This window comes from Salmo trutta, chromosome 15 (assembly GCF_901001165.1).
Source record: "Salmo trutta chromosome 15, fSalTru1.1, whole genome shotgun sequence".
NCBI classification, from domain to species: domain Eukaryota; kingdom Metazoa; phylum Chordata; class Actinopteri; order Salmoniformes; family Salmonidae; genus Salmo; species Salmo trutta.
Genome location: NC_042971.1, coordinates 54353655 through 54425743, shown reverse-complemented (window position 1 = coordinate 54425743; position 72089 = coordinate 54353655). Strand labels below are relative to the sequence as shown.

Here is a 72089-nt window from a genome sequence, read left to right as displayed (position 1 = left end):
ACTCATCAATACACATGTAGCAAAACTTGGTGCACTAACTGTAAGTCGCTCTGGATAAGAACGTCTGCTAAATGACAAAAATGTAAAGTGTAAATGTTCAGTATTTTAGTGATGAGGTGTTCTTATCATCGCACTTCTATTCTGAGACCTATCAGAATGAAACCACTCATTTGATAAAAAGGTTTCAGACTTTTCTTGGAAAAGGTATCCGTTTCAAACTGTTTGTTCCTTTTCCTGAGTTGAGCAGTGGTTGTCTAAGAGTGAATTGAGCTTTGTATTTACAGAATATCAATGCATTTATGTGCATTGAGCGTGGAAAATGCACTCTACAGAAATAATAATTATTATAATTATTGTTCAGGATGTCCTTTTTTTGCATTTGTGAGAATAAGAGACAAGAGAATTGTTTGCTTTTCGTTATTTGTTTGACGTTTAAAATAAGTGAATAGAAATAGAATTACTAGAACAGACATTCCATTAAGTGTACTGTCAAATTGCAGTGGTGTGAGGGACTTTGTCCATTCTAGTTGTACTATTTTTATGGCTCCTACATTGTTTAGGAGGAATGTAACACAAGGTTTGTGTCTACACAGGCAGCCCATTTCTGATCTTTTTTCCACTAATTGATCTTTGGCCCAATCAAATCCGATTTATTTTCAAAATGTATTTTTCAGAGCTGATTTGATTGGTTAAAAGACCAATTAGTGAAAAAAATATCAGAATTGGTCTGCCTGTGTAAATGCAGTCATAGAGGCTAGAAGGGTACTTAAAGGTGCAATCAGCAGTTGAAACAATTACAATGCGTACACCCCACCCCTGTTTCTGTAAAAATATAAACGGGTGAGGCTAGACCACTCTCAAATTCATAGACAGAGCTATAGATGCAAGGAATGAACATTATTGATTTCAACATTTTACTTTAACTAGGTTTTGAGGCTATTTGGTATTTGTTTACAAACATTGGAGTAAAAATGAGCTTATTTGGGGTTCTGATGGGGGTACAACAGTTGAACTTAGCACGAGGCATACGTTGTATTCTTCAAGAATCAATGGGTACATATCATTAATTTATAAGTTCAAAAATGGATGTAGCAAATGCTAATTGCTCCTTTAAGTTCAAATGTACATTTCCATTTCCAAGCAGGGGATCAGATAATAGTTGACTTCCTCCTGTCCTAACTAAACTCCAGTCCACCCAATATGACAGTCATCACATACCAGGAGATAACTTTGAGAAAATGAAGCTGTCAGCGAGAGTGTTCAGATTTTTCTGACATATAAAGTGACAACAGCTTGGGTTCAAACACTTCAATATTTATGCAGTTACACAGTGATTTCTCTAGCATCATGAGATTAGTAAAGTTTATCATATGGGGTTAGTGTGGTGCTTATCATTGCTCTATAGCACCACTATGTGGCTTTAGTGGAGAACGTCTATGCCAACCAGCCAGTTGATCTTCAGACTGTTAATTTTTTGAAAATGACAGATATTACAGTAAGCATGAGATGAATGTGTAAGTGGTGGATGGCTGTAAAAACATCTTTTTTTTACTTGGAATGCCTTGATTAGAGTAATCTAGACACTGGCTCCCAGTTCCTTTTCTACACACCAATAATAAAGAATATACAGTACCAGTCAAAAGTTTGGGCACACCTACTCGTTCAAGGGTTTTTCTTTTTCTTTATTTTAAATTTGTTCTATATTGTAGAATAATAGTGAAGACATCAAAACTATGAAATAACACAGATGGAATCATGTAGTAACCAAAAAAGTGTTAAACAAATATATTTTATATTTGAGATTCTTCAAAGTAGCCACCCTTTGCCTTGATGACAGCTTTGCACACTCTTGGCATTATCTATAACTTAAGTATGCTGTTTATGAATACGACCCAGGAGAGTTATCAGACATTTTGGACTCAGACCTGAGACACAGATGTGTGTGTTATGGCATCCTCACTGAAGACATTCTCAAATACTTTACGGAAAGAGACCCTGACCCTATCCTTGAAGTCCTGGCCCATAAACACATACAGGACAGGGTTGAGGCAGCTGTTGACGTAAGCCAGAGAGATGGCCAGGGGGTACCAATTCCAGGCTTCACCTGCCGAGGCAAACCTGCCATACCCAATCACCATACCTATGATGTGATAAGGCAGCCAGCACACAAAGAATGCTGCCACCACAGCCAGAATGAGCCAGAAGGTCCTCTGAGACTTGAAGCGAGCGCTGCTCACCCTCCTGCCGATGAGCAGGTAGCAGACAGCGATGACCGTCAGGGGAACGAGGAAGCCGAGGACCAGCCTGGGAACATGGGTGGCTTTGATGGCCAAAAAGAAGCCCCTAATGTTTTTTTCACCAAGGGGGTGTACAGAGGTGCACATAATAATTTCGTCATTGTCGACACTATCGATGGTCCCATTATGAATCATGGTGGGGAGGCTGAGGAGCAAGGCCAGGACCCAGGCCAGACCACACAGCAACCAGGCCAGGCCGATGCTCCTGTGGTTCTGGGCCAAGACAGGCAGGATGATCAGGACAAAGCGGTCCAGGCTGATGAGAACCAGGGTGAAGACGCTGGCAAACATGTTGAGATACATGACAGAGGGGATAACCTTACACATAGTCTCTCCGAATGGCCAGTGTTGGTTCAGTATGATTTCAACCAATGAGAAGGGTATGGAGATACAGCAGAGGAGGTCTGCTACAGCCAGGTTTACAAACCAGACAGTGTTGACTGTCCTCTTCATCTTCACTCCAGCTATCCAGATGACAAAGGCGTTTCCTGGGATACCGAGGACACAGGTTATGCTGTAGATGACCATGGACACCACTCGTATGGACTGATTTACCTGCTCTGATTGATCAGTTTGAATGAACATGTCATAATAATCCTCGAAGTACTCCTCTGAGAAATTCATGTTGTCACTAGGGGAGGAATTGTTTGATACACAATGTCACTCATTGTACAGCACACCATTTTCTAAATGTATGTTTTAACTTAACTTAGCATTGCAGTAAGGGTTCTCAGTGAGGTCATTCTTATAACCAGTCATAATTAACGGCAATGGTCTTGCTGTTTATATACCATATGGCTGCATTAACTGAATGGAAATTCAAACATTAGCACCTTCAATGTGGAAAATGTTGGTCCTAAGTTTCTACTGTCATTAAACAGAGGGGTGTCAAATCCTCTTCACAAAGTTAAACAAATATTAGAAAATAATACCATCAATTATTTTTCCCAAGTTAATTATTTAAAAGGAGCTACGTAAGAGCACACCTAAAATTCAACTGAACATTTATATCACACTCACCTCTTCTTTCAGGTCTTCTGATTTTGTCATTTATCTTAAGGTTTTTTGTTTTTCAGGGATAGAACATGATAGGGAGGGGCAAAATCGATGGTGCGTAGGTGACAAAATGCGTGATAAAGTTAAAGAAAGAAGAAGTATTGAAAGTATCCGCTGGGCACACCACATTATTTCAACGTAGATAATTGGGTAATATTTGGAGACATTGAGACAACTCAAAAAGACAGGCAAAAGTTAGCTGAATTTCCAATGAGTTATTACTATGCATTCAAACATCTAAATGCACAACCAAATTCCAATAGAAAAACAATGTCTGCTTGTCGATTAAGTTGTCAGCCAAATGTTTATCACTGCACTTTCAACCATTTAAAAATACAGCAAAGTTCAAATGGGAATACAATGTCAGATATTTTGTTTATTTATACAATATATTATGTTATCCCTGTGCTTCATCTAATAACAGAACCAAACTACCTGGATTGCAGTTGAGATTACATTAAAAGTACATGGTGAAAGTAATCAAAGCCATTGGAGATTCTGCACAGATTATTACAGCACTTGTGAAGATCTCCACAGACCTGCCTCAATCTATGCATGCTATCTTATACTCAAAATGTGGCCATGGATGTGTTACTCATTTTAAGGCTGAATGTTACATTTGTTTGTAAAATAGCCTTAACTTTAGGATATTTACTGTATTACAAAAGTAATATTGAATTGTGTTTGGTTGACAACGCAAACAAATATCAACATTTTAAAGGAGACGTAGCCTACTGCTTGGATAGTTTCATCTGAGCCACTGGCTTGATCCCATTCATTAACTTTGATTTTTGGTTGAGTTGGAGATGTGGCTACAACATATCATTTGTTAACATGTCGACAAGTTATTAGGCTATTTATTGTATGCCAAAAGGGATATGGAATTGTGTCTACACAACCAAATATCAATATTTGAAGGAGATGTATCTCATTTGATATGCAGTGGTGTAAAGTACTTAAAGAGAAACTTTAAAGTACTACTTAAGTAGTTTTTCAGGGAATCTGTACTTTACTTGACTATTTATATTTTTGCTAACTTTTACTTTTACTTCACTACATTCCTAAAGAAAATGATGTACTTTTTACTCCATACATTTTCCCTGACACCCAAAAGTACTCGTTACATTTTTTTATGCTTAGCAGGACAGGAAAATTGTCCAATTTACTCACTATCAAGAGAAGATCGTTATTTAATCCCTACTGTCTCTGATCTGGCGGACTCACGGACTCAGGAAACACAAATGCTTTGTTTGTAAATCATGTCAGAGTGTTTGAGTGTGCCCTGGTTATCCGTAAATTAAAAAGATAAGCTTAATATAAGGAATGTGAAACGATTTATATTTTTACTTTTGATACTTTGTATATTTTAGCAATTACATTTACTTTTGATACTTAAGTATATTTAAAACCAAATACTTTTAGACTTTTACTCAAGTAGTATTTTACTGGGTGACTTTTACTTGAGTTTTTTTTATTAAGATATCTTTACTTTTTCTCAAGTATGACAAATGGGTACTTTTTATGTGACAAACAAGCAAGTACAGCGTAGAAAATCATTGCAAACCATCTAAAACCATTGTGATATATCTTTTCAATAACCCCAAATATTGTATTTTCAGCTGTTTGAAGCTGGTGTATAAAACCGAAAGTTAAAAGAAGCAAAAACTAAATTTAAGAATGGGAAGCATAGAAATTTCTAGGTGAATTTGGTCTCCCAAAAATATACATTTTGCAGCTTTAAAATAAGTTTGAATTAATTTAGTCCTATTCTTTAACCTAGATTTTTGGTGGAGATGGAGGCCTATGATTTCCTAATCCGGCCCTGGATACATCTCCTTCAAAAGTTGCTATTTGGCTGCATTGACAACCAAACACAATCCAATATCACTAAATGTCATTACATTTGAAATCAACCAGAGCGTGAAACCTGAGGCCTATTGTCTGTTTAGTTCAATTCTGGTTTGAATTGACACAAGAGCTGTTGATGACTTTGAAAAACCATTAGCATAATTGATGATAAATGAGTGATAAAGTATGGTCACATTTCATTTGCACTTTTAAACCTACCCTTAAGAATGACTTCGATAGCAACAGTGAATCTATTTAGGTGCTACGCAAGAGTTCATGGGAAGTAGGTGATAAAATGAGTAAAGTTCAAGAAAGAAGAAGTATTGAAAGTACCCATTCGGCAAACCACATAATTTCAACATGGATAATTAGCACATTTTAGGAAAGACCCAGATGCAGATGAAGTAAGTAGTGTCGAAGTAATACAAGTGTATTACTAGAACAGGAGGCAGGCAAAACGACAAGTCAAGCAGAGGTCAGTAATCCAGATCAGAGTCCAAAAGGTACACAACAGCAGGCAGTCTCAGGGAAGGCAGTGGTCAATAATTCAGTGTGGTGGGACAAGGTACAGGACAGCAGACAGAATGATCAAAACCGGAAAAACTAGAAAACAGGAACTTTAGAAAAGCCAGGAGCAAGGGGAAAACCACTGGTAGGCTTTACAAACAAAATAAACTGGCAACAGAGAACACAGGTATAAATACACAGGGGATAATGATGGGAGATGGGAGACACCTGGTGGGGGGAGGAGACAAGCAAAAAGGCAGGTGAAATAGATCAGGGTATGACAGGTAATACTTGGTTGAGACATTGATTAATGACATTACAACCTATATACACCAACTCAAAAAGTTTACTGAATTTCCAATGTGTTATGACTATGATTTCAACCATCTAAATACACAACCAAATTCCAATGAAAAAACAATGTCTGTTTTGTGATTTAGTTGTCAGCCAAATGTCTATCACTGCGCTTTCAACCATTTAAAAGTTATCTCCACAGACCTGCCTTGACCTATGAATGCTATCTTTTACATGCCCACTTGATAGGATTACATAAGAAATGTATAGTTGTTTTGTTAACATTTCGACAAGTTATTAGGCTATTTATTGTAATCCAAAGGTGTTACTGAATTATGTCTACACAACCAAATATCAATATTTGAAGGAGATGTATCTTCTGCTTGGATAGTTCCATCTGTGCCACTGACTAAGTCTGGATTTAATTCTAGTTTGTCTACTAATTAATCCTTTGATATGCGGTGGTGTAAAGTACTTAAGTAAAAAATACTTTAAAGTACTATTTAAGTAGTATTTTGGGGTATTTGTACTTTACTTTCCTATTTACATTCTTGCCAACTTTTACTTCACAACATTCCAAAAGAAAATGATGTACTTTTTTACTTTTCTCATGCCTAGCAGGACAGGAAAATGGTCCAATTTACACACTAATTAAGAGAAGATCCCTGGTAATCCCTGCTGCCTCTGATCTGGTGGACTCACGGACTCACAAAACACAAATGCTTTGTTTGTAAATTATGTCTGAGTGTGCCCCCGGCTATCCGTAAATTAAGAAGATTTGCTTAATATAAGGAATTTGAAGCAATTTATACTTTTTCTTTTGATACTTTGTATATTTAACAATTATGTTTACTTCTGAAACTTAAGTATATTTAAAACCAAATATATTTATACTTTTACTCAAGTAGTATTTTAGGGTGACTCACTTTTACTTGAGTCATTTTCTACTAAGGTATCTTTACTTTTACTCAAGTATGACAATTGGGTACTTTTTCCACCACTGTTAATATGAGGTGTTCACGTCTCCAACTCAACCTAAATTCTAAAAAAGAACAGGACTAACAGGATTAAAAAAGAACAGGACAAATCTACTGCTTTTTAGACACACTTTCAATAAGAATGACAGAAGTCACATTTCTAGGTGAATTTGGTCGGGTCCCCCAAAAATGTACATATAGTATTTATAGCTTTAAATTAAGATTTGGTGGAGATGGAGGCCTATGATTTCCTAATCCAGCCCTGATACATCTCCTTCAAAAGTTGATATTTGGTTGCATTGACAACCAAACTGTAACAGGCGTCGTTGGGAAGAGACCAAGGTGCAGCGTGGAATTTGTTCATCTTTGTAATTTAATGGAAAAATGAACACTTTACAAATAAACAAAACAACTGCCAACAGTTCTGTCAGGATAACTAGAACAAAACAGAAATTAGCCACCCACAAAACCCAAAGGAAAACAGGCTACCTAAGTATGGCTCCCTATCAGCTACAACGATGTACAGCTGTCCCTGACTGAGAGCCATACCAGATCAAAACAAAGAAATACAAAACATAGAAAAAAGGATATAGAATGCCCACCCTAGTCACACCCTGGCCTAACCAAAATAGAGAATAAAACCCTCTCTATGGCCAGGGCGTGACACAAACACAATCCAATATCACTAAATATCATTACATTTGAAATCAACCAGAGCTCAAAACCCTAGGCCTATTGTCTATGTTTAGTTCTATTCTGGGTTGAATTGAAACAATAGCTTGTTGATGACATTGCATATGCCATATAGGCCTTAGTATAATTGATGAGATGTAAGTGATAAAGTATGGTCACATTTCATTTGCACTTTTGAACCTACCCTTTAGAATGACTTCGATAGCAACAGTGAATCTATTTAGTTTTGAAGTGGAGTTTCCGCAACAATCATTCTCACGATAGTACATTGGTAATAGTCAGTGACAAATATCATAGCTAAACAGGGTTTGGTTAAAACCCTGGATGGGAGACCAAAGGGTAGCTGTAGATGGATCACTTCTCCAGTAGGAGGTGCTGCCCAGCGTAGAGTTTATTTTCTGATAGTGGATATAGATCTGATGTTGTTTTAAAGGTAAAAATTCAACATATTTAATACAAGGTTTGTCTGTTGAAATTTGGTTACCATGATGACATAATCCTGTGGTTGAAATGTCACCTTCAAAACAACAGTTGATTACTTTTTTCAAATCCAATGTATTTCCATGTAGATTCCACGTCGCAATATGTTGACAATATACATTGAAACAATGTTGATTCAACCAGTTTGTGCCCATTAGGTAGAGTGTCACACCCTGGCCGAGAGGGATTGTGAATATACTCATCCTAATACCATGGTTTTGACTATCAATCAATCAAATTGATTATATAAACCCCTTTTTACATCAGCAAAAATAACTTTACAGATACCCAGCTTAAAATCCCAAAGAGAAAGCAATGCAAAAGCACAGTGGCCAGGAAAAACTCTAGAACAAAGGAACCTAGGAAGAAACCTTGAGAGGAACCAGACTCATAAGTGTGGCCAGTCCTCTACTGGCTGTACCAGGTAGAGATTGTGGCCATTAACTGGTTGCCTGACAATTCAAACTGAATTCTTCCGCTGCTCTGTTTGCTACATACTTCAGTCTGAGACTGCCATCGTTGAAGTCAGTTGTGGTGACGTCAAAATGAGGGGTGTTGTGCAAATGAAATTCATCAGCGATTGGATCATCTCTAACCAATCCAAGTATCAAAGCCAATGACACATTTTCAAAATGCTGCTTTACCCACGTGTTTTCTGGCTCAACCCATCGGTTTCTGGGACCAATCAGAACGGTTAGAATATGTTCACGTTTAGTGAAGGGCCAGGAGGTACTGGCTCATACTGACTCATTGTGGAGAAGACTGTGTGGTCCCATCTTGCTCAGTTGGTAGAGCATGGTGCTAGCATCACCAGGGTTGTGGGTTTGATTCCCACAGGGAAGCAGTATGAAAATGTGTTCTCTGGCTACTGTAAGTCACTCTGGATGAAAGTGTTTACTAAAATGTAAGAAACTAATGTGTGTGGTTTGGCTGGAGCAAGAAGTCAGGGTAGCCAGGCAAATGAAATGGTGGAAAATATATGAATACTATAGATAGATGAATACACATTGATACACAAACTTAGGGAAATGTTTAGTCTTAGTGAGGATCTGTTCCCATCATCACACTTCCACTTTGAGGCATGTGAGAATAAAACCACTAATATTGATAAACAACAATGCATGTAAAAAGTTTCCGATGTGTCTGGGAAAATGTTTGTTCCTTTTTCAGAAAATTGACATTTTTTTCTGAAAAAGGAACTAACATTTTAGAGGTCTATCACTTCTCCACTCAGAAAAAGGAACTAACATTTTCCAGGACACCTCAAACTTTTTACGTGCATTTTGATCTATTCAAATGAGTGGTTTTATTCTCACAAGCCCCAGAGTGGAACACATCCTCACTAAGACCGAACATCTATCAAATCAAATCAAATTGAATTTGTCACATGCACCGAATACAACAGGTAGACCTTACAGTGAAATTCATAATTACAAGCCCTTAACCAGCAATGCAGTTAAGAAAATACCTATAAAAAAAAGTAGGAGATAAGAGTAAGAAATAATTAAAGAGCAGCAGTAAATAACAATAGCGGGGCTATATACAGGGGGTACCGGTACAGAGTCAATGTCAATGTGCGGGGGCACCGGTGTCGAGGTCATTGAGGTAATATGTACATGTAGGTAGAGTTATTAAAGTGACTATGCATGGATAATAACAGAGAGTAGCAGCAGCGTTCCAGAGAGGGGGGGGGCAATGCAAATAGTCTGGGTAGCCATTTGATCAGCTGTTCAGGAGTCTTATGGCTTGGGGTAGAAACTATTTAGGAGCCTCTTTGACCTAGACTTGGCGCTCCAGGACCGCTTGCCATGTGGTAGCAGAGAGAACAGTTTTTTAGACAATTTCTAGGGCCTTCCTCTGACACCGCCTGGTATAGAGGTCCTGGATGGCCGGAAGCTTGGCCCCAGTGATGTACCGGCCTTACGCACTACCCTCTGTAGTGCCTTGCGGTCGGAGGCTGAGCAGTTACCATACCAAGCAGTGATGCAAACCGTCAGGATGCTCTTGATTGTGCAGCTGTAAAATCTTTTGAGGATCTGAGGACCCATGCCACATCTTTTCAGTCTCCTGAGGGGGAATAGGTTTTGTCGTGCCCTCTTCACAACTGTCTTGGTGTGCTTGGACCATGTTAGATTGTTGGTGATGTGGACGCCAAGGAACTTGAAGCTCTCAACCTGCTTCACTTCAGCCCCATCGATGAGAATGGGGGCATGCTCGGTCCTCCTTTTCCTGTAGGCCACAATCATCTCCTTTGTCTTGATCACGTTGAGGGAGAGGTTGTTGTCCTTGCACCACACGGTCAGGTCTCTGACCTCCTCCCTATAGGCTGTCTCATCATTGTCGGTGATCAGGCCTACCACTGTTGTGTCAGCAGCAAACTTAAAACCTCTTGGGGCTATTTGGGACGCTAGCGTGCCACCCGTGGCGCACCCTATCAACAGCAGGTGCATTTCAAGAGCGGCAAACTTGAAACCAAATAAATGTCAAAATTCAAATTTTTCAAACATACAACTATCTTACACCCTTTGAAAGATAAACATCTCCTTAATCTAACCACGTTGTCCGATTTCAAAAAGGTTTTACGGCGAAAGCATAAAGTTAGGTTATGTTAGGAGAGTACATTGACAATAGCTGTGTGTAATGTATTGTCAATTCAAAGACGGGCGTCACCAAAACCATAAAATCAGCTAAAATTATGCACTAACCTTTTACAATCTCCATCAGATGACACTCCTAGGACATTATGTTAGACAATGCATGCATTTTTAGTTCTATCAAGTTCATATTTATATCCAAAAACAGCGTTTTACTATGGCGTTGATGTTCAGGAAATCGTTTCCCTCCAATAACCGGCAGTCAAGTCAGCACAACAAAATAAATAATTAATATTAGAAAACATTGGTAAAATATTATATTGTCATTCAAAGAATTATAGATTTACATCTCTTGAACGCAATCGACTTGCCAGATTTAAAAATAACCTTACTGGGAAATCACACTTTGCAATAATCTGAGCACTGCGCCCAGAAAAATACGCTTTGCGATACAGACTAACCGCCATGTTGGAGAGATCTAAAATCGAAAATACTATGTAAATAATCCATTACCTTTGATTCTCTTCATCAGATGTCACTTCCAGGAATCCCAGGTCCACAACGAATGTAGTTTTGTTCAAAAAAGCTCATCATTTATGTCCAAAAAGCTCCGTGTTGTTAGCACATGATCTAAGCCAGCCGGACTTCACTTCATGAACGAGGGGAAAAAATATATTTACGTTCGTTCAAACATGTCAAACGTTGTATAGCATAAATCATTAGTGCCTTTTTTAACCAGAACATGAATAAAATTCAAGGCGGACGATTGGGTTCTCTTTTAAAACGTATTGGAACGAGAGTACCCAACATGAACTCGCACGCCAGGTGTCTAATGGGCCATCACCGTTCCAAGGCTCTTGTTCGGTCAGATCTCACAGTATAAGACTCAAAACACTTTGTAAAGGCTGGTGACATCTAGTGGAAGCAATAGGAAGTGCCAAAACATTCATCAGCCCCTGTGTTTTTCAATGGCATAGGCTTAAAGGCAATTCAACACATCAGGTTTCCACTTCCTGTCAGAATCTGTCTCAGGGTTTTGCCTGCCAAATGAGTTCTGTTATACTCACAGACACCATTCAAACAGTTTTAGAAACTTTAGGGTGTTTTCTATCCATATATAATAAGTATATGCATATTCTAGTAACTGGGTAGGATTAGTAACCAGATTAAATCGGGTACATTTTTTTATCCAGCCGTGAAAATACTGCCCCCTAGCCCCAACAGGTTTTAATGATGGTGTTGGAGTCGTGCCTGGCCGTGCAGTCATGAGTGAACAGGGAGTACAGGAGGGGACTGAACACGCACCCCTGAGGGGCCCCCGTTTTGAAGATCAGCGTGGCGGATGTGTTGTTACCTACCCTCACCACCTGGGGGCGGCCTGTCAGGAAGTCCAGGATCCAGTTGCAGAGGAAGGTGTTTAGTCCCAGGGTCCTTTGCTTAGTGATGAGCTTTGAGGGCACTATGGTGTTGAAGGCTGAGCTGTAGTCAATGAATAGCATTCCCACATAGGTGTTCCTTTTGTCCAGGTGTGAAAGGGCAGTGTGGAGTGCAATAGAGATTGCATCATCTGTGGATCTGTTGGTGCGGTATGCAAATTTGAGTGGGTCTAGGGTTTCTGGTATAATGGTGTTGATGTGAGCCATGACCAGCCTTTCAAAGTATTTCATGGCTACAGACGTGAGTGCTACAGGTCGGTAGTCAATTAGGCAGGTTACCTTAGTGTTCTTGGGCACAGGGACTATGGTGGTCTGCTTGAAACATGTTGGTATTACAGACCCAGACAGGGAGAGATTGAAAATGTCAGTGAATACACTTTCCAGTTGGTCAGAGCATGCTCGGAGTACATGTCCTGGTAATCCGTCTGGCCCTGTGGCCTTGTGAATGTTGACCTGTTTAAAGGTGTTACTCACCTCGGCTGCGGAGAGTGTTATCACACAGTCATCTGGAACAGCTGATGCTCTCATGCATGTTTTAGTGTTACTTGCCTAGAAGCGAGCATAGAAGTTATTTAGCTCATCTTGTAGGCTCGTGTCACTGGGCAGCTCTCGGCTGTGCTTCCCTTTGTAGTCTGTAATAGTTTGCAAGCCCTGCCACATCCGACGAGCGTCGGAGCCGATGTAGTACAATTCGATCTTAGTCCTGCATTGATGCTTTACCTGTTTGATGGTTCGTCGGAGGGCATAGTGGGATTTCTTATAAACTTCCGGGTTAGAGTCCTTCTCCTTGAAAGCGGCAGCTCTACCCTTTAGCTCACTGAGAATGTTGCCTGTAATCCATGGCTTCTGTTTGGGGACGACGTCCTCGATGCACTTATTGATAAAGCCAGTGACTGATGTGGTGTACTCAATGCCAGCGGAAGACTCCCTGAACATGTTCCAGTCTGATAGCAAAGCAGTCCTATAGTTTAGCATCTGCTTCATCTGACCACTTTTTTATGCTTCCTGCTTTAATTTTTGCTTGTAAGCAGGAATCAAGAGGATAGAATCATGGTCAGATTTACCAAATGGAGGGCGAGGTAGAGCTTTGTACGCGTCTCTGTGTGTGGAGTAAAGGTGGTCATCAGTCATCAGTTTAATTAAACATTTTAAGAGTTAAGTGTGTTTTGAATTTACAGAATGTCAATGCATTTAGGGAGTCTGTTTTTGCAGTTTGTTTTAGAAGCTAGGCAAGAGAACAGTTTTTTCTTCCTTTCAGTTAGATGTGATGAAAAAATTACTGAATTAGAATAAACGATCTCTGGTATACAGCATCCTCATGTGACTCTTTGTAAAATCATACATTATCAATGACCAAGGACAGAAAGTAACAAAATGTGGAAAAGTCAAAGGGTCTGAATACTTTCCGAATGCGCTGTATTAGTGTTTTATTTTTAACTTTTACAAATGTTTGAATTTTTCTCCCACTTTGACAGTCAAGTATTTTGTGTAGATTGTTGACAAAAAAATGACAATTAAATGCATTTTAATCCCACTTTGTAACACAACAAAATGTGTAAAAAGTCAACAGGTGTGAATACTTTCTGAAGGCACTGTATACTTTGTGTAGGCTTTATAGATGTTCCCCACCCCTTGGTTGCAATCCTTCTAATTTAGTGTACCCTGCACGCACAACTCATGTGGAACTGCCGATCTGTGGTCAAGAACGCCAAGTTCATCTTAGCCTATTCTGCACTTCAGTCCCTTGACCTTTTGGCCCTGACTTTGACATGGATCACCCCAGAGAACACTGCAACTCCTGCTGCTCTCTCTTAATCCGACTGAGTTTTTTCTCATAGTGTAATAGCATGTGGTGGCACAGGGCTACTCATTACTCCTAACTGGAGATGTTCTATTTTCTCCCTCTCTCACTTGTCGATGTTGTCACTGTCACATGTTTACTCAAGCTTAACATTGTTGTCATCTATAGCCCATCAGTTGCCCTTGGAGACTGATGTCAATGTGCTTGACACCTCGATAAGTTAATTTCCTGACGATAGCTCGCCACTCTTCGTACTTGGTGACGTCAACCTCCTGTCACGAACCATCCCGTAGCCCGTAACAAAAAGGGAGACAACGCGGAGATCAAGGAATAACAAAAATATATTTATTAACTAAATTAAACTATAAACAAGTAACAATGGTGTGTGTAGTCAGTCGTCTGCCTTCAATTAATTTCTTTCCCCTCCTTTGCCTCATTTGACCTCACTTTTCGCAATCCCATCCAACTCACAAGGCAAGTAATACGCTTGGCCTCATCTTTACTAGAGGATGTTCGCCTACTAATCTCACTGCAACCCCCCTCCAGTTCTCTGATCACTATTTTGTTTCCTTTTCTGTCTCCCTTTCCATCCCTAACCACTCAGGTGGTTATGCGCCGTCGCAATCTTCGCTCGCTCTCTCCCACTATTCTCTCCTCTTCTATCCTATAATCTCTCCCTTTTTCTAAATCCTTCTCCCTCCTCTCTCCTGATTCTGCCTATTCGACCCTACTGTCCTCCCTGTCTGCATCCTATGACTTGCACTCTCCCCTTTCCTCCCTGCGTGCTCAGACCGCCCCTCCTGCTCCGTGGTTGAGTGACTCATTACGAGCTTCCAGAACAGGGCTGTGGCCAGCTGAGCGAAAATTCAGGAAAACTGAACTTATGGAGGACCTATTATCCTTTCACTCCCTCCTCTTTACCTTCTCTTCCTCTGTATCTGCTACTAAAGCCACTTTCTATCACTCTACATGTCAAGCTTCCTCCTCAAACCCTAGGGAAATATTTTCCTTCTTCTCCACCCTCCTTAATCCTCCAGCCCCTCTCCCTTCCTCCTCCCTCTCTGCGGACGACTTTATCAACCTCTTTGAAAAGAAGGTTGACGACATCCACTCCTCATTCACTCAGCCTATTTAGTACACTGATCCCACTCACACATAACTACCCTACGCCTTGACCTCTTTCTTCCCTCTCTAGCAAGATAATATTTCTCCCATCTCCAGAGAACTTCTCCCATTCCTCACTTGTCTCATCAACTCATCCCTGACCACTAGCTGCGTCCGCTTTGACTTCAAAATGGCCCAAGTCACTCCCCTCAAGGAACCAACACTCGACTCATCTGACATCAAAAACTACAGACCTGCATCCCTTCTTTTGTTTCTTTCCAAAACACTTGAGTGTGCTGTCTGTGATCAACTCTCTCATTATCGCTCTCAGAACAAACCAGTCAGGCTTCAAGACGGGTCACTCAACCGAGACTGGTCTTCTCTGTGTCACGGAGGCCCTCCGCACTGCCAAAGCTGTCTCTCTCTCCTCTGTTCTCATCCTCCTAGATCTATCGCTGCTTTTGACACCGTGAACCACCAGATCCTCTTCTCCACCCCCTCAGGGCTGGGCATTTCAGGCTCGGCACACTCTTGGATTATATCCTACCTGACAGGCTGGTCGTACCAGGTGAAGTGGAGACGATCTCTGTCTGCACCACGTACTCTCACTACTGGTGTCCCCAGGGGCTCGGTTCTAGGCCCTATCCTCTTCTTTCTATACACTAAGTGATTTGGCTCTGTCATATCCTCACATTGTCTCTCCTATCATTGCTATTCGGATGACATTCAACTACTGTTATCCTTCCCCCCCTTCTGACACACAGGTTAGGACACACATCTCTGCGTGCCTGGCAGATATTTCAGCTTGGATGTAGGCCCACCACCTCAAGCTCAACCTCGACAAGATGAAGCTGCTCTTCTTCCCGGGGAAGGCAATTGAATACAGGCTTCACAAAAAGCATTTACAGCCTATCTATCTATGGGTAACAGGGTTGACGCGTTATGCTCGACCTGCTCAGTTTTCCACCACAAAACACCAGAAAATTGCAAAAAGAGTAGTACCAGCTCACCTTATTTTACACTATGGGCTCTAGTGGAACAAATGCAATGGTAAATCTTAGCGTCGGTGTATTTTAGCTATTTTCACAGCAGGAATTATGAGCACAATAGATGGAGTTGGTGGGAAAGGGCTGGGTTTTGTTTCCCGCCTGTGGGCTGCCATTGTAGTCAATTCTAGACCATGCAGTCACGCAAGAGTAAGCTACAATGTAAACTCCCACTTCTACAGGCTGAAAATGGGAGACCCTGGATAAAAATGTGTTTTAAGCTCTTATTTGACAGCGAAGGACACAATCAACACGTCGAATTGTAAGTATTCTTTCAAGGGATATTGGATATGCCTCTGTTGACTGGAAACTTTATTTGGTGAAATAGTTTAGATTTGTCTGATGTGATTAATAAGGAGCATCCAGACGCTGCACTTGATGAATTTATGAAATTGCTTCTTCCAATTATTGATAAACATGCACCTGTTAAGAAACTGACTATTAGAACTGTTAAGGCTTCATGGATTGATAAAGAATTGAACAAATGTATGGTTGAAAGAGATGTTGCAAAAGGAGTGGCTAATGGATCTGGCTGCACATCTGACTGGCTGACTTACTGCAAATTGAGAAATGACGTGATTAAACTCAACAAAAAGAAGAAACTGTGTTATGAAACCAAGATCAATGATGAAAAGAATGATGGAAAAATGAAATTATTGGCAGAAAGACAAATTGAACTCCATCTTTCATCGAATCAGATGTATTATTCATCACAAAACCATTTAATGTTGCCAATTATTTTACCAATTACTTCATTGGCAAAGTGGGCAAACTAATGCAGGAAATGTCAATAACGAACAGTGAGCCATCGTACTCATGCATAAAGAAAACAAATAATGAAAGAAAAGCATTGTAAGTTTGAGTTTTGTAAAGTTAGTGTGGGAGAGGTGGAAAAAGTATTGTTATCAATCAATAATGACAAACCTCCTGGCATTGACAACTTAGATGGAAAGTTACTGAGGATGGTAGCTGACTCTATAGCTACTCCTACAGTATCTGTCATGTCTTTAATCGGAGTTAAGAGGAAAGTCTTTGTCCTCAGGCCTGGAGGAAAGCCAAAGCCATTCCATTACCCAAGAGTGGTAAAGCGGTCTTTAATGGTTCTAACAGCAGACCTATCAGCTCTTTTATAAGACACAACGAGAGGGAAAATTCCGTTAACAAGGGCAACTAAAAGGAGCTTGCAGAGGTAATTGCATGTTATGATGCTTTACTTGCTGAACATATCGAACTTTCGACTGTCTTTTCGGGATGACGAAAAACATTTCAGAATGATTTGATAGCTTCCATCGGATCATCCATTAAAAGTTAGATTAAAGAGAGAGGTTGACACAGCTCCTACGGTATTTATTTAGCAAAGATGATAACACAATCACTCCAGACAGACACAAGCAAAAACTCATGACATGTTGCAGCAGCCTAGGCTACACCTAAACATTAGAAATCTGACATCCTGTATCGGATGAAAACGAGAAGATTTTTCAGTCTGATCAACTGTTAAAAATTGCCCCACCGCTCTGGGACATGGTGCCACCAGTCTGTTTGCAGTCGTCAGTTATCGTCAGGTATGTGAATGATCAGGCCTTTATTCAGGAACATTTGTTGGGATGCTTTAATGTGTCATGTGTGCGAGATGTACAGTCTGTGTTTGACTTTATGAATTTTGAGATGTCTGAGTTCAAGTTCATAGAGAAACTCTTTGTCCAAACCTACGATGGCGCAGCTGTAATGGAATGTATCTGCTATTTGTATTTACAGCAAAGTCCCCTACTGTTACCTGATTTAAGAGGTGATGACTACTCCACTCCACTACCATTGTCAACTTTCTCCTGACATGAACCATAGCCATGTCTCAGGTGCCCGCTCATCCACTGGCACATTGAATGTTTCCCCTCCAAGCACTATGAGTACCCCTATCCATTTTCTCTCATTACTGTATTTAGAGTCAATCACATACACCATCACATTATAACACATCAATGATTTTACTCCTTGCTTGGACTAAGTCATTCTTAGCTCTTTTGTCTAACTGTGTAATGTGCTGTCTTATAGTTTTTTGTCTTCCCAGTTAAATCCTGTCCTGCACTGGTCAAGCCTATGAACACCTCAACTCGTGTCCCACACCCTCATTCAATCACTGCTGTGATCCATTTCCAACACGGTGTAAGTAGCCATCTCATTCCCATTCCTCTCTGATTAATGCCCTCCTTGCCTGGTCTGTGCGTTTTGGTGGGTGGCCCTCTCTTGGCAGATTTGTTGTGGTGCCATATTATTTCCATTTTTTAAGAATGGATTTAATGGTGCTCTGTGGGATGTTCAAAGTTTTGGATATTTTTTTATAACCCAACCCTGATCTGTACTTCTCCACAACTTTGTCCCTGACCTGTTTGGAGAGCTCCTTGGTCTTCATAGTGACATATGCTTGGTGGTACCCCTTGCTTAGCAGTGTTGCAGACTCTGGGGCCTTTCAGAACAGTTGTATATATACTGAGATCATGTGACACTTAGATTGCACACAGGTGGACTTTATTTAACTAATTAGGTGACTTCTTAAGGTAATTGGTTGCGCCAGATCCTATTTAGGGGCTTCATAGCAAAGAGGGTGAATACATATGCACCCACCACTTTTCGGTTTTTAATTTTCTTAGATGTTTTACTATTGTGTATGTGTATGTGTATTACATGAAATCCAAATAAAAATCAATTTAAATTACAGGTTGTAATGCATCAAAATAGGAAAAACGCAAGGGGGGTGAATACTTTTGCAAGGCACTGTATTTGCCTGTTTGTCGCCCGCCTATTAACTTTCACGATTCTTGCCATTCTCCTTCGACCTTTTCTCAACAAGCTCTTATCAAAATGGGTGGTGCAACTCAATATTAGGTAGGCATTCCTAATGTTTGGTATACTCATTGTATATCAGGCAATATACCACAAGTATGACACAAAAATACTTTGTTTTATTTATGTTGGTAATCAGTTTATATTAGCAATAAGACATCTCGGGGGTTTGTGGTATATGGCCAATACACCACGACTAAAGGCTGTTATTAAGCACGACACAAAGCGGAGTGCCTGGATACAGCCCTTGGCCATGGTATATTGGCCATATACCACAAACCCCAGAGGTCCCGTGTGGCTCAGTTGGTAGAGCATGGTGTTTGCAACGCCAAGGTTGTGGGTTTGATTCCCACGGGGGACCAGTACGGGAAAAAAAATGTATGAAATGTATGCATTCACTACTGTAAGTCGCTCTGGATAAGAGCGTCTGCTAAAATGACTAAAATGTTTAAAAAAGTGCCTTATTGCTATTATAAACTGGTTACAACCGTAATTAGAACAGTAAAAATACATCTCTGTGAAGTCACCTTTGGCATATGATATGGAGTAGTGGCTAAATAGACTGGTACTGCTATACACACTGAATGTGGATGTGTGTAACTTCATCTACCCTGTATATATTCTGTCTGTATATGTTCTGCCAAATTACTGGTACATGTAAATGTAACTGGCGAATAAAGGTAATCCTGAAGTCCAGACAACTGGTTGCCCTTGAGGCAAGGTGTGAATGTTCTGGAAGCCTAAAACTAACTCAACCAGTTTTAATCGATATTGGTGCCCACCACTAATAAATACACATTTAGGAAAACTTGGTGGAAATGTTCAATCTGTATTTTCATCATCACACTTAGTTACACTCTGTGCGAATGAAACCACTCATTTGAATAGATAAAAATGCATGTAAAATGTCAGAGGTGTCTTGGATAATATATCCACTTCAAACTGTTAATTCCCTTTTCTGAGTTGAGCAGAATTTATACTGGCTGAGTCTGAAATCGTTTTTGCCTACTACAAGTTTTCTTAGAGTATTGTAGCGACCTTAACCCAACACCTAGCAACCTTGTTAAGCAGTTCAGATCTCTTGGCGTAACAGATTAGGTTGTTGGGATGATGACAGTCAATGATGCGGGTTTGAGTCCTGGTCGGGGCTACTCCCTGAATTTTTCTACATTGGTGTTAGAAGTGGGATGGCACCAGTGAGGCCATCGGAGAGGCATGTACACATGAGGGCCAAATTAGTGAAAGGGGCCTATGTCACTTTTTTTAGCAGACGTGAGTCGGGCTCACGGTTTTGTGATGAGGTAGCCCTGCCTGTGACCTCAAAATCAGTGTCACCCTCGGCCAAAGAGAGAATTTCCTTTTGGTCTAACGGTCAAGACATAGGTTTCTCCCATTGGTTTTCAACACATTTGGTTTGTTTTTGCTTGCCCAGGGCCACATTCAGTTGCCAAACAATGTCAGAAGTTGTTGTTTATAGTAACAACAAAATACCGTTGTTGATACAAAATGGATTCTGTTCATCTTCTTTTTCATTCAGAAAGTGAAAGTATCTCTGGACAAACTTTTTATGGGCAAAAAAGAGCAAAACAATCCCCAGCCTTCTAATGACCTATATGTTTGATGGTATTTCCCAGTTCAAAACAAGAATGCACTCAACTCCTATTTATGACTTCACAACTGGTAATGAATGCAGCACTAGTTCCACTCTGAGTCATGTGAGAATGAAACCAGTCATTTTATTAAATAAAAATGCATGCAAAGTTTCAGAGGTGTCTGGGAAAATGTGTCCACTTCAAACTGTTAGTTCCTTTTTCTGAGTTGCGCAGAGGTCAAATAGTCATCAGTTTTATGGTGTAGGCATGGTTTTGAAATAAGAAATGTATGGTTTGCAATCTGAGACTTTTTTTCTGGCATTGTCATAGATATAAATATTATAATGGAACAATAATTTGGCATTACCCTTCCCGGACTCACCTGCATGTGAGGAGAGATTCACATAGGAGATGAGTGACAGAGAATGATTGGGATGGAGATGTAACCTGTTGTGCCATTCAAGTTGTTCTGCTGCTACTTGGATGGATTAAACTGTAGAAAGGAACTTAATTTTGACTCTATATCATCAAAGCCGTGGGCCCTTCAGAGAAGGTTAAAGATAAGTAAATTAGAACAATCACCCCCTTTCTTGTGTGATTTCTTTATTATTTTTTTCGTATTTCAATATTCAAAAAAATCTAACATTTTTACAAAAAAAGGTGTTGATTCAGAATCTTCCATTTTCATTGTTCAATAGCTATTGACGAGAGAGAACCGAATATCCAATGTAAAATGAATTTTACCTAGGTGCCAAACAGAACCATAAAGCCTACCTACAGGCTCTCTAAAAGTTGGGTAAACAATACTTTCCTCTAGATATTTTGTCAAAAATTTCAAGCAGCTGAAGGAGAACCCCACAGACAACCAGTAGAGTTTAAATGTAATTGTATTCAACATTCAGGCTTGTAAGAAACATTTACACAATTTTGCATGCAATTATTGTGTATTACAGCCTGATTAATCAGAATAGATGTCACTGTGATACAGTATACTGCTCAATGGGGAGAGTTTGCGCAGCAAGCCAGCAACATAATTACACGGGGTCCTCCGTTCTAAACTGGGAGAGGCTATACGGACACGCCTGGTGCCCAAATTGATGACGTAAGTCACGCATCTGAGATTCCAGTGGAGACAAATGGATTCAGTCAGTCGTCCTGATGAGCCCTTCCCAGCTAGCTAGTTTACGCTGGCTAGTTGGCAACAACAGCAGCATGGCGCTAGTTGTAGTATTGGTCAGCATTTGAAATCTGGATGTCACCTTGACATGGCAGTTACATGGGAAAGACCAGTGGAACCAGAGCCGTAACTAGGGTTTGGGTTTTAGTGCGGTCCAGAAGGTGTGGGGCTCATTTAGTGCATTTCTAAACAATTAAAACACTTTAAAATGCTATTTGGAGAACATCAAAAACAAGCAAAAATGACCTCAGTCAATCTACAAACCCATTGCCTATTAGCTATTCAATTGTACTGTTATACCCCTGAAAGGGGGCAAATATGAGACATGATTCACACAGACACGTAGCATCAGGAGTTAAATGAAAACGTATGACATTTTTGGAACTATTGTTTTAATGTAAGCCTATAGAGAAGATAGTCTATGTGGAGATCTTCATATTGAAACAATTTCATTTTTTTAAGTTCCTAACTTGTTTGATTTTCTCAAGGGACCGCACATGGGGCCTCGACCCCAAGTTAGGGAACCACTGTACTAACCTCTCTCTCTGCTTGCTTCTTCTCTCTGTCTGTCTCCTCTGCTTCCTCCTGCATGCATTGCAGCCTGCCTCATGCTTCGATCACATCGACAGTGTAATTGCATTTTGATACACCAAAATTACAGACAGTTGCAGTGTGTTCGTTGTGGTGCATACGTTGGATTTATCGAATGTATGCTCAAACGGTATGCGTAGATGGCTGACAGAAATGGTAGCAGAAGTTTGATGCATACATTCAATAAATCCAACATGCACCACACCGAATGTACTGCAACTGCCTCTGCAACGCAATGCTGCGTTTCATTGGAAATGAATGTAATTCTGGTGTACCAAAATGCAATGACATTGTCGGTGTGTTCGAAGCTTTAGCCTTACCACCCACATCACTGTCTGTCTCAGTAGCTTACCTTACTGTCTCTCTGTAAAGCAAAGTTATGAGAACTTAATAGCGTATTCTTTGCTCCTGCTGAGATAGGCTCCGTTTACTGTTAGCTTCTTACTTCATCCTTCTCGCTGGCTAAGTAATACTAGCCAGAGCCCTACAACGTTACAGCAACAGATGTCTCTGTCCGTGTAGTGAGAACTCGATCCGTTTGAATAAGGTGATAGGAGCACTTGTTTCATAGAGCACGCTGTAAGTCACGCCCCAGTGGGCAGAGCTAGGCACGTTGGACTGGGACACGTTTTAATACAATAAAAAGACTCTCATTTTACAATGTGTCCACCATGGTTCTGTGTAGCCTAGTTGTGCTGATATATTTCAGATCAGTGTATTGCAGTTAATTTCATCTTTGACTTAAGAAAATATATAATGGTGTAGTAAACAAGGAAACAACGAGTCAGACAATTCGCAAGAGACCATACCAGAGGCTGACCAAAGGGGGGCATCGTTTACTAGGCTACCTAAATAATTAGGATCATATGGTTACCACCAGTGTTTGGGAAACATTGAGTTTGTTGACAAAACAGACCATGGGACGGACATCTTTTCACATAATGTATTTGTCAAAGGTCCGCGGTGGGTCAGTGTAAACCATGTGATTATATTGGAGACAGGTTTTTAGCAGTGAATGTCATCTATTAATGTACTGTTTTAATATTTCTAAGTAGAAGCCATATCAGCCAAGGAAACTAGTTGTTCCCACTTTATGATAGAACATTCACATTTTCTGCCTGACTGTGGCGCTCTTTAACTGAAATGTTGATTTTCTTGTGATCACAGCAAAACTACTTATTTTGCTCAAATAAAGATATAATTAAATTGTGTTTTCTTTTAAAATATGGGCCTGGCTGACATTAAAAATACATTGAGGGTAAAGGATCCACAGACACCAGAGGCTGATGATCAATCTGCACATCTCTTTATTTACAATGTTGTCTGTCATGTTTAACACAAATGCAGGATATTAAATGCTGTCTGGATTGACTCAGAAAAGTAACACAAGTAGGCCTACGTTATCACTGGCAGGTCAAACAGGTGTGTGTGTGTGTTAGTCAGATTATCCAGTGTCCACAACAACACTATTGATTATTCTCTACCGCCAGTGAATGCTTGCAACCCTCATCTTGTCTCTGTCTCCCTTTCCGGAGTGCCTGAGGCTCTTGGACCGAGACTGAGTACTCCGTGGCCTGACACCTGGACGTGCCTGGCCCAATCCCACCTTGCCACTCTCTACCTGCTACCTGCCTATTGCTGCCTTCACTGGTTCTTTCTCCCCCTCAAACACTGACCCCCACTCCCCACACACCCAGAAACGTGAATTCCATTACTTACCATGACGTCTGACTATAGGGTCTTGAATGTATGCTTTTATACGGTCTGTATCTCTGTATTAATGCAAGTCAAATAAATATTTGTGGACTGGAAGTGTGACTTCTTTTCCCAATGATTTCCTTAGGCTGATGTATTTAGCCAGTTATGAGTTATTCCATACCAAGACTGGATGAGCCTGAATGGCAACAACACCACACACAACTGCAATACATCTAAATAATCTCATTGGTACATGACTGTTCAGTCTGTTGAATATTCCACCAATGAAAATATGGATATCTTGTCTGAATTAAGGTTTTATTAAAAGGGACACACATACACAATAAAGGAAGTTTATAAAATAAAATGACAGGAAAGAAGTAAGTACATCAATTATAGTCAGAGCCTCTCCCCTTCGTTTGCTTAGCTGGGAGAATGGAATGGAGAAATGGTTTACAATAGGCAGGGTGGGGTTCAACAGGCGGAATGCATCCCAAAAGACCTATGGGCCCTGGTCAAAATTTGTGCACTATGTATATGGAATAGGGTGCCATTTGGGACACATATCTGTTGATGAAGCGACCTGAAATCAATGGCTGCATACCAATTGTCCATCCCTCTCCTCATGGATATCCAATCATTGGATAGGCGTAAGCATTGGTTTGAGCTACTTTACATCATTGTTAAATCCCTGAGAAGAGAAGAAATGTTCAAGTCCACACTTTGGAAGAAAGACAATGGATATGCAGCCAATGTTAATGGTCACACACCTTGGAGTCATTAGTAAAAAAGGGTATTCTATAAAAGTGGAAATAATTGACTCAAGTTGTTGCAGTAGTAGGTAAGATAATGGATCCAGAGCTGTATAGGTTAATTATGGACTTTAAAAAAGCAGACATTGAATTTCACTTTGAGCACGCTAAAGTTATTAATTACACTTTTGATTGTGTATCAATACACCCAGTCACTACAATGAGGAAGGAGAGGAAGGAAACCGCTCAGCGATTACACCATGAGGCCAATGGTGACTTTAAAACAATTAAAGAGTTTAATTGCTGTGATAGGAGAAAACTGAGGATGGATCAACAACATTGTAGTTACTCCATAATAGTAACATTAGTGAAAAGAATACAGAATACAAATATTCCATAACATGCATAGTGTTTGCAATAAGGCACTAAAGTAACACTGCAAAAAATGTGGCAAAGAAATGCACGTTACAGTGGCTTACGAAAGTATTCACCCCCTTGGCATTTTTCCTATTTTGTTGCCTTACAACCTGGAATTAAAATATATTTTTGGGGGGATTTGGTATCATTTGATTTACACAACATGCCTACCACTTTGAAGATGCTAAATATTTTTTTGTGAAACAACAAGAAATAAGACAAAAAAAACAAAATACTTCAGCGTGCATAACATCACCCCCCCAAAGTCAATACTTTGTAGAGCCACCTTTTGCAGCAATTACAGCTGCAAGTCTCTTGGGGTATGTCTCTATAAGCTTGGCACATCTAGCCACTGGGAGTTTTGCCCATTCTTCAAGGCAAAACAGCTCCAGCTCCTTCAAGTTGGATGGGTTCCGCAGGTGTACAGCAATCTTTAAGTCATACCATAGATGTTCAATTGGATTGAGGTCTGGGCTTTGTCTAGGCCATTCCAAGACATTGAAATGTTTGCCCTTAAACCACTCGGGTGTTGCTTTAGCAGTATGCTTCGGGTCATTGTCCTGCTGGAAGGTGAACCTCCGTCCCAGTCTCAAAACTCTGGAAGACTAAAACAGGTTTCCCTCAACAATTTCCCTGTACTTCCCATCCATCATTCTTTCAATTCTGACCAGTTTCAAAGTCCCTGCCGATGAAAAACACCATGCTTCACTCTAGGGATGGTGTTCTCGGGGTGATGGGAGGTGTTGGGTTTGTGCCAGACATTGTGTTTTCCTTGATGGCCAAAAAGCTACATTTTAGTCTCATCTTACCTTCTTCCATATGTTTGGGGAGTCTCCCACATGCCTTTAGGCGAACACCAAACGTGTTTGCTTCTTTTTTTTCTTTAATCAATGGCTTTTTTTATGGCCACTCTTCTGTAAAGCCCAGCTCTGTGGAGTATACGGCTTAAAGTGGTCCTATGGACAGATACTCCAATCTCCGCTGTGGAGCTTTGCAGCTCCTTCAGGGTTATCTTTGGTCTCTTTGTTGCCTCTCTGATTAATGCCCTCCTTGCCTGGTCCGTGAGTTTTGGTGGGTGGCCCTCTCTTGGCAGATTTGTTGTGGTGCCAGATTCTTTAAATATTTTAAGAATGGATTTAATGGTGCTCCGTGGGATGTTCAAAGTTTTGGATATTTTTTTATAACCCAAGCCTGATCTGTATTTCTCCCAAATGTGTCCCTGACCTGTTTGGAGAGCTCCTTAGTCTTCATAGTGACGCTTGCTTGGTGGTGCCCCTTGCTTAGTGGTGTTGCAGACTCTGGGGCCTTTCAGAACAGGTGTATATATACTGAGATCATGTGACAGATCATGTGACACTTAGATTGCACACAGGTGGACTTTATTTAACTAATTATGTGACTTCTGAAGGTAATTGGTTGCGCCAGATCTTATTTAGGGGCTTCATAGCAAAGGGGGTGAATACACATGCACCCACCACTTTTCAGTTGAACATTTTTTGAAACAAGTTATTTTTTTCATTTCACTTCACCAATTTGGACTATCAATTTGGAGCACCATTAAAGCCATTACATGAAATCCAAATAAAAATCTATTTAAACTACAGGTTGTAATGCATCAAAATAGGAAAAACGCCAAGGGGGATGAATAATTTTGCAAGGCACTGTATATAATGAATACAAAGCTTTATGTTTGCGGCAAATCCAACACAACACATCACTGAGTACCCCTCTTCATATTTTCAAGCATGTGTCACGTCCTGACCAGTAGAGGGAGTATTTATTATTGTAGTTTGGTCAGGACGTGGCAGAGGGTATTTGTTTTATGTGGTTCGGGGGATTATGTGTATGTAGAGGGGTGTTGTATTTATGTGTTCCAGGGTTTTGGTGTATGTTCTGGGTTTTTGTGTTCTAGGTTTCTAGTTTGTATATTTCTTTGTGGTCTGTGTGGCTCTCGATCAGGAACAGCTGTTCATCATTGTTCCTGATTGGGAGTCATATTTAAAGTGCTTGTTTTCACCTGTTTAGTTGTGGGTAGTTGTTTTTGCACTGCGTTTTGTTAGCCTGCAAAACTGTTCCTGTCGTGTTTCTGTATTTTCTTGTTTTTTCGTGTTCACATCTTTAATAAATAATATGTTGAACACGCAACCCGCTGCGCCTTGGTCTCATCACTACGACAGCCGTGACAGAACTACCCACCAAACACGGACCAAGCAGCGGAGGAAGGAGCAACGGATGGACTATCGTGAGACATGGGCAGAGATGAGGATAAGCATTTCCAGGGCTATGGAGGAGTTAAGGGAGCCCGAGAGGCAGCCCCAATATGTTTTTTGGGGGGGGGCACACGGGTAGTTTGGCTGGGCGAGGATTGAGCCCCAGGCCAAATCCCCGTGCCTTTTTTGGGCAACATATGACTGGACAGGTCCCGTGCTTAGGGGTGATGGGTGTTGTGGCGAGGCCGGGTATTTTCAGGCCGGTATGCGCAGTGCCAGCACCCCGCATTTACCAGGGGGAAGTGGGCATCCAGCCAGTACGGGCGGTGCCAGTCCTGCGCTCGAAACTGGCACTTCCAGTACCAGCACCACGCATCAGGCTTCCAGTCCGTAATCCCAGTCCAACTCAGCCCGTTCCTGCTCCCCGCACTAGCCCTGAAGTGCGTGTTCCCAAACTGGCACATCCAGTACCACGCATCAGGCTTCCAGTGTGTCAGTCCAGTCTCGAGCTTCCGATGACAGTGCTTCGTCCAGAGTGTCCGGAAACAGTGCCCGTCCAGAGTGTCCGACGACAGTGCCCCTTCCAGAATATTCGGCAACAGTGCCCCGTCCACGCAACCTGCTGCGCCTTGGTCTCATCACTACGACAGCCGTGACAGCATGGTGGTGGCTGCATCATGTTATGGGTATTCTTGTCATTGCCAAGGACTAGGAAGGTTTTTAAGATACAAATAAGTTGAATAGAGCTAAGCACAGGCAAAATCCTAGAGGAAAACCAGGTTCAGTTCGCTTTCCAACAGACACTGGGGGTCAAATTCACCTTTCAGTAGGACAATAACTTAAAAGACAAGACCAAATATACACTTGAGTTGCTTACTAAGATGACATCGAATGTTCCTGAGTGGCCTAGTTACAGTTTTGACTTAAATTGGCTTGAAAATCTATGGAAAGACTTGAAAATGGTAATCTAGCAATGATCAACAACCAACTTGACAGTTCAAATAATTGTTTTAACTAAAATGTGCAAATATCGCACAGTACAGCTGTGCAACGCTCTTAGAGATTTACCCAGAAAGACTCACATCTGAAATTCTAACATGTATTGACTCAAGGGGTTTATGTAAATGAGATATTTCTGATTTCATTTTCAATACATTTGTTACAAAATCTAAAAACATGTTTTCACTTTGTTATTTTTGTAAGTAGATGGGTGAGGGAAAAAATCTATTTAATACATTTTGAATTCAGGATGTAGCACAACAAAATTTGGAATAAGTCAAGGGGTTTGAATACTTTCTGAAGGAACTGTATATCCACACACTCTAAAAATAAGGGTATGGTTAGGGTATAGTGTTGTTCCATGGGGTTCAAAAATGTCAAAGGTACACATGAGGTACCTTTAGAGGTACATATAGAAACTCACATGGTACTGTGTTGTACCTTTAGGGTATATGTGCAGGTGATATAGTATAATGATAAATGTTTCTACCCAATACTGTGCTTTGAAATCTAGGTGGGGCAATGTACCGTTGGGGCTCATAAGCATATGGGGCATGATCTAATGTATATGTATTTGCGCCAACCGCGGTGGAAGTGTTGTATCAGTTTAAGTGATTATGTAATTAAAGTTGAGCACCTCTTTTGACACTGTCAGTTCTGCAATCACTGTAAGAGCATGTGACACTAAAGATCTGCATTGTAAAGAGATTACTGTCCATTTCCCAGTAACTTAATGGCAGTTAGTTACAAGTATATTGCTGTTAATTTTGCATTACCTAATTGGCAATCAGCTGTCAGTAAGTTATTGTAAAAGTAACTTACTTGCAACCAGCTGTCAGTAACTTACTGTACCTTCACTGAACTTTTCTGATGGCAAAATAACTGATAATATTAGCCTCACGTGGCCGAAACGTCTTGGTTGGCAGTAAACTGACCTTCCTACCACACCATGAGGTCAGTGAGCGTGACAGAGATCAGCCGCCACAGTAAGTTACTGCAAAATGTACAATAACTCACTTGCAAGTAGCTGACAGTATGTTATCGAAAATGTTAAATAAACTTCTTGGCAACCAGCTGCCATTAAGTTACTCTAAATTGCATAGATAACAATATATTTGGAAGAAACATTTACCATTATACTAGATTATGCATGTATCCTTAAAGGTACTGACCAGGAATGTTCCCTCTAAACTGCTGTGTGGCCGCCCCGTTACTGCTGCAGAAGAAATATCAGCCCACAGAGAGAAGCAAAAGATTGAACTTCACTCAACGTTCTAGAACAGTGGTCACCAACCGGTGGATCAACCGGTCGATCTCCAAGGCATTCCTAGTTGATCGCCAAAAATGTCTAGTTTCTATTTTTATTTTATTAGTCTCGGGCTGTTGGCGGTAGGTGTACCCAATTCAGCGAGTAGGCGAACTGTTGCCATGTTGAACCATAGGCCTACCGCTGGCCAATCGGATGGCTCAGATGACCAAGTCTGCAGTAATGTAGCAGGCATTAAAGAAAGCTACAGAAAAGTTGATACTGTGAGATTTCTAAACGTTTAAAAGCATGACTAGAGAGAGACTGTCAACAAATACAGCAAAGAACTGTTGTTTTTATGACTGAGTTCATGTTTAAATTCTTACTCAGCACTGTCAACACTTTGTAATCAACTCTTTTATAAGCCATAAGGCAGTTAACCCACTGTTCCCCGGGCGCCGAAGACGTGGATGTCGATTATGGCAGCCCCCCGCACCTGTCTGATTCAGAGGGGTTGGGTTAAATGCGGAAGACACATTTCAGTTGAATGCATTCAGTTGTACAACTGTACAAATGTGCATTATTCCTATTTCCACTCAGAGCTACAACAAGCACTGCAACAGCAATGAATGAGTAGGTATGTGTTGTTGTATTATTAGCGACTTTGCTCTTGTTCAATATCAAGGAACATTTTACTTTCTCTATTCATAGGAGGAGGAACATGAATTTCTGCATGAGGCAGAAATAATGCGATGCAACTCGAGTTTCACCATCAGCTGGAAGACAGTGGCCCTTTTTGGTCAGTGTCAGTGGAGGAAAGAGAGAGTGGAGGGATGTTGAGAGGCGGACACTCAGTCTGCTGCTCTTTCCCTCCACTGAGACTGACCATCAGACGCAGACACCATCAGCCCAGTAAAAGAAAAAGAAAATGATGTAAATGTATGCTCACTCACCTGTGCCTCACAAGTAATATAATAACGGATCTATTACCTGTGTGATCTTATAACCTATCTCAAATTTTGAGGATTTAGGTGTGTTGTGAATATGTAAGTGATATGATAGATAAAAGAACAGACAGAGAAACTGATACAAGAAAACAGATTATCTACCAGTCCATGAAACATCTCCAATATCCAGAGCAGCATGGAAACCTCGGCCATACACTTTAAATATTTTAGGCCCTGTTACAAGATGTCGCCAAGCCAATAGATGGCATTGCTGTTATGTGTATCTGACTGTGATGCTATATAGTACTACCGAGCCAAGTTAGGCATTACTTACTATGCACTGAATGGAGCTGTATGCATGCTAATGTCGTGTCTTTGGCTATGCCGGATTAAGTGATATGACATGCTATCCTATAAAATCCTTTCTCTGTAATTAATATCACCTGATTAGCTAATCATGTACATTTTATTAATAACTAGAAAGTTGGGACACCACGGAAGAGTGTTTATAGGGCGGTAATCTTCCGAATTAACTCTTAAAGACTTTTACATCGATAGCCGTCAATATTAATCCTCATTTTATTTTCAGTCTCATCTGAAAGTTGTAAATTCTTGGTTATCTTCACGAACCCTGGCTAACAAGTTGAATCAGCAATACAAAATTGGGTTTAATTATTTATTTACCAAATACCTAAACTAATCACACAGAATTACATATACACAGAATGCAAATTATGTCATACAGAAAACGGCCCTGGTGGACGGAGCCGACATGACGGCTGGTTACACAAAGAGAGGGGGTTGGGCTTGAATGAAAGAGCGGGAAGACTGAGGAACAAAGGGAGAAGCTATGCTATCGTAAATACAGAATCTTATGCATTCTAAATTACCGCCCATTTGGAAAAGAAAAATGCAATAAATATTTACTCTGAGCTGCGCTTCGGTAGATTGGTCGTAGATGCTGGCCGGGTTGGCCAATAGAGATCTTCCTGTCCTCGGAAGAATGTCACTGGTGGTAAAATGGATACGTTGTAGTATCTTCGTTGTGTGTTAGACTGGATACGCCGTCCGTCCTTTCCTAGCCCACGTTTACAGCGGCCGCTGCTAACTCAACGGCTAGGAAGTATCACTTCTGTAGTGAATAAGGGTTCAAAGTTCATACCATTCGCAACCAAAGCTCACGCCGAGGTTGGCTTAGTTCTGTACTTGACATGTGTGTCCTTTTAACGCAGAGGCTGCAGACCTCACGTACCCGGAACTGAGTGGTTACCTTTTCGTCAAAGGCTTATATAGTGGAGAGGGAGAAGGGTGTGTTTCAATGTTTAGAACCCATGTCTCTTCACAGGGGCGGGCCACTGATTAAGCAGGGCACTTTCCTTATGAAAACCCAATTCTCTCATTTGGAAGCTAAAATTACATTTAATCATGACACTACCGAGTGATGCTTAAGTAAATACTTTCTAATCAACATTACCGTGGTCTTTTATAGAACAAACAGCACACAAAACAGGCCCGAACAACAATGCATTGGCAGGGCATTTCAAGCAAAGCCAACAAGAAGTGATAATGTATTGGGCCTATAGCTTACTGCACAGACCTAATTGCTACAGTACTGTTTTTAATTGGTTGATGTTGCATAGGCTTAAGTTTTTTATGTCATGTTCCAAAACAATCTGAGCAGTAGATCTTGGCTTGCATTTTGACTCAGAAAAGGTTGGTGACCACTGTTCTAGAGTTTTCCCTGTAACACTATCAACGTTTCCCTTTACTGTGGAAATTGTGATCAAATCAACACAATGTCAGCCACTTTCAATGCAATATACCGAAACAAAACAATCTATGCAAGAGATTTTATTGTATGCAGAATGCATAGGAGTAAGATTCTATTGCATTGACACACTACTCAGCCTGTACTCTACACAGACCTGTGCGGCATAAACAATAAACAAGCTGCGGTAGGCCTATATGCAAATAGACCATTGCCATCCGTTCCATTTACTTTGAAATGGACTGTGTTTACAGCATGAGCGGTTGTGAGTAGCTGCGCTTGTTTTGAGATCAAAGCGAGAGCTTCATGTAGCCACGTGTGCACATTTTGTATATATCCTTATTTAGTGAGTTATTACCCCAGTTATAGATCATTTGTAGTCAGCAATAGGGGAGTGATTGCTTCCTACAAGAGCACAAAATGTGTACATTTCTAAACATCTTTGAAAAACGAGTCAGAGCTTTTTATTTGTCTTAAAGGGACAGTGTTGTATTTTGAGACAGGCTTGAATAAGCTAAGTAGCCAATAGGCAAAGGGTAGCATGATTTCTCTGATTTCTCTGTAATAATGGTATGGGAATAATTTTTAAGTGGTTTCTTGCATCAAACAACATTATGATTAAATAGCCACAGTTGCCTACTTGGCCACTGTTGAAACTAACTTGAAGCGGGTACAGCCTCAGTGTTCACAGTAAACGTGCGCTGGAAGTTGTACAGGGTACAACACTGTACTCTAACCATACTTTTATTTTTGAGAGTATGTGGATATAGGTTCTTGGTAAAAAAAAATATATATATATACACTAATCAAAAAAATAAAGGGAACACTAAAATAACATCCTAGATCTGAATGAATGAAATAATCTTATTAAATACTTTTTTCTTTACATAGTTGAATGTGCTGACAACAAAATCACACAAAAATAATCAATGGAAATCCAATTTATCAACCCATGGAGGTCTGGATTTGGAGTCACACTCAAAATTAAAGTGGAAAACCACACTACAGGCTGATCCAACTTTGATGTAATGTCCTTAAAACAAGTCAAAATGAGGCTCAGTAGTGTGTGTGGCCTCCACGTGTCTGTATGACCTCCCTACAACGCCTGGGCATGCTCCTGATGAGGTGGCGGATGGTCTCCTGAGGGATCTCCTCCCAGACCTGGACTAAAGCATCCGCCAACTCCTGGACAGTCTGTGGTGCAACGTGGCGTTGGTGGATGGAGCGAGACATGATGTCCCAGATGTGCTCAATTGGATTCAGGTCTGGGGAACGGGCGGGCCAGTCCATAGCATCAATGCCTTCCTCTTGCAGGAACTGCTGACACACTCCAGCCACATGAGATCTAGCATTGTCTTGCATTAGGAGGAACCCAGGGCCAACCGCACCAGCATATGGTCTCACAAGGGGTCTGAGGATCTCATCTCGGTACCTAATGGCTACCTCAGTCTACCTCTGGCGAGCACATGGAGGGCTGTGCGGCCCCCCAAAGAAATGCCACCCCACATCATGACTGACCCACCGCCGAACCGGTCATGCTGGAGGATGTTGCAGGCAGCAGAACGTTCTCCACGGCGTCTCCAGACTCTGTCACGTCTGTCACATGTGCTCAGTGTGAACCTGCTTTCATCTGTGAAGAGCACAGGGCGCCAGTGGCGAATTTGCCAATCTTGGTGTTCTCTGGCAAATGCCAAACGTCCTACACGGTGTTGGGCTGTAAGCACAACCCCCACCTGTGGACGTCGGGCCCTCATACCACCCTCATGGAGTCTGTTTCTGACCGTTTGAGCAGACACATGCATACTTGTGGCCTGCTGGAGGTCATTTTGCAGGGCTCTAGCAGTGCTTCTCCTGCCCCTCCTTGCACAAAGGCGGAGGTAGCGGTCCTGCTGCTGGGTTTTTGCCCTCCACAGGCCTCCTCCACGTCTCCTGATGTACTGGCCTGTCTCCTGGTAGCGCCTCCATGCTCTGGACACTACGCTGACAGACACAGCAAACCTTCTTGCCACAGCTCGCATTGATGTGCCATCCTGGATGAGCTGCACTACCTGAGCCACTTGTGTGGGTTGTAGACTCCGTCTCATGCTACCACTAGAGTGAAAGCACTGCCAGCATTCAAAAGTGACCAAAACATCAGCCAGGAAGCATAGGAACTGAGAAGTGGTCTGAGGTCACCACCTGCAGAACCACTCCTTTATTGGGGGTGTCTTGCTAATTGCCTATAATTTCCACCATTTTGATTTCACAGAAGTGTGATTGACTTGGAGTTACATTGTGTTGTTTAAGTGTTCCCTTTATTTTTTTGAGCAGTATATATATATACCGGGTGGCCCTGCTGAAACATTGATGCCTTTCCAACCAAAAGGTTGCAAGTTCAAATCCCCAGAGGATTTATTCACACTGTACGTCAAGTGTCCCTGAGCATTGCTATTTTTATGTTGGTGTTGTCAGATAATCTGAATTATTGAGTTGATTCGGGGCAACTTTTAGCAAATGCCAATTATTCTATTGCCAATCTCTATCACCAAACAGCATTCCCCCATATGGACATATGACAGAACCCTCTATTGGTTATAATTTTTTAACAATCTCTATCATAACCACATACCTGGTGGCATAGCAGGAAATTCAGGTCACTGGCAACAAAGAGGTTGTGAGTTCAAAGCCCAGGTGAGATTCAGTCCCAAGTGTGCTAACAGTAAATCATGTTAAAAAATGTTACACTTATCCTGTAAAATTACAATAACATACCTGAGTTATAGTAAAAATACAGTAAATATTATAATATACTAGTATGTAATCAGAATACAGCAGCATATTGTCATTTTACAACAATGACACCTTAAATCAAGTTGGTTCTATATTTTTACTGTAACTTACTGTCAAATCACAGGTAATTTTTAACAGTATGTGCCATATGCGCGTGTGAAGTATCATATACAGTAAGCTCCAAAAGCATTGGGACAGTGACACATTTGTTGTTGTTTTGGCTCTGTACTCCAGAACTTCGTATTTGAAATGATACAATGACCGAGGTCAAAGTGCATACCATCAGCTTTAATTGGAGGGTATTTTCATCCATATCGGGTGAACAGTTTAGAAATAACAGCACTTTTGTACATAGTCCCCCCATTTTAGGGGACCATAAGTATTGGGACAAATTCACTTATATGTGTATTAATATGTGTATTAAAGTAGTCAAAAGTTTAGTATTTGGTCCCATATTCCTAGCACGCATTGACAACATCAAGCTTGCGACTCTACAAATGTGTTGGATGCATTTGCTGTTTTGGTTGTGTTTCAGATTATTTTGTGCTCAATAGAAATTAAGGGTACACTCCTAGAAAAAAAAAGGGTTCTAAAAGGGTTCTTCGGCTATCCCTATAGGAGCGAGCACCCTTTTTGGTTCCAGGTTCAACCCTATTGGGTAAATATCATACCCCCCCCAAAATGACCCCTGTTATTGTAATGTTGAGAGGTTAGCATGTCTTGGGGGTATGATATTTTTTCCTCTGCAACTTTGTCACTCATAATTATTCATGATGCATTCATGATTATCTGTAATAACGGTGGGCATGCACATTAATGTAGAAGTGGTTAGAAACATATTCTATTCTTATTTAAAATAAAAGTGACTCCAAAATGACTCAATACATTATTTACCATTAATTTCTATCGGGCACAAGATAATCCGAAACGCATCCAAAACAAACTGCAAATGCATCCAACAGGTTTGTAGAGTCACAAGGTTGATGTAATCATTATATGCTAGGAATATGGGACCAAATACTAAAAGTTTGACTATTTTAATACACTATTAGTGAATTTCGTCCAAGTATTTAAGACACTTTCAAATGGGGGACTAGATGCATGAAGTGCTTTCATTTCTAAACAGTAAAACAGAATCTATGAAAATACCTTAAAATAAAAGATTACATTCTGTACTGTCGCCTCATATAAAACATTTGATCTTAAATCCAAAATGCTGGAGTATAGAGCCAAATGAAAAGTTGTAGCTTCACTATGCGGTGGAAATTCTATTCAAGTGGGAGAGACTTAGTCACTTCTTCAAACAATTAGTCTTTATTAAGAATTGCAATAATGATGCTGGTTAACCATACACTCTAAGGTGGAAGGCTGAGAGCTCAACGAATAATGTTGGGGCACAGTTTATATAGCCAAACTTCTTGTGCAAGCATATAACACATGATCTTGGTATGTGTACGTGTGTGGAAAACCTCTCTAGACGCAGTTTCCTCTAAAGTCTGAGGCAGCGCTCTTGGCAGCTCACCTTGAGCATCTGTGGTTACACACACACACACACACACACACACACACACACACACACACACACACACACACACACACACACACACACACACACACACACACACACACACACACACACACACACACACACACACACGCACACACACACACGATAATGTTCCAATACAACAAGCTTATAAAACCATTGGAGGTCCTTCAATACTTTGTATAGGTACATAAACTTAGAGGTTATCATCGATTTTTCCCTCATAAGTGTCCAAATAAATACAACGGGGAGTATAATGTTAAACATGCTGTTTATGAATACGACCCAGGAGAGGTATAAGACATTTCTGACTTAGACCTGAGCCACAGATGAGTGTGTTGACATCCTCACTGAAGACATTCTCAAACACTTTATGGAGAGAGACCCTGACCCTATCCTTGAAGTCCTGGCCAATGAACACATACAGGGTTGAGGCAGCTGTTGACGTAAGCCAGAGAGATGGCCAGGGGGTACCAATTCCAGGCTTCACCTGCCGAGGCAAACCTACCATACCCAATCACCATACCTATGGTGTGATACGGCAGTCAGCACACAAAGAACGCTGCCACCCCGCCCAGAATGAGCCTGAAGGCCCTTTGAGACTTGAAGCGAGCACTGCTCACCCTTCTGCCGATGAGCAGGTAGCAGACAGCGATGACCAACAGGGGAACGAGGAAGCCGAGGACCAGCCTGGGGACATGGGTGGCTTTGATGGCCAAAAACAGGCCCCTAAATGTTGTTTTCACCAAGGGGGTGTATAGAGGTGTACATAATCATATCGTCACCAACATCGATGGTCCCATTATGGATCATGGTGGGGAGGCTGAGGAACAAGGCCAGTACCCAGGCCAGACCACACAGCAACCAGGCCAGGGCGATGCTCTGGTGGTTCTGAGCCCAGAGAGGCAGGATGATGAGGACAAAGCGGTCCAGGCTGATAAGAACCAGGGTGAAGACACTGGAGAGCATGTTGAGATACATGGCAGAGGGGAGAATCTTACACATACCCTCCCCAAATGGCCAGTGTTGGTTCAGTATGATATCAGCCAACGAGAAAGGTATGGAGATACAGCAGAGGAGGTCTGCTACAGCCAGGTTTACAAACCAGACAGTGTTGACTGTCCTCTTCATCTTCCCTCCAGCTATCCAGATGACAGAGCCATTGCCTGGGATACCGAGGACACAAGTGATGCTGTAGATGACCATGGACACCACCCGTATGGACTGATTTACCTGCTCTGATTCATCAGTTTCATTGAACATGTCATAATAGGTAGACATACTGTAGTCATGGTCCTCCTCGAAATAATTCCCATTCATTTTGTCCCTAGGGGAGGAATTGTTTCATACACAATGTCTTACACAAGTTTATAATTTTAAGTTTCAACTTAACTGAGCATAAAACTGAGGATTCTCAGTGAGTTCATTCTTATAACCATTCATAATTAAAGACAACAGTCTTACTTGCTGTCTATATACAATGGGACTACATTAACTGAATTTAAATACAACAAATTTGCACCTTCAGTATGTTTAAAATGTTGATATTTAGGTTCTACTGTCATGAAACAGAGGGGTGTCAAATCCTTGTCACAAAGTTTTTCAAAAATTCGGAAAATAAGTGCTGACGTTTCATGAAATGGGTTTCCATGGCCACGCACCCGCACACAAGCCTAAGATCACCATGGGCAATGCTAAGCATCGGCTGGAGTGGTGTAACGCTTGTCACCGTTGAACTCTGGAGCAGTGGAAACACGTTCTCTGGAGTGATGAATCATGCTTCACCATCTGGCAGTCTGACAGATGAATCTGGGTTTGGCGGATGCCAGGAGAATGCTACCTGCCCCAATGCATAGTGTCAACTGTAAAGTTTGGTGGAGGAGGAAAAATGGTCTGGGGCTGTTTTTCATGGTTCGGGCAAGGCCCCTTAGTCCCGACCTCACTAATGCTCATGGCTGAATGGAAGCAAGTCTCTGCAGCAACGTTCCAACATCTAGTGGAAAGCCTTCCCAGAAGACTGGAGGCTGTTATAGCAGCAAAGGGGGGACCAACTCCATATTAATGCCCATGATTTTGGAATGAGATGTTCGACGAGCAGCAACCCATATACTTTTGGCCATGTAGCGTATGATGTTTGAACCAGAGTTAGCTTAACACTGCTAATTTCCATCCACAGACCCAAAATAAACATAACTATACTGAACAAAAATGCAACATGTAAAGTGTTGGTGCCATGTTTCATGAGCTGAAATAAAATACCCCATGCACACAAAAACTTAATTCTCTCAAATGTTGTACACAAATTTGTTTACATCCATGTTAGTCAGTATTTCTCCTTTGCCAAGATAATCCATCCACCTGACAATTGTGGTTTATCAAGAAGCTGATTAAACAGCATGATCATTTCACAGGTGCACTTGTGCTGGGGACAATAAAAGGCCACTCTAAAATGTGCAGTTTTGTCACACAAGACAATGCTAATGATCATGCTGTTTAATAAGCTTCTTGATATGCCACAACTGTCTATAGGATGGATTACTTTGACATAGGCTGAAAGTCAAGGTACTGGGTGGAGGCCGGCTAGTGATGGCTATTTAACAGTCTGATGGCCTTGAAATAGAAGCAGTTGCCATATCAGGTGGTGATACAGCCCGACAGGATGATTTCAATGCTGCACCTGTAAAAGTTTGTGAGGGTCTTAGGGGACTAGCCAAATTTCTTCAGCCTCTGTGTGTGTCAAGACTTCTGCCAAAGTCGGTTCCTCTCCTTGTTCGGGCGGTGTTCGGCGGTCGACGTCACCGGTCTTCTAGCCATCATCAATCTATTTTTCATATTCCATTTGTTTTGTCTGGTTGTCGCACTCACCTGGTTTCAATTCCCTAATTACATGTTGTATATGTTCCCTCTGTTTCCCCCATGTCCTTGTCGGGAATTGTTTATTGTAAGTACGTGTGCTTTATGTGACTGGTGCGATACGGGTTTTTTGTGCCCATGTGTTTTGTTACTTTTGTATGCCGGTAGTTATGTACATTAAATGGCTCCGGCTATTTACCAAGTTCTGCACTCCTGCGTTTGACTTCCATGTCACCAGTTACGCACCCCTTGACAGTGTGGGTGGACCATTTCAGATTGTCAGTGATTTGTATGCCGAGGAACTTGTAGTTTTTCACCTTCTCCACTGAGGTCCCGTTGATGTGGATAGGGGTGTGCCCCCTCTGCAGCTCCTGAAGTTCAAATCAGCTCCAAGTTTGTTGTCTGCAAACTTGATGATTGAGTAGAAGCTTGCGTGGCCACGCAGTCATTGGTGAACAGGGAGTACCGGAGCGGGCTGAGCATGCACGCTTGTGGGTCCCCTGTGTTGAGGATCAGTGTAGTGGAGGTCTTGTTTCCTACCTTAAACACATTGGGGCGTCAGGAAGTCCAGGACCAAGTTGCAGAAGACGGGATTCAGACTAAGGGCCCTGAGCTTAATGATGAGCTTGAAGGTGTTAAGTTATTTACTCTGAAAAATAAGAACCTACGGACACTAGAGAAGCTTTAACCAAGTTTAATTCTTCCCAAAAGTTCTGTACAGCTGTAATTCAGACAACCCCACATTTCTCCCATCACAGATAGATATATATATATATATATATATATATATATATATATATATCCCACTTAAGACACTCCTTCTCTCCAATCCTTACATATTATGGTTCCACAGGAAGAGAGTAGTAAACCTATATTACTCCCTTCAGGGGATCTGACCTCAACCCCTCCTTCGCCTAGTCCACAGATGTCCATCTGCCTCCCCTATAGCAATCCTTTGATCTCCTCCCATCCACCCAGCACATTCCACAGCCACTCTATCTTTCTACAGATCTCACTCTTTAATATACTATGCGTCTGATCTATCATGTCTTTAATATATCAATGTTCAAAATGTCAAATCCAACAGAGGGTACTATGGTGTTGTTGACCAGCTGGTGATACAATAGGACAGGTGAGAGAAGATCATTGCATGTAAATACATCTTGGCTGCCTGTGTAGAGAGTGAGTTCAAAACATTTCAGAGAATATATCTGATTCTGTGGACATATTTTTAATGTGTTTTTTAAAAGTTTAAAGTGTAGGATAATGCCCAGATATTTAAACTCTGTGTCTGTTTAGATTTTTGTCTGTGGATGAGTATGTCCGGGTAAGCCTGTTCGTTTAGTTTTGTGGAGAAATACATGCTTTTTTTATCAAAGCACTTGATGAGATGTTGAAGTTGGATAGCTTTGAGAGGATGTTGTGGTTAACAGTGTCAAAGGCTTTTCTGAGGTGGAGGAGAACTGCACCCCGTTTGTCCAGCTTGGCATTGATCATCTTTAGGAGATAGCAACATACATTTTCTGTAGAGTCTGTAGAGTGACCTAAACCCAAACTGCATGGGGTGAAGGGGAAAACTACCCACATTCAAGTGGGCTGTTAGCTGTTCCATGACCACTTTCTCTGCAACCTTGGAGATGACAGGGAGGATACTGATTGGTCTGTAGTTGCTTACATCATATTGGTCTGGTGATTTATATATTGGTGTTACAATAGACGATTTTGATGCCTTAGGAAATGTGTTTTTCCATATTGAAAGGTTCATTATTTGGGTGAATCAGGATTTCTTTGTACTGTTTTAGAAGTGTGCTTTGAAAGACCACAATGTCATTGGATTTAAGGTGTTTTTTTCTCCATTGATGTGAGAGGTATGCTATGCAAGGGATTAATGCGGTTTTCTTCCTTTCAGTTAGATGTAATGAAAAAATTGACTGAATAAGAATAAACATTATCTCTGGTATACAGCATGTGACTCTTTCTGAAGTGTGACATCATACATTATCAATGACCGAGGACACAGCTACTGATCAAAATAATTGATTTATTTGATAAAATATGCAACTGAGATTGGATGGTATAATATGTACAGTGCCTTGCGAAAGTATTCGGCCCCCTTGAACTTTTCGACCTTTTGCCACATTTCAGGCTTCAAACATAAAGATAGAAAACTGTAATTTTTTGTGAAGAATCAACAACAAGTGGGACACAATTATGAAGTGGAACGAAATTTATTGGATATTTCAAACTTTTTTAACAAATAAAAAACTGAAAAATTGTCCGTGCAAAATTATTCAGCCCCTTTACTTTCAGTGCAGCAAACTCTCTCCAGAAGTTCAGTGAGGATCTCTGAATGATCCAATGTTGACCTAAATGACTAATGATGATAAATAGAATCCACCTGTGTGTAATCAAGTCTCCGTATAAATGCACCTGCTCTGTGATAGTCTCAGAGGTTCGTTTAAAGCGCAGAGAGCATCATAAAGAACAAGGAACACACCAGGCAGGTCCGAGATACTGTTGTGGAGAAGTTTAAAGCCGGATTTGGATACAAAAAGATTTCCCAAGCTTTAAACATCCCAAGGAGCACTGTGCAAGCGATAATATTGAAATGGAAGGAGTATCAGACCACTGCAAATCTACGAAGACCCGGCCGTCCCTCTAAACTTTCAGCTCATACAAGGAGAAGACTGATCAGAGATGCAGCCAAGAGGCCCATGATCACTCTGGATGAACTGCAGAGATCTACAGCTGAGGTGGGAGACTCTGTCCATAGGACAACAATCAGTCGTATACTGCACAAATCTGACCTTTATGGAAGAGTGGCAAGAAGAAAGCCATTTCTTAAAGATATCCATAAAAAGTGTCGTTTAAAGTTTGCCACTAGCCACCTGGGAGACACACCAAACATGTGGAAGAAGGTGCTCTGTCAGATGAAACCAAAATCGAACTTTTTGGCAACAATGCAAAACGTTATGTTTGGCGTAAAAGCAACACAGCACATCACCCTGAACACACCATCCCCACTGTCAAACATGGTGGTGGCAGCATCATGGTTTGGGCCTGATTTTCTTCAGCAGGGGCAGGGAAGATGGTTAAAATTGATGGGAAGATGGATGGAGCCAAATACAGGACCATTCTGGAAGAAAACCTGATGGAGTCTGCAAAAGACCTGAGACTGGGACGGAGATTTGTCTTCCAACAAGACAATGATCCAAAACATAAAGCAAAATCTACAATGGAATGGTTCACAAATAAACATATCCAGGTGTTAGAATGGCCAAGTCAAAGTCCAGACCTGAATCCAATCGAGAATCTGTGGAAAGAACTGAAAACTGCTGTTCACAAACGCTCTCCATCCAACCTCACTGAGCTCGAGCTGTTTTGCAAGGAGGAATGGGCAAAAATTTCAGTCTCTCGATGTGCAAAACTGATAGAGACATACCCCAAGCGACTTACAGCTGTAATCGCAGCAAAAGGTGGCGCTACAAAGTATTAACTTAAGGGGGCTGAATAATTTTGCACGCCCAATTTTTCCGTTTTTTATTTGTTAAAAAAGTTTGAAATATCCAATAAATTTCGTTCCACTTCATGATTGTGTCCCACTTGTTGTTGATTCTTCACAAAAAAATTACAGTTTTATATCTTTATGTTTGAAGCCTGAAATGTGGCAAAAGTTCGAAAAGTTCAAGGGGCCGAATACTTTCGCAAGGCACTGTAAGTGTAATTATTGTCCACATCAACACACTACAGCATTGACCGGCCAATGATAGTCATACAAGACATAGAAGGCAGATTCCAAGTTTAAGGATAGAAAAATAATTACTGGAACGGACATTCCCTTAAGTGTACTTTCACATTGTTGTGGTCTGAGGGGATTTGTCCATTCTAGTCATCCTATTTATATGGCTCCTACATCCATTAGGAGGAATGTAAAACAGGGAAGATAAAAAGGGAACTCGGGGTGAAATGTAAGTTTCAGTTTCCCAGCAGAGGATTAGCTAATAGTTGACTAACTCCTGTCCCAATTAAACTCCAGCCCACCCAATGAGTCGTCACATACACATAACAGGAGATAGCTGAGTAGGCCTGTCAGCAAAAGGGTATTCTGATTGAAATGTTCATTTTCATGTGTCAGAACAATCTATTCAGTTCCAGGGACAACTTCACTGGCAGTATATGGGGTTAGTCAAGTTTAATTATGGGGTTTCTCAAAGCACCACAATGTGGTTATCTAGAGACTTTTAATTTAACCTTTAACTAGGTAAGTCAGTTAAGAACAAATTCTTATTTACAATAACAGCCTACCCCTGCCAAAACCAGACGATGCTGCGCCAATTGCGCCGGATGTGATACAGCCTAGATTCGAACCAGGGTCTGTAGTGACACCTCTTGCACTGAGATGCAGTGCCTTAGACCACTGCGCCACTCAGGAGACCAACTACACCAACCAGCACCAGTTGATATTTATTGGTTAGTTTTTTTAAATGATAGATGAAGGTGTAAGATGGGTGGGTGACTAAAACGTTTCATTTGTTATGTCTTCATTAGAGTAATCTACAGTGCTGGTACTTCCTTCCTCCACACCCCATTATAATTACATTGATAAGAAAAACATAAGTGTAATAGATGAGCGTTTTTAGGACAAATTTTGAACAAAAACCCAACAGCTTTACACAAAAAGCCATGCATGCAACATTTCAATCAGGCATGGACTGAACTTTAAACCCTCTTTTGTTATTGTCAAAGTCTAATTTCTTAATTGCTTGTAAAATGTTTTCTATGCTCATTTTAGTACTTTAGGTCAGGGAAGATCAACACATCTGCATATATTGTGTAACTGACACAGGAGCGTTTGACATTTCTGACTCAGACCTGAGCCTCAGACGAGTTGGTGGCCTTTGAGAGCTGTGACTGTCCCTTGGAGTACACAGAGGAACGCAGAGTCACATCCTCGCTGAAGACCTTCTCAAATATTTTACGTAGAGAAACCCTGACCCTCTCCTTGAAGTCCTGACCCATGAACACATACAGGACAGGGTTGAGACAGCTGTTGATGTAAGCCAGAGAGACGGCCAGGGGGTCTAGAGTCCCGGCCATGACCTGGGAGGCTTCCTCGCCATACTCGATCACCAGTCCAATGACGTGATAAGGCAGCCAACACACAAAGAACGCCGTCACCACAACCAAAATGATCTGGAAGGCTCTCTGGGATTTAAAGCGGCCGCTGCTCACCTTCCTACCGATCAGCAGGTAGCAGACAGCGATGACCAGTAGGGGGATGAGGAAGCCGAGTATAAGCCTGGTGACGTGGGTGGCTTTGATAGCCGAATGGTTGCCCTCAGTTTTGTCTTGTAGGTGGTTATAGATGCACAGTGTTATGTTCATATCATCATGGACTACTATTTCTCTGTAGATCATAGAGGGGAGGCTGAGGAGCAGGGCCAGGACCCAGACCAGACCACAGAGCAGCCAGGCCAGGGTGATGCTCCGGTGGTTCTGGGCCCAGACAGGCTTGATGACCAGGGCAAAGCGGTCCAGGCTGATGAGAACGAGTGTGAAGACACTGGCGAACATGTTGAGGACGACCATGGATGGAAGAATCTTACACATAGCCTCTCCATAAGGCCAGTGTTGGTTCAGTATGATGTCAGCTATGGAGAAGGGTATGGAGACACAGCAGAGGAGGTCTGCTACAGCCAGGTTTACAAACCAGACAGTGTTGACTGTCCTCTTCATCTTCACTCCAGCTATCCAGATGACAAAGGCGTTGCCTGGGATACCGAGGACACAGGCAATGCTGCAGAGAACTATGGACACCACCCGTATGGATTGATGCACTTGTTCTGACACAGACGTTTCAAATAACGGGTCATAATACAAGTTAGACTCCCCATGATCTTCTGTGACATAATTCTCGAAGAAATTCCCATAATGCTCTGAGAAATCCATGTTGTCCCTATGGAGAAATTGACACAGAATGTCACTCATATTCTGACTTAATCATTAAAACACAATCTATGTTCTGATTTAACGTTTCATGGCATTGAGAATTGTCATTGACGTCAAATAATTCATGATTGATTGATTCATGATTGATGGAAACTGTCTATATGGCATGTGTAACTACATCCTGGTATCAGAGCATTTCATATTATTCTATAAGTAAATCTGGACAATCCATTTAGTATGATATGTTACGAATAGTATGTTTTAATTTATGGATGTCCTTCACCCATTTTAATATGTTCCAACTACAATTTCCATTATATGTTACGAAATTGCAAAACATGTTATATGTTACGAATTCTAGCTAGGGGGCTAACTTTAGCTAGCTCGCTAACGTTAGCTAGGGGTCAGGGTTAAGGTTAGGACTTAGGTTAAAGGTTTAAGGTTAGGCTTAAGGGAAGGATTAGCTAAAACTGTTTTAAGTAAACACATTTTTCGCCCGCTTTGAGGATAAAAAAACAGTGCCACCGACGTGGCCCTCTCCCAAGGACATAGGGCTCTCGTTCTCTGTGGCCGACGTGAGTAAGACATTTAAGCGTGTTAACACCTCGCAAGGCTACTGGCCTAGACGGCATCCCCAGCAGTGTCCTCAGAGCATGCACAGACCAGCTGGCTAGAGTGTTTACAGACATATTCAATCTCTCCCTATTCCAGTCTGTTGTCCCCACTTACTTCAAGATATCCACCATTGTTCCTGTACGCAAGAAAGCAAAGGTAACTGAACTAAATGACTATCGCCCCGTAGCAATCACATCTGTCATCATGAAGTGCTTTGAAAGGCTAGCTAAGGATCATATCACATCACCTCTACCTTACCTGACACCCTAGAAGACCCACTTCCTATTTTCTTACCGCCCCAATAGATCCACAGACGATACAATCACCATTACACTCCACACTGCCCTATCCCATCTGGACAAGAGGAATACCTACGTAATAATGCCATTCATTGACTACAGCTCAGCCTTCAACACCATAGTATGCTCCAAACTCATCATTAAGCTTGGGGCCCTGGGTCTGAACCCCGTTCTGTGCAACTGGGTCCTGGACTTCCTGACAGGCCACCCCCTCAGGTGGTGATGGTAGGAAACAACACCTCCACTTCCCCGATCCTTAACACAGGGGCCCCACAAGGGTGTGTGCTCAGCCCCCTCCTGTACAGCCACACACGCTCACAGAACGGGAGCGCCGAGTGCTCAAGCGCGTAAAAATCATCTGTCCTCGGTTACAACATTCACTACAGAGCTCCAAGCTGCCTCTGGAAGCAAATTCAGCATAAAAACTGTTCGTCGGGAGCTTCATGAAAGCCAAAGATCACCATGCGCAATGCCAGGTGTCGGATGAAGTGGTGTAAAGCTCACCACCATTGAACTGTGGAGCAGTGGAAATGCGTTCTCTGGAGTGATGAATCACGCTTCACCATATGGCAGTCCGACAGGCAAATCTGGCTTAGGCAGATACCTGCCCCAATGCATAGTGCCAACTGTAAAGTTGGGTGGTGAAGTAATAATGGTCTGGGGCCATTTTTCATGGTTCGGGCTAGCCCCTTAGTTCCAGTGAAGGGAAATCTTAATGCTACAGCATACAATGCCATTCTAGATGATTCTGGGCTTCCAACTTCATGGCAACAGTTTGGGCAAGGTCCTTTCCTGTTACAGCATGACAATGCCCCAGAGCACAAAGCAAGGTCCATACAGAAATGGTTTGTTAAGATCGGTGTAGAAGAACTTGACTGGCCTGCACAGAGCCCTGACCTCAACCACATCGAACACCTTTGGGACTAATTGGAACGCTGACTGCGAGCCAGGCCTAATCACCCCAACATCAGTGCACAACCTCACTAATGCTCATGGCTGAATGGAAGCAAGTCCCTGCAGCAACGTTCCAACATCTAGTGAATAGCCTTCCCAGAAGAGCGGCTCATTGATCAAAGCCGACTGATATTGCCAACTACTTTAATTACCTTTTCATTGGCAAGATAAGCAAACTTAGGGATGACATGCCAGCAACAAACGCTGACACTACACATCCAAGTATATCGGACCAAACCAAGAATTGTACTTTTGAATTGCGTAAAGTCAGTGTGGAAGAGGTGGAAAAATTGTTGTCTATCAACAATGACAAGTCACCGGGGTCTGACAATCTGGATGGAAAATTACTGAGGATAATAGCAGATGATATTGCCACTCCTATTTGCCACATCTTCAATTCAGGCCTGGAGGGAAGCTAAAGTCATTCCGCTACCCAAGAATAGTAAAGCCCCCTTTACTGGCTCAAATAGCCGACCAATCAGCCTGTTACCATCCCTTAGTAAACCCTTAGTAAACTTCTGGAAAAAATGGTGTTTGACCAAATATAATGCTATTTCACAGTAAACAGACTTTTAGCACGCTTATAGGGAAGGACAATCAACAAGCACAGCACTTACACAAATGACTGACGATTGGCTGAGTGTCACGTCCTGACCAGTATTAGGGATTATTTGTAATTGTAATTTGGTCAGGACGTGGCAGCGGGTATTTTGTTTATGTGGTTCGGGCTGGTGGTTTATTTAGTAGGGTGTTTGGTTAGTTAGTTCCGGGTTATGTTCTGTGTTAGTATTTCTATGTTCTTTCTGGTTAGTTGTATATCTATGTCTAGTTAATTGGGGTTGGACTCTCAATTGGAGGCAGGTGTTTTCTAGTTGCCTCTGATTGAGAGTCCTATATATGGGTATTGTAATAAATATATTCTTTATGTCTCTTGATACTAATGCGATATTGCCTAAACACTGCCAGTAACCTTACACAATCATTATACCAAGATAACATCTTGCAGAACAGTTAATCCTAACCACCCACACACACACACAATGCCTGGTTGTGGGGCCGCTCAAGGACAGGTGTACAGGAGGGGCTGGTAGCAGAAACTGTCTTAACTGTAGCATAAAAACAGGCACTGTCCTTGGGTGTCTGACTCTCGGGTACACACATGAAGATAAGCTAGAAGTAGTGTAGGCTGAGTAGACTCCTGACACACACACACACACACACACATCCCTGAGGGCTGGGTTTCAAGAACAAAGAACACTGTCAAGAGCCAATGAGAAGTCGACATTAGTCGGGGACGGGACCGCCCTCAACACTCATCGACCAGTCAGGAGAGCGAATCTACCAGACTCAACCTACGTCATTTCATTATTGTTACACTGTATAAAATGTAAACACAACATGTTTTCGGGGCTCTCTTCTGCTGTCTCCTTAAGAGGTGACGGAACGAGTCCGTGCACGCTATGCCAAATATCTTTGTATCTTAATAAAGCTGCCTTACGATAATTGAATCCACCCTCTCCGGCGCCTTGACTTGATCTCCGTCTCATGAAACTGATCATCAACAAAACTTGGTAGCAGAGGATGGTTTCACACTTCTGAATTCGGTCCATGAAAGGTTGATGAGAGAGGGGACAAGTCAAGGGCAATCTCGAGGGAACGGGTGACCTGTCCGCAGGAGTCATCGGCGATTCTGCTTGCCCCGGGAAACTGATCAACGAGCTCGACTAAATAAGGTAAGCAGAGCCTGTTAAAACAAAAATCTGCATATTGTACTATAGTCTTATCCAAATTTTTGATCAGTAGTACTGGGCGTGAGTATGAATTGTTGTTAAATTTTATACTAAATTGTATTATGTTGACAAGGCTGATTACAAAGATATTTGACTGGATAGAGCGATCCTGTGTGGATCTGTGAGCCTGTGTGGCATAAGAGTGAAGATAGAGAGCCTGTGTGGCGATCCTGTGTGGGTCAAAGAGTCTGTGTGACTCTTCCCGGTTAAAACTGATAGCCTGTGTGGCACAACATTGATAGTGACGACTGCTAACTAGAGAAGGCCTCCTGAACTGGCTGACCAGGAGGGAACACTCAGCATAAGCGGGTCGGTTAAAGTAGATATAACTCAAACAATAATAATCCAGTTAAAATTATTTAGTTTCGTCCCGGATCTCCGGAATTTATTCTGGTTTCGGTTTAAGACTTCATTTAGGGAATGATTGGAGTAGCAAGTAGCTAGATAAGCCGATTTTGGTCGGAAGTCCCGAAATTTTATTGTGATAACGTGTTTAGTTTCGTCCCGGACATCTAGAAATAGTTCCGGTTTAAGACTTTGTTTAGGGAGGGATTCGTGCGCCTCCAGGGCGCCTGGAATCTGTTTCCGGCCCTGTTTTGAGAGCGTTTTGTTTGTACGTACCCCGAAGGCGCGAAGCGATACCAATAGTTTGGGTTTCAGCCCGGGTGTGCGATCTGTCTGTCTATAGAACTGAGTAAGGGTTTGATGTGTAAGTACCGAGGAGGACCTAAATAACATTGAACACCAAATTGAGGTAATCACCGGGGAGTTGGTATTGACCGGGTTAATGTTTTAGCCTATTCAGAATATTAGTCCTAATATTTTAAAATAACTTTGTTTACGAGGGTGGGGCACCAGAGGTAAGACAAGACTGTGCCGGCACCGTGAATACATCGTTGGTCTTGACCAACGACGGGCTAAGTATACAAAGGATAGTGGGTAATTCATAAATAAATATGGCGTCTATTCCGCCGACTAAACTTAAATTCAGTGAATATTTGGAACAAAAAATACAGGATAGAGCGGGAGGAGAGGAACAGTATAAAGCAATTAGAAAAGTGTGGGAGGAAGTGAAACTGACATGGACACAGGCGGGCTATTTTAGCGGGGGAGCCCCCACTAAAAGCCAGCTGTTAGTGATGGAAGAAGGGTTGAAGGAGGTAGTGCAGAAAGGAATAGCAGGGGAAGTGGAAGGCAACAGAAGGCATATGTTTAAGAAACAAGGAACTAAAAACAGAGAAAAGGCTGAAGCAGAATTGAGAATAGGAGTTTGGGCCATAGAGGAGACTAGAAGGGCGCTTCCATATAAAAAACCAGATACCAGACGCCCATGGGATCTTACCCAGTACCCAATGCCTGTTTCCAAGACATTAGTATAGATTACACAGACATGGGAGCAGATAACGTGGTGGGAGGAAAAAGGTACCTGTTAGTAATGGTAGACAGGTTCTCTAGGTGGGTAGAGGCAATACCAACGGCACGGGAAGATGCCAAATCAGTCATCAAATGGCTGCAAAGAGACCTCATACCTAGGTATGGGGTTCCGAGACAAATCCGTTCCGGTAACGGATCCCATTTCAGCAATAAACACCTGAGACAGGTGGAGGAAAGGTTTGGAATTGTGCACAAATTCGGGTCAGTGTACAGGCCACAATCTCAGGGCCTAGCGGAACATGCAAATCAAACTCTTAAGGCTAAGATTGCTAAGGTATGTGCAGGTTCGAAGCTAACCTGGGTGGAAGCCCTACCACTGGCACTGATGGCCATGACTGGCGGGGACCCATCTCTCTCTCCCCATGAGATAATGACGGGGAGAGTCATGCCTGGCCCACCAAGGGAGGGAGGTCATATGCCCCCTCTTGATGTGCTGAGAATAGGAATGTCTGACTATGTGAGAAAACTGACGGAACTTTCTGTAGCTCTCTCTGCGCAGGTACGGAAGGCCCAAGAGGGGGAGCTGCCGGAGGACCAGTCACCTAAGGTAAAAGTTGGGGACTGGGTGAGGGTCCGGGTCCACAAGAGAAAGTGGTCCGAACCCAGGTGGACTGGACCGTACGAAGTGAAGGAAGTTACTTCACACTCTGTCCAGGTCAAAGGTAAATCAGGCGCACCTTGGCACCACCTGACACATTACACACCAGCCCCAACTCCTTCACGTACTCTTGCAGAAGTACGGAACGATTTGCGTTCCTCCAATTAGGACTCCAAAATGCCGCCTTTGAGGTGGACCTTGATGAAGGAGGAGGCCCAGGTGGAAGGGCGTAGGAGGCTAATATATCCCTGGGAGAGGTTGGGAATATCCACCAGGGCGTTTATTATTTGTATGGTAATTATGGGGCTTACTATTGGGACTATGTTGTGGCACCACCTTACACACTGCACTCCGGCCCCAACCCCTTCCAGAACTTTGACTGAAACCAGGGCCGATTTGCGCGCCCTAAAATTCGATTCCATCCACTGAAACCTTAGTTGGGGAAAATGGGACCACAGCTCCCGTTTCCACGACCTAAGGCGCCACGCCCAGGGTCGGGTTATCTCCCTCCCTGGGAGAGGCTGGGGATATCAGCTCCCCTGTTTGTTATTTTCATAATCATTGCCGGAGTATCCTTAGGAACTCTCACTGGTGGGGATTTGAACATTGCATGGAAAAATATTAAGTTAGTAAAGTGAATTGCAGGTGGAGTTAATTTTATTTTTACAGGGACGGTGCACATTAAACACAGTTGTGTATAATGGCAGGGTATTCCTAGCAAACAGAATGGGTCGGTTTGCAGACAAACTGAAGGGGTTTAAGGTTTTAAGCAATCTTGGGTTAAATTAGTCAAGCAGTATGTTAAAGTAGGGGAGTTTAATAGGTTTGAAGTACAGTATTGTATCCAAGGGTAGCGCATGTTCAAATAAGTTTAAAACCAATGACCGGGGGGAGTATAATGGAATTATAAAGTATTTTTAGGTTTTGTTTGTAGTTAACGTTTGGGTTTTTGAATCGGTGTAGTATGAGGAAATGCTGACCAAGTGGTTATTTTATGGAAAATGGAGCGCTTAACTGTCTTTGGAAAAATCCTAGGGACAGGATATCTTAAAGGGGTATACACACATGGCATTTTGGAAGTTTTGTTTTCTGAGTTTTAATAAACACACGAAATTCTTTTGATAAGGGATGTTCTGGGAACCTGGGATACAAATGTAGATAAAGTTCTTAGCTTTAATTTGTTTAATGTAGTAAGAAACACGGTTCTGAAAGGGTGGTATGACTTTTTAACCCCTCTGGTGACTTTTCCTGTGTGGTCTGATCAGCCACATTGAAAAGCCATTTGGATGGTGAATTTAAGGTCATTGGTGATATTGATTAAGGGAATTTGGAGAACTGATAATTGTGATGGAGTTAAAGTTCTTAGACACAATTGACAATTTGAACCAATGAGAAGACTAAAAGGGCAAAGCCTTAGACTAAGGGTAGGCTTCCTTAAGTCTATTTCCCTAGAACAATAAGGGTAAAATAATTTTTCTTGGTGGAGTAAATCAGATTAGTCATTTTGATCTGACTATGTTATTTGAAAATATTTTGACCAGTAGCAAGGGTATTTTTTACATGATCTAGATACGTTTATTTTCCCTTAGGAAGTCAGCTGTTGTTGAATTCAGTGTAAGAGATTTAACACAACAAGGCTGTGGAATTGATATACTAGTATTACTATATTTTGTTGTGAATAAGTTTAATAATGGTAGACTTATGTCAACAGGACAGGGATACATGACATCTGTAGGTGATCCAGGATTATTGAGGGTATCGAGATAAATTTTAGTAGATATGCAATATCTAGACAGGTTGATTTTTCTAAAGTTCAGGAGTGCAACCAAGGAGACAATGAGACATTTAGTCAATATTTGGAAACAACCCAGATTTGATGCTTTCTGTTATGAGAAAAAGCTGGAGACAGATAGAAGGGCAGACAGAGAGATCCTCCCCTGCACTGCTGTAACCTTGAGGGTTGGGGAGTAGCGGGAAGAAAGAAGGGGGGCCAGCAGGAGTAGATAGGAAGAGAATTTGGTTCACTTAGCTTTAGGATATTAATTCATGGAGAGACTATCTGCTCCATTGGCAGGCATGTATTTTAGTTTTAATTTTAAGTTTTTGTTTGGTAAATTCGCTAGGAGGAGATATGAAAGCTTAGTTGGTTTCAGGTGTTAGACACTGAACCATTGCCCAGACACTATCCTGCACAGTAGGCCGAAATAGTAGCATTGACTAGAACCGGTGAAATAAGAAAGGAGAGAAAAGTTACTATTTACATAGACAAGCACAGAGACATTTAAAACCATACAAAACAGCACAGATACATCTTAAAGAAGATAAAACACTTGACAGAGAATTGTTACAGAATAGCCGAGGATGAAGGCCCCAGGGAGAATTGGACATGTGGGAAATAAAAGGGGGCAATCCTACAAGAGAAGGGCTGACATAAGGATAATTTGTTTAGATATGCAGCAATATTGATACATGGCTTGAGCCATGTATAAATAGGGGGAGTATGGTAGAGCAGGTGATAGAACAGGTTAGGATAATTATTTAAACAAAATACATTTTTTGTAGAATATCCATTCCAACATTTGGAAATTGACTTATTGAACTATTCCGGATTGAGGGGAAGAAGGGGTGTTTAACAATAACAGATAAGTATAGCAAATGGGTAGAAGCGTTCCCAACTTACTTGGTGGACATGATTATGGTAGCTAGAATATTAGGTCAAGATATTATCCCTAGAGTTGGTTTACTAGAGCCATCTCTTTAAATGATGGATGACAGTTTAGCTAATCAGGTAGAGCCTATAGAATGACAGAGTTAGAGATACCAGAACAGGTAGACATAGAAGTTGAAGAAATACTAGCAGAGCTCATGAGAAGACTGTTTGTTAACCAAACCCGTATGTCCAAGATTTTGTGTCCAACAGGTGAATTACAGGAGAAGGTGATTCACTCAATCCAACCAGGAGACTGGGTGTGGATCCAGTCCCTGAGGAGAAAAAACTGGAAGCAACACCGTTGGGAAGGCCCATACCAGGTTCTGTTAAGCCACTGCCTTTGCCATTAGAAAAGCTGAGAGAGTCACTTGGGTCCACGTTACCCACTGCAAGGAGGTATGTACACATATGAACACTGTTGATCACACACAGAGTTAGGAGAAGAACCGATACCAATAGGGTCCGGGGGTTACCTCCTTAACGAAGATTTCCTATCCCGACCGTTCATCACTGTGTGTGCTCCTAGAGGTGTGAGTATGGGGTGATACCTAGCAGAGAGACTAAGGCCGGGAGAGGGTTGGCGGTTTTTGGGAAGAGTAGAGACTCTGAGCTGCATCATAGTCTAATCTGACTGATACATTCAGATCCACCACCTTCTGGTACAAATCATACGATACCGTTGCCATTGAGAAGAAGTAGAAGATAAACTATATAATACACTGATGAGTGACATACAGAATAAGGCATTAAAGAAAATCAAGATGTAGAATTTAAGGTAAACATTAAACAATTTCCTGGGGAAGCAGACAACTGTACAGGAATTGGGGTTGGCCAGATTGAAGTACTCAGCCAACCCACCTCGGTTCACCTAAATTCCGGATGAATACCAGTGTTATAGATACAAGAATGGCACCGAGAACTTAGATGATTATAATGGCTGAAAGTAATCGTGAATGTGACTGACTTAGGTTTGAAAGATGAATAGGAAATGTTTAACCTCACAGCACCTATAACTGATGAAGGGTGGGCTAGTACCAGCAAAGGCCGCATACGACGGAAATTACCACAAAGGGTGGTTAGGACCTTGCGCCCTGGGGTTATTGGTCCAACCAGTTCGAGTTAGTCATCAGAGGCCAGTTATAGGAGGCTAAAGTAGGGACAGGAGGAGTTTTGACCAGGATGGGAGTAGCTTTGTCTAGATGGATGCTATTGGCATCCTCAGGAAAGTTCCAGATGAATACAAAGCTATGAATCAAATATGTGAAGTTTTTAACCCTACATTATTTTGGTGGTTGACAACAAATAAAAATGTGGATGGGATTAATGACATATTTTATAATCAACAGAGATTCATGAATGAAAACGGGGATGCAGTAAAGAGGTTCTCTGACCAATTATCCGCCACCCCCCTCATGACCTGGTAAAATAGACTGACTCTCGATATGTTATTGGCAAAGGAGGATGGTGTAGGTAGAATGATTAGGTTCATTGCTGTACGTACATTCCTGATAACACAGCCCATGTTTGGTAAATGGAAAAGTGTTGTAAGAACTGTATTATGGGCTGCTTTCACCGGTATGAGTGTTTGTGTTGTGTGGTTGTTGTTTGGTCCCGTGTGCGAGAGGTCTCATTTCCAGGATTCTGGAGAGATTGATAACGGAGCAGATGGGCAACCGGAATGATGCCTTTGATGGAAGTGACCCCAGAGGACACAGAATCCAGCTCTGGGCAATGATCATTGGTTTACTGTTGAGGAAGCAGAACCTACTTACATATTTCAAGACTAGATGTGTCACGTCTCTTGTGAGACGTGAAGAGGGGGACTCACAAAATTTGTCTTTGACAAATTTGTGTTTTACTCCAACCTTGTGTAATCAGTTCGTGTAATGTTATTCTTCCGGGTGTGAAGGTTTTAAGTTCCTGGGTGACTGGTACCCAGCACATGTTAGGTGTAGCCGGAAGTTGTCACGTCTTTTAGACGTGAAGAGGGGGACTAAAAATTTGCTTCTGCAAACTTACTTTTAAACTTGTTTGGTGGTCACGTCTCTTTGGAGACGTGAAGAGGGGGATTTGTAATAAATATATTCTTTATGTCTCTTGATACTAATGCGATATTGCCTAAACACTGCCAGTAACCTTACACAATCATTATACCAAGATAACATCTTGCAGAACAGTTAATCCTAACCACCCACACACACACACAATGCCTGGTTGTGGGGCCGCTCAAGGACAGGTGTACAGGAGGGGCTGGTAGCAGAAACTGTCTTAACTGTAGCATAAAAACAGGCACTGTCCTTGGGTGTCTGACTCTCGGGTACACACATGAAGATAAGCTAGAAGTAGTGTAGGCTGAGTAGACTCCTGACACACACACACACACACACATCCCTGAGGGCTGGGTTTCAAGAACAAAGAACACTGTCAAGAGCCAATGAGAAGTCGACATTAGTCGGGGACGGGACCGCCCTCAACACTCATCGACCAGTCAGGAGAGCGAATCTACCAGACTCAACCTACGTCATTTCATTATTGTTACACTGTATAAAATGTAAACACAACATGTTTTCGGGGCTCTCTTCTGCTGTCTCCTTAAGAGGTGACGGAACGAGTCCGTGCACGCTATGCCAAATATCTTTGTATCTTAATAAAGCTGCCTTACGATAATTGAATCCACCCTCTCCGGCGCCTTGACTTGATCTCCGTCTCATGAAACTGATCATCAACAGTATGTGTTTGGTTTAGTGTTTGTGGGAGATTGTTTCTTGTTTTGCTGTGTGCGCGCGCGCCTGACAAGACTGTCTAGTTCATTTGTGGTTTTTTTGTATACGTGTTTATTTTGGTTTTCCTTCTCTGTCCGTAATAAAGAAGATGAGTATACACTTCCCTGCTGCATTTTGGTCCTCTCCTTACGACAACCGTGACAGAATCTCCCACCAATCAAGGACAAAGCAGCGGGGTAAGGAGCAGAAGAACAAATATATGGACTATCAGGAGAAATGGACCTGGGAGGAAATTCTGGACGGGGCTGGACCTTGGCACCAGGCTGGGGACTACCGTCTCCCTCCGGAAGAAATCGAGACAGCCAAGGCGGAGAGACGTCGGTACGAAGCTATATACGCGCCGATAAAGCACGAGAGGCATCCCCAATAATTTTTTTTGGGGGGGGCACACGGGTAGTTTGGCTGGGCCAAGGGTGAGCCCTAAGCCAGCTACCCATGCTTATAGTAAGGATCGTATGGAGTGGAGAGCGCCGTGTTTTGCAGAAGTGCGCACGATCTCGCCCATACGCACGCACAGTCCAGTGCGAGTTATTCCAGCCCCTCGCAGATGCCGTGCTAGAGTGGGCATCCAGCCTGGTAGGAGGATGCCTGCACAGCGCGTCTGGTCGCCGGTACGCCTCCTAGGACCAGGCTACCCTACTCCCGCTCTACGCACGGCAACCATCAGGCCCCTGCACAGCCCAGTTCGCCCTGTACTAGCACCCCGCTCGTACAGGGCTGCTAGTTCCATCCAGCCAGGACGGGTTGTGCAGGAGGTGCGTTCAAGACCGCCTGTGCGCCTTCATGGCCCAGTTTTTCCAGTTCCTGCCTCTCGTGCTGACCCGGAAGTTCAAACCCCTAGTCTGGCACGTCCAGTACCAGCACCACGCATCAAGCTTCCAGTGAGTCAGCCCAGTCCAGTACAGCCTGTTCCTGCTCCGCGCACTAGCCCTGAGGTGCATGTACCTAAACTGGCATTTCCAGTACCAGCACCACGCATCAGGCTTTCAGTGCATCAGCCCAGTCCGACTTTGCCTGTTCACGCTCCCCGCACTAGCCCTGAGGTGCGTGTCCCCAGACTGACACATCCAGTACCAGTACCAAGCATCAGGCTGCCAGTGCGTCAGCCCAGTCCGACTCGTCCTGTTCCCGCTCCCCGCACTAGCCCTGAGGTGCGTGTCTCCAGCCTGGTACCTCCTCTACCAGCCCCACGCATCAGGCTTCCAGTGCGTCAGCCCAGCCTCGAGAGTCCAGAGACAGTGTCCAGTCCAGAGTATCCGGCAACCGTGTCCAGTCCAGAGTATCCGGCAACCGTGTCCAGTCCAGAGAATCCGGCAACAGTGTCCAGTGTATCCGGCAACAGTGTCCAGTCCAGAGTATCCGGCAACAGTGTCCAGTCCAGAGTATCCGGCAACCGTGTCCAGTCCAGAGTATCCGGCAACCGTGTCCAGTCCAGAGTATCCGGCAACCGTGTCCAGTCCAGAGTATCCGGCAACCGTGTCCAGTCCAGAGTATCCGGCAACCGTGTCCAGTCCAGAGTATCCGGCAACAGTGTCCAGTCCAGAGTATCCGGCAACAGTGTCCAGTCCAGAGTATCCGGAACCGAGTGAGTCTGCATGCATACAGTCCGGAACCGAGTGAGTCTGCCTGCATACAGTCCGGAACCGAGTGAGTCTGCCTGCATACAGTCCGGAACCGAGTGAGTCTGCCTGCATACAGTCCGGAACCGAGTGAGTCTGCCTGCATTCAGTCCGGAACCGAGTGAGTCTGTCTGCATACAGTCCGGAACCGAGTGAGTCTGTCTGCATACAGTCCGGAACCGAGTGAGTCTGTCTGCATACAGTCCGGAACCGAGTGAGGTTAAATATAACTTTGAACTGTGTGAGTCTGCCTACAGCTCGGAACCAAGCGAGTCTCCCTACAGTCTACAGGGTAGAAGACCGGAGCCAGAACCACCTCCAGTTTAGGTGGGTTGGGGAGGGGGGGTGTAGCACAAGTGCCGTCGGTGACGGTAGCCACCCTCCCTTCCCTCCCTTTTTGTTTAAAGGGATTTTTTTGTGTGTTTTGGGGGATTTATGTTTTTCATGGAGGTGCATCCGGGGTATGCACCTTTTGGGGGGGGGGGGGTAGGTAATGTCACGTCCTGACCAGTATTAGGGATTATTTGTAATTGTAATTTGGTCAGGACATGGCAGAGGGTATTTTGTTTATGTGGTTCGGGGTGGTGGTTTATTTAGTAGGGTGTTTGGTTGGTTAGTTCCGGGTTATGTTCTGTGTTAATATTTCTATGTTCTTTCTGGTTAGTTGTATATCTATGTCTAGTTAATTGGGGTTGGACTCTCAATTGGAGGCAGGTGTTTTCTAGTTGCCTCTGAGAGTCCTATATATTTAGTGTTTGTGGGAGATTGTTTCTTGTTTTGCTGTGTGTGCCTGACAAGACTGTCTAGTTCGTTTTTGTATACGTGTTTATTTTGTTTTTTCCCTTCTTTGTCCGAAATAAAGAAGATGAGTATACACTTCCCTGCTGCATTTTGGTCCTCTCCTTGCGACAACCGTGACACTGAGAGAAATTATAAAATTAGACTTCAGTGCAGCTTTTGACATTATCGATCATAGTCTGCTGCTGGAAAAACGTATGGCTTTACACCCCCTGTTATAATGTGGATAAAGAGAAACTTGTCTAACAGAACACAGAGGGTTCTTTAATGAAGCCTCTCAAACATAATCCAGGTAGAATCAGGATTTCCCCAGTTTAGCTGTTTAGGCCCCTTGATTTTTTAAAATTTTTACTAATGACACGCTACTGACTGAGTAAAGCCGGAGTGTCAATGTATGCGGATGACTCAACACTATACACATCAGCTACCACAGCGACTGAATGACCGCAACACTTAACAAAGAGCTGCAGTTAGTTTCAGAGTTGGTGGCAAGGAATAAGTTTGCCCTAAGTATTTCTAAAACTTAAAGCATTGTATTTGGGACAAAACATTCACTAAACCTCAACTAAATATTGTAATAAATCACGTGGAAATTGAGCAAGTTGAGATGACTAAACTGCTTGGAGTAACCCTAGATTGTAAACTGTCATGGTCAAAACATATTGATACAGTAATAGCTAAGATGGGGAGAAGTCTGGTGCCACAAAAAAAGGACTTAGGAAAATTGCAATTGGCTCAGAACAAGGTAGCACGGCTGGCCATTGGATGTACACAGAGCAAATATTAATAATATGCATGTCAATATCATCTGCCTCAAAGTGGAGGAGGTTTTGACATGTTGAATGCACCGAGCTGTCTGTCTAAACTAGAGGACGACCGATTAATCGGAATGGCCGATTTCAAGTTTTTATAACAATCGGTAATCGGTATTTTTGGCAGCCGATTTGCCTATTTTTTTTTTTATTTTTTTTTTTAATGTATATATATATATGTTTTTTTTTGTATTTTTTTTGTGTATATATATAAATATTTTTTAACTAGGCAAGTCAGTTAATGACGGCCTAGGAAGGGTGGGTTAATTGCCTTGTTCAGGGGCAGAACGACAGATTTTTACCTTGTCAGCTTGGGGATTCAATATTGCAACCTTACGGTTAACCTGTTGGGGATAGGGGACAGTATTTGCACGGCCGGATTAAAAACGTACCCGATTTAATCTGGTTACTACTCATGCCCAGTAACTAGAATATGCATATAATTTGATTTGGATAGAAAACACCCTAAAGTTTCTAAAACTGTTTGAATAGTGTCTGTGAGTATAACAGAACTCATTTGGCAGGCCAAAACCTGAGAAGATTCCAAACAGGAAGCGCTCTCTCTGACTATTTCTTGGCCTTCTTGATCATTTCTAACCAAAACAGGGGATCTCTGGCATAACGTGACATTTTCTAACGCTCCCATAGGCTCTCAGAAGGCGCCAGAATGATGAATGGTGGCTTTGCAGGCCATGGCTGAAAAACATTAGCGCATTTGGATAGTGGTCGATCTGAGGACAATGAGACTGGAGGCGCGTGCACGAGCCGACACCATGTTTACTTTCTCTCTCTTTGAACGAAAACAACGACTCCCGGTCGGAATATTATTGTTTTTTTACGAGAAAAATCGCATAAAAATTGATTTTAAACAGCGTTTGACATGCTTCGAAGTACGGTAATGGAATATTTTGAATTTTTTTGTCACGAAACGCGTCGGGCGCGTCACCCTTCTTTACCCTTTGGATAGTGTCTTGAACGCACAAATAAAACGCCACTATTTGGATATAACTATGGATCATTTGGAACCAAACCAACATTTGTTATTGAAGTAGAAGTCCTGGGAGTGCATTCTGACGAAGAACAGCAAAGGTAATCAAACTTTTCTAATAGTAAATCGGAGTTTGGTGAGTACCAAACTTGGTGGGTGTCAAAATAGCTAGCTTGTGATGGTCGGGCTATCTACTCAGAATTTTGCAAAATGTGCTTTCACCGAAAAGCTATTTTAAAATCGGACATAGCGAGTGCATAAAGGAGTTCTGTATCTATAATTCTTAAAAGAATGGTTGTGTTTTTTGTGAACGTTTATCGTGAGAAATTTAGTAAATTCACCGGAAGTGTTCGGTGGGAATGCTAGTCACATGCTAGTCACATGCTAATGTAAAAAGCTGGTTTTTGATATAAATATGAACTTGATTGAACAAAACATGCATGTATTGTATAACATAATGTCCTAGGATTGTCATCTGATGAAGATCATCAAAGGTTAGTGCTGCATTTAGCTGTGGTTTGGGTTTATGTGACATTATATGCTAGCTTGAAAAATGGGTGTCTGATTATTTCTGGCTGGGTACTCTGCTGACATAATCTAATGTTTTGCTTTCGTTGTAAAGCCTTTTTGAAATCGGACAGTGTGGTTAGATTAACGAGAGTCTTGTCTTTAAAATGGTGTAAAATAGTCATATATTTGAGAAATTGAAGTAATAGCATTTCTAAGGTATTTGAGTATCGCGCCACGGGATTACACTGGCTGTTGAGTAGGTGGGACGCAAGCGTCCCACTGGCCCAGAGAGGTTAACTAGTCCAACACTCTAACCACCTGCTTTACATTGCACTCCACAAGGAGCCTGCCTGTTACGCGAATGCAGTAAGAAGCCAAGGTAAGTTGCTAGCTAGCATTAAACTTATCTTATAAAAACAATCAATCAATCATAATCACTAGTTAACTACACATGGTTGATGATATTACTAGTTTATCTAGCCTGTCCTGCGTTGCATATAATCGATGCAGTACACATTCGCGAAAAAGGACTGTCGTTGCTCCAACTTGTACCTAACCATAAACATCAATGTCTTTCTTAAAATCAATACACAAGTATATATTTTTAAACCTGCATATTTAGATAATATTGCCTGCTAACATGAATTTCTTTTAACTAGGGAAAATGTGTCACCTCTGCAACAGAGTCAGGGTATAGGCAGCAGTTTGGGCCGCCTGGCTCGTTGCAAACTGTGTGAATATTATTTCTTCCTAACAAAGACAGCCGACTTCGCCAAACGGGGGATGATTTAACAAAAGAGCATTTGCGAAAAAAAGCACAATCGTTGCACGACTGTACCTAACCATAAACATCAATGCCTTTCTTAAAATCAATACACAGAAGTATATATTTTTAAACCTGCATATTTAGCTAAAAGAAATCCAGGTTAGCAGGCAATATCAACCAGGTGAAATTGTGTCACTTCTCTTCCGTTCATTGCACGCAGAGTCAGGGTATATGCAACAGTTTGGGCCGCCTGGCTCATTGCGAACTAATTAGCCAGAATTTTACGTAATTATGACATAACATTGAAGGTTGTGCAATGTAACAGGAATATTTAGACTTAGGGATGCCACCCGTTAGATAAAATATGGAACGGTTCTGTATTTCACTGAAAGAATAAACGTGATAGTTTCCGGATTCGACCATATTAATGACCTAAGGATCGTATTTCTGTGTGTTATTATGTTATAATTAAGTCTATGATTTGATAGTCAGTCTGACTGAGCGATAGCAGGCTCGTAAGCATTCATTCAAACAGCACTTTCGTGCGTTTTGCCAGCAGCCCTTCGCAATGCATTGCGCTGTTTATGACTTCAAGCCTGTCAACTCCCAAGATTAGGCTGGTGTAACCGATGTGGAATGGCTAGCTAGTTAGCGGGGTGTGCGCTAATAGCGTTTCAAACGTCACGCGCTCAGACTTGGGAGTGGTTGTTCCCCTTGCTCTGCATGGGTAACGATGCTTCGAGGGTGGCTGTTGTCGATGTGTTCCTGGTTTGAGCCCAGGTAGGAGCGAGGAGAGGGATGGAAGCTATACTATTACACTGGCAATACTAAAGTGCCTATAAAAACATCCAATAGTCAAAAGGTATATGAAATACAAATGGTATAGAGAGAAATAGTCCTATAATTCCTATAATAACTACAACCTAAAACTTCTTATCTGGTAATATTGAAGACTCATATTAAAAGGAACCACCAGCTTTCATATGTTCTCATGTTCTGAGCAAGGAACTTAAATGTTAGCTTTCTTACATGGCACATAATGCACTTTTACTTTCTTCTCCAACACTTTGTTTTTGCATTATTTAAACCAAATTGAACGTTTCATTATTTATTTGAGGCTAAATTGATTTTATTGATGTATTATATTAAGTTAAAATAAGTGTTCATTCAGTATTGTTGTAATTGTCATTATTACATAAATATATATATATATTTTTAAATTATATATATATATATAGTAAAAAATAAAAAATGTATAAATAATTGTCCGATTAATCGGTATCGGCTTTTTCGGTCCGCCAGTAATCGGTATCGGCGTTGAAAAATCATAATCGGTCAACCTCTAGTCTAAACTACTGGCACACGGCTCGGACACCCATGCATACCCAACAAGACATGCCACAAGAGGTCTCTTCACAGTCCCCAAGTCCAAAACAGACTATGGGAGGCGCAGAGTACTACATAAAGCCATGAGTACATGGAACTATATTCCACATCAAGTAACTGATGCAAGCAGTAAAATTAGATTTAAAAAACAGATTAAAAAAACACATTATGGAAAAGCGGGGACTGTGAAGCAACACAAACATAAGCACAGTCATTACCAAACACAAACACATTAACACATTAACATAGCCAGCAGCATACCACCCTGCATCCAACTGCTGGCTTGCTTCTGATGCTAAGCAGGGTTGGTCCTGGTCAGTCCCTGGATGGGAGACCAGATGCTGCTGGAAGTGGTATTGGAGGGCCAGTAGGAGGCACTCTTTCCTCTGGTCTAAAAAATATCCCAATGCCCCAGGGCAGTGATTGGGGACACTGCCCTGTGTAGGGTGCCGTCTTTCGGATGGGACGTTAAACGGGTGTCCTGACTCTCTGAGGTCATTAAAGATCCCATTGCACTTATCGTAAGAGTAGGGGTGTTAACCCCGGTGTCCTGGCTAAATTCCCAATCTGGCACTCATACCATCACGGCTGTCTAATCATCCCCAGCTTACAATTGGCTCATTCATCCCCCTCCTCTCCCCTGTAACTATTCCCCAGGTCGTTGCTGTAAATGAGAATGTGTTCTCAGTCAACTTACATGGTAAAATATAAATAAATAAAAAAACATATGTACTACATACACATGGATTGAGGGCACACTGTGTTGTGAAATCTGTAAATGTATTGTAATGTTTTAAACATTTTATAAACTGCCTTAATTTTGCTGGACCCAAGGATTTACGTACAGAATAATACAAAATGCTCTGAGATTAGGCTGGTGACTAAATGGGGATACATAATAAATACAAATGTAGTGTAGCAAGTAGTTGAAAAGTTGCTAATTAGCTAAAATGATAAAGCTGTTCATGTTATACGCCCGCCCATCCACCCTACTTTTGATTTTGACTTAAGTAACCATCCGTCTTATGCAACCATACCAACCGTACCATATCATACTAAATGGAGTGTCTCGGATTTACGTACAGAATAATACAAAATGCTGAGACTAGGCTGGTGACTACAATACACTCAGAATGTTGTTTGTTAGTTTGCATAATTAGGAACTGAAGGGTAAATTCCTTCTCACAATGCCACAAAACTGCTGGAAAAGGCCTTTACAATTTACTGCTAAGCTATTGTCTAGGAACTAAACTATTGTCTATCACAGTATCTTCCATCCACAAGTAAATAACTTAAACAGGGGCTACACAAAAGTTCACCTACATTTCTACTGAAAATACGACTCAAACTTACCCCATCTTTGAGCTTTCCTTTCTAAATGTTTTCAGTTTTTAACCACAAGGGAGAACTGAAGCAAACCCACAGGAAACTACATCAGCAGCTGTTGATACCATCTATTCAACAACATCCGATATATACAGTAGGCAAATCCTTACTAAAGCAATTCCCCCCAATTCTAACCACAGACACATCTCTTGCACATTATTGGAATAAACTCTGCTGTCATCAAATGAAAGCTGAAATGATGGCTAGGCGTAGACTTATAGACCTACAGTACATCCAAAGAATTTGACACGGTTTATCATTAAATATTACCTTCTAAATTACATTAAGGTTTTCATGATTACACATATAATTGGTTATATAGTTGTGTTTATGATAGAGATACATCTGTTTATGCAAACGGCTGTGCATCTACCAGGGCCAAGATATCCTGTGGAGTGCCACAGGGTTTGTTATTCCTAATCTATATCGAGGTCCGTGCTGCTGGGTGTTCTGCACTTCCCATTCTCTTTGCTGATGATACCAATTTGATTTTATTGCACATTAATTTTGATACACTAATTAATGAAGCCAAATGTTCTGAATGGTTCCAGATAAACAAATACCTTTTAAAATGTAAAGAAAATAATAAGAAAATCTGACTTTATTGTATTCACAAGTAAGAATAAGAAATATTGTAAAAGAAAATATTTAAAATAAAAAAGTGCCAGAATCTTAAATCGGTGGGAATGAAATGAAACAAGTCACATCCACTAGATTCCTCTGATTTCTACTTAATGAAAAGCTATCCTGGAAAGATCATATTCAAATTGTCTGTAGCAAAGTGAAGAAATCTGTTGGTATCATCAGAAAGATTACTGGTTTGGTTAATCAAGCTTGCTTACTCAATACTATAGTTTAATTTAGCCATATCTCAATTACTGTAATATTGTCTGGGCCAGTACATACACCTCCTGCCTACAGAAATTACTCATCATACAAAATGCATTTGCAAGACTAGCCACCTCTAATTGCCCTGTTCCGTCTGCACCTTTGTTTAAGAAACTCAATATCTTGTCTATTTATGACATTAATGTATGCCAAATATGCATTTTTCATCTACAAATACTCGTACTTCCCAGGTGCATCCTGTTTACATTGATCATCCTTGAGATGTTTCTTCAACTTGATTGGAGTACACCTGTGGTAAATTCAGTTGATTGGACATGATTTAGAAAGGCACACACCTGTCTATATATGGTCCTACAGTTGACAGTGCACGTCAGAGCAAAAACCAAGCCCTGAGGTCAAAGGAATTGTCCACAGAGCTCCGAGACAGGATTGTGTTGAGGCACAGATATGGGGAAGGGTACCAAAAAATGTCTGCAAAATTGAAGGTCCCTAAGAACACAGTGGCCTCCATCATTCTTAAATGAAAGAGGTTTGGAACCACCAAGACACTTCTTAAAACTGGCCTCCCGACCAAACTAAGCAATCGAGGTAGAAGGGCTTTGGTCAGGGAGGTGAGCTCCAGAGTTCCTCCAGAGATCCAGAGAACCTTCCAGAAGGACAACCATCTCTGTAGCACTCCACCATCAGGCCTTTATGGTAGAGTGGCCAAACGAAAGCCACTCCTCAGTAAAAGGCACATGATTCTCTGGTCTGATGAAACCAAGATTGAACATTTTGGCCTGAATGCCAAGCGTCACATCTGGAGAAAACCTTGTACCATCACTACGGTGAAGCATGGTGGTGGCAGCATCATGCTGTGGGGATGTTTGTCAGTGGCAGGGACTGGGAGACTAGTCAGGGTCGAAGCAAAGATGAACGGAGCAAAATACAGAGAGATCCTTGATGAAAACCTGCTCCAGAGCGCTCAGGACCTCAAACTGGGTCGAAGGTTCACCTTCCAACAGGACAATGACCCTAAGCACACAGCCAAAACAACACAGGAGTGGCTTCGGGAGAAGTCTCTGAATGTCCTTGAGTGGCCCAGCCAGAGCCCGGACTTGAACCTGATCAAACATCTCTGGAAAGACCTGAAAATAGCTGTGCAGCGACGTTCCCCATCCAACCTGACCGAGCTTGAGCGGATCTGCAGAGAAGAATGGGAGAAACTCCCCAAATACAGGTGTGCCAAGCTTGTAGTGTCATGCCAAAGAAGACCCGAGGCTGTAATCGCTGCCAAAGATGCTTCAACACAGTACTGAGTAAAGGGTCTGAATACTTAGGTAAAAGTTATGTTTTTTTATTTTATACATTTGCAAAAATGTCTAACCTGTTTTTTCATTGTCATTCAGGGGTATTGTGTGTTCATTGATGAGGGAAAAAATAAATAGAATAAGGCTTTAAAGTCAAGGGGTCTGAATACTTTCTGAATGCACCGTATCCCCAACATATGTATTTTTACAATTACATGTGACTGATGTCATAAACATCACATATGCAGTCCTATACAAAATAATGACATCACATAAATGAGTCTTCTTTCATTCTTTCTGCCACTGTACCAGTTCCTTGCGAAAGACTTCCTTCCTTTGTTGGTTTCGCACAGTAACAATACTAACAGCAACATGGGGGACTTTGTGTGGCTACTTCCTCTTTTTCTTGCTTTTCCACCGGTCCGGGTCTTCAGTTTGGGGATCATCTCAGCACAGTAGATCATCACATCTTTACCCTCAGGGGACATTCAGACAGGATAATAAAGCTGTAGTACTAAAGTGCGTTTTACACAACTGTGTTGCATCCACAAACAGGAATGTGTAACATGGAGGAGGGCATTGTTAGAGAAGGACTGTAGTGCAGAACTTTCAAACATGGATCAGAGAGGAGAATCATGTTAAATAACCCAAGGCAGGTGATGGTAAAACTAATTACATTGCTTCCCGTTTTACTAACTTCAGCCATAGGTCATTGCTTCTCCCCTTCACAAACAAGCACTCAAATGATGCGATCGTGTCTGAGCAGAGTTCCATCCTCCTGCTTCAGCTGTACACGCACTCTTCCTCTGAACGTCACATCCCTGTTCCACTCTCTAGAGTACATCTCGTTCTGTGATAGATAAGTAAAATAACAATGAGAGACTTATAAATTGGGAAACGCCATACCTTAACCTACTATGATTACATTTGGTCCCGTGTAGCTCAGTTGGTAGAGCATGGCACTTGCAATGCCAGGGTTGTGGGTTCGATTCCCACAGGGGACCAGTACGAAAATATATGCACTCACTACTGTAAGTCGCTCTGGATAAGAGCGTCTGCTAAATAACTAAATGTTAAAAATGTTTGACAATGGAAAATGGCTGTTGTAGATTCACCTCGGTGGGAGCTACTGCTACACAAACGGTAGTGAATGAGGCGAGTTACCCTCTTATTTAAAGCATGTAAAAACACTTAAACGTATGCAATCCATTATTGGATGTAAGATCTGCCATTACCTCCATAAGAACATTTGCCCCCCCTACTGTCAACACATGACGGATCTCAGCACAAGTAGGGTTCTCCACTGCCTGGTTGGGGAGACAGAGATGAAAACCAAGATGTCAGGCATGTCCCTCAACACTCGTGTTGACAAACTACAACAACAAAAATCTGTTTCAGAAAGAGTTTGTGGTAGACCAGTGGTGGGGGTGTGTACACATTCACCAGGATAGATCTGCAAAAGCAAGTGGTCCACCATGTATTGAACCAAACAAATAAAAATAATCCTGCAGGTTTGGTTTACCGTTTCAGCGGGTATCCGTCTGCCCTCTGCAAGGGTCTTCTTACAGTTTACATAGGAAGGGTATATGCAGATAAACCTGCAAAAAGAAAGATGAGAAAAAATGATTACCTTTCTCCTAGCAGCAGGATATTATGCTGGCAGCATGACCGCAGATTTTTTTCCTCTTTTTTAAATTTTTTTTTTTTTTTTTTACAAGTGATTATTATTTGGCCATTGTCTTACTAGAAGGCCTAAGAAAGCACAATGAGGATGAAATACACTTGATCAGTTTTATACTTTATAAAATAATGGTTGTTTTTACTTGTGCTCCTTTCAACCTCCCTTCCAATGGCTGGGTAGCATTTCCTACAGAATGCTCTCATCCGATAGGCCTACCAGTAAAAAGGGAGTGGTGTCATATCCCCTCAACCAGAGAAATGAGCCAATGGACATTTACACACACCTTGTTAACTCAGCTTGGTCAATCAACCTTCAACTTGATCCATTCAGAGACAATCCTCGTTGCTTTATCCTACTTCTTTTCAATTATTGCATTGGAATATAATTTATATTCCTGAATTGATTGCATTCAATACAAACTGACCCCAACCCTAAATCCAACACTCAAATAAGATGAGGATCCCACTGCATTCAATGCATTACTGTTCCAAAGTATATCCAAGTCACTTTAATTTTGTGTTTTGCTCCGTGTTCAAGTAAATAGTTATCATTAGTTTGCTTTTGTTATTTGACTATTCAAAGTGTATAGGTCTACATTTTGTAAAAATACAAACAAATCATGGTCCTGTTTTGTTCTAAACTCAGCTAAAAAAAGAAATGTCCCTTTTCAGGACCCCGTCTTTCAAAGATAATTTGTAAAAATCCAAATAACTTCACAGATCTTCATTGAAAAGGGTTTAAACACCGTTTCCCATGCTTGTTCAATGAACCATAAACAATTAATGAACATGCACCTGTGGAACGGTCGTTAAGACACTAACAGCTTACAGACGGTAGGCAATTAAGGTCACACTTATGAAAACATGGGAGACTAAAGAGGCCTTTCTACGGACTCTGAAAAACACCAAAAGAAAGATGCCCAGGGTCCCTGCTCATCTGCGTGAACGTGCCTTAGGCATGCTGCAAGGAGGCATGAGGACTGCAGCTGTGGTCAGGGCAATAAATTGCAATGTCTATACTGTGAGACGCCTCAGACAGCGCTACAGGGAGACAGGACGGACAGCTGATCGTCCTCGCAGTGGCAGACAACGTGTAACAACACCTGCACAGGATCGGTACATCCGAACATCACACCTGCAGGACAGGTACAGGATGGCAACAACAACTGCCCGAGTTACACCAGGAACGCACAATCCCTCCATCAGTGCTCAGACTGTCCGCAATAGGCTGAGAGAGGCTGGACTTGTAGGCCTGTTGTAAGGCAGGTCTTCACCAGACATCATCGGCAACAACGTTGCCTATGGGCACAAACCCACCGTCGCTGGACCAGACAGGACTGGCAAAAAGTGCTCTTCACTGACGAGTTGTGGTTTTGTCTCACCAGGGGTGATGGTCGAATTCGTGTTTATCGTCAAAGGAATGAGCGTTACACCGAGGCCTGTACTCTGGAGCGGGATCGATTTGGAGGTGGAGGGTCTGTCATGGTCTGGGGCGGTGTGTCACAGCATCATCGGACTGAGCTTGTTGTCATTGCAGGCAATCTCAACACTGTGTGTTACAGGGAAGACATCTTCCTCCCTCATGTGATACACTTCCTGCAGGCTCATCCTGACATGACCCTCCAGCATGACAATGCCACCAGCCATACTGCTCGTTCTGTGCGTGATTTCCTGCAAGACAGGAATGTCAGTGTTCTGCCATGGCCAGCGAAGAGCCCGGATCTCAATCCCATTGAGCACATCTGGGACCTGTTGGATCAGAGGGTGAGGGCTAGGGTCATTCCCCCCAGAAATGTCTGGGAACTTGCAGGTGCCTTGGTGGAAGAGTGGGGTAACACAGAACTGGCAAATCTGGTACAGTCCATGAGGAGGAGATGCACTGCAGTACTTAATGCAGCTGGTGGCCACACCAGATACTGACTGTTACTTTGATTTTGACCCCCACTTTGTTCAGGGACACATTATTCAATTTCTGTTAGTCACATGTCTGTGGAACTTGTTCAGTTTGTCTCAGTAGTTGAATCTTATCCTCATACAAATATTTACACATGTTAAGTTTGCTGAAAATAAACGCAGTTGACAGTGAGAGGACATTTCTTTTTTTGCTGAGTTTAGTGAGGAATCCCCCTCACTAGTCACCTATCAAATCATATTAATGAGATTTCATCTTTCAGTCATGCCAGACTTTCTGTACGTGCATGGTTCCCGCTTCAGTGCTATCAATTGGCCCCAAGCTCCACAAAACCTGCTGGCTGAGACAGATCTCGGGTAAAGAGGTGAGGAGTGGTTAATTTGCATAACTGTATAAACACTAAAAATAACACATAATGAAATAAGGACGCTCTTTTGTATTGCATCTTCTCTGGTTTACAAGTTTAGTTTTATTTCCCCTTATTATTCGTTTTACAGTAACACCTACAATCAAGTCTTCATTTGCCATGATCATTTTAAGATATGGACATCATTTCCAAAACAAAACAAAAATGAATTAGTGTTACAAAAACACTCTTTCCTTAGGTTTGTCCTGGTGGTGGGTGATTGTAATCTTCGTGCCTTAGTGGATGATATTGTGCACATGCAAAACTGAGCTGGTCTCACAGGTCATGCTATCCTCCCTGGCTTTTGGATTCATGTCCACTCCTGGAGACAGATGTTTGTGGACTGTGTTACCACAAGGCCTTGTCCCAGACATTGTCTATTAGCTCCTAGTAACAACCTTACAGACCGTCCATCCATCGACCAGGCAGGAATAGAGTTTAACCTGATGTGGATAGGGGGCAGTATTTTCACGGCCGGATGAAAAAACGTACCCGATTTAAAGTGGTTACTACTCTTGCCCAGAAATGAGAATATGCATATAATTAGTAGATTTGGATAGAAAACACTCTGAAGTTTCTAAAACTGTTTGAATGGTGTCTGTGAGTATGACAGAACTCATATGACAAAAAGTCAACCAGGAAGTGTGGGATCTGAGAAATGTAGTTCTTCTTTCTAGTCCCTTTCGAAACTACAGAATCTGTGCTGTTACGTTGCACTTTCTAAGGCTTCCATTGGCTGTCTAAAGCCTTCAGAAAGTGGATTGAGCCTTCTCCTGTCTCTGGGCAGAGTATAGGAGCTCAGTTACTGAGTGGTCTGATTGGATATGCGCGTTCCCGCGAGCACGGAGTTTTTTCTTTTTCTCCTTGAATGAATACACTATTGTCCGGTTGGAATATTATCGCAATTTTACGTTAAAAATACCATAAAAATGTATTTTAAACAGCGTTTGACATGCTTCTAAGTACGGTAATGGAATATTTTGACTTTTTGTGTCTCAAAATGCGCTCGCGCGTTAC

The 72089-nt window shown here is 42.0% G+C and overlaps 3 protein-coding genes, 1 non-coding gene and 1 pseudogene across 4 annotated transcripts; 1 reads left to right on the top strand and 4 right to left on the bottom strand.

The window, feature by feature from the left end:
* Window positions 1-1773: 1773 nt before the first annotated feature.
* On the bottom strand, window positions 1774-3526 carry LOC115149368 (C3a anaphylatoxin chemotactic receptor). Its single transcript, XM_029692181.1, has 2 exons — window positions 3318-3526; window positions 1774-2928 (listed from the first exon to the last, which is right to left on the bottom strand). The coding sequence occupies exon 2, from the start codon at window positions 2919-2921 to the stop codon at window positions 1920-1922; it is 1002 nt and encodes a 333-aa protein (XP_029548041.1). The 5' UTR covers window positions 2922-2928; window positions 3318-3526; the 3' UTR covers window positions 1774-1919.
* A 33419-nt stretch (window positions 3527-36945) lies between these two features.
* LOC115148343 (C3a anaphylatoxin chemotactic receptor-like) lies at window positions 36946-38006 on the bottom strand (annotated as a pseudogene).
* A 6008-nt stretch (window positions 38007-44014) lies between these two features.
* On the bottom strand, window positions 44015-45527 carry c3ar1 (C3a anaphylatoxin chemotactic receptor). Its single transcript, XM_029690262.1, has one exon. It carries the CDS (start codon window positions 45525-45527, stop codon window positions 44406-44408), a length of 1122 nt encoding a protein of 373 aa, XP_029546122.1. The 3' UTR covers window positions 44015-44405.
* A 21957-nt stretch (window positions 45528-67484) lies between these two features.
* LOC115148341 (signal recognition particle 19 kDa protein-like) lies at window positions 67485-71490 on the bottom strand. Its single transcript, XM_029690261.1, has 4 exons — window positions 71480-71490; window positions 68597-68672; window positions 68310-68381; window positions 67485-67924 (listed from the first exon to the last, which is right to left on the bottom strand). The coding sequence occupies exons 1-4, from the start codon at window positions 71488-71490 to the stop codon at window positions 67814-67816; spliced, it is 270 nt and encodes an 89-aa protein (XP_029546121.1). The 3' UTR covers window positions 67485-67813.
* Window positions 68005-68078, top strand: trnaa-ugc (transfer RNA alanine (anticodon UGC)). The gene has a single exon. It is a non-coding gene; the product is annotated as a tRNA-Ala (tRNA).
* Window positions 71491-72089: the final 599 nt, after the last annotated feature.

Bases quoted from the DNA above. Each gene is read 5' to 3' on its own strand.
- c3ar1 (XM_029690262.1), bottom strand. From the start codon at position 45,527: ATGAGTGACATTCTGTGTCAATTTCTCCATAGGGACAACATGGATTTC.
- LOC115149368 (XM_029692181.1), bottom strand. From the start codon at position 2,921: ATGAATTTCTCAGAGGAGTACTTCGAGGATTATTATGACATGTTCATT.
- LOC115148341 (XM_029690261.1), bottom strand. The intron at 68,382-68,596 runs GTAAACCAAACC...CTCCCCAACCAG, and splicing joins GACGGATACCCGCTGAAACG to GCAGTGGAGAACCCTACTTG. The intron at 67,925-68,309 runs GTAATGGCAGAT...TATCTATCACAG, and splicing joins GGGCAAATGTTCTTATGGAG to AACGAGATGTACTCTAGAGA.